Source organism: Papaver somniferum, chromosome 1, assembly GCF_003573695.1.
Source record: "Papaver somniferum cultivar HN1 chromosome 1, ASM357369v1, whole genome shotgun sequence".
NCBI classification, from domain to species: domain Eukaryota; kingdom Viridiplantae; phylum Streptophyta; class Magnoliopsida; order Ranunculales; family Papaveraceae; genus Papaver; species Papaver somniferum.
Genome location: NC_039358.1, coordinates 99,223,937 through 99,296,025, shown reverse-complemented (window position 1 = coordinate 99,296,025; position 72,089 = coordinate 99,223,937). Strand labels below are relative to the sequence as shown.

Here is a 72,089-nt window from a genome sequence, read left to right as displayed (position 1 = left end):
TTTCTCGGAAGTGTTCTGAAACTGGGTTTGACCTGAAGAGTTCTTAAAACCAAAACCTGGGGGAGGCTGAGAATTGCTAGACTGGCCTTGATTCTGGCCCTTAGACCAAGAGAAATTAGGATGGTTTCTCCAACCAGGGTTGTAGGTTTCTGAGTATGGGTCAAACTTCTGACGGTTCTCAAACCTAGAGTTGTTATAGACAGCATGGGCTTGTTCTTCACTAACTGACCTTCCCAAAATGAATTATCGGGCTCTATTCCACAACTAGAGACTTGAGAGGCTCTATTAGGTTCAACAAGGGGCCTATTTTTAGACTGACCCATTTCTAAAGCTTCTAACCTTCTGGACAAAGCAGCAAACTTAGCATCTGACGCAAAACTCGTATCTACCATATTGGTGCTACTTCTATTGACCAAGAGTCTTTTAGGGGGTTCAACACAAGATTCCCACTGTTGGGATTTTTCAGCGATAGCTCCTAAGAAGGTAAAAGCATCATCAGCATTTTTACTAGTGAACTCACCAGCGCACATAGACTCAACCATGGCTTTGGTCGAATAGTCTAAACCATCATAAATAATCTGTACAAGTTTCATATTATCAAATCCATGGTGAGGACACTGAGATAGGAGATCATTGAATCGCTCTAAAAACCTATAAAGAGACTCTCCCTCTTGTTGCACACTAGCACTAATTTTCTGCCTAACAGCTGCAGTTTTATGCTTAGGGTAGAATTTCATATAGAAGGCAGCGATAAGTTCCTGCCATGTTTCTATGGATTCAGACGGTAGGTTGTTAGCCAGGTCTTGGCTTTGTCTCTCAAGGAAAAGGGAAACATCTTAAGTTTCAAGACTTCATCGTAAGGTCCTTTATCCTAATTGTCCCACAGATTTCCTCAAAGTCCCTAATATGAAAATAAGGGTTCTCATCATCTTTTCCTAAGAATATAGGGATCATTGAAGAATACTAGGTTTTATCTCGAAATTAGCCGTAGTGGCTGGCAATTTAATGCATGAAGCTCGGTTGGTCCTAGTTGGGAACATGTAATCTTTCAAAGTTGCCATCGCTGGCACAACAGAAGTACTAGGGGTACTATCCTCACAAAGAGACAGATTCTCAAAACAGAAGTTTCCAAAAACAGGGCTCTCAAAAGAGAATCTTCGAGCTCCCTGCTTAAATCAGAAGAACTACTAGGTTTTTCGCTAATCAATCGACCTAGAGTATCTCTTTTCCAAGCCCTAACAAAATCGGGCATACACTAAAAAGAATTCAAAAAGAAATAAAAATCCTAACAGGAAGGTTCTAGCAAACACAGCAGGCTGACTCGACTTTACCACAGCAAACCTAAAGATTTCTAGCAAACAACAAGCATGATGGCTCCACTTAGATTGTTTCTAGACCAGCTTCTAATCCTTCGAAAGGGAATTCGTTACAATTTGAGCAAACCCCTCTGGAATCAATCCGAGTTAAGCAAGTTGAATCGAGGCGAGGGAAGCTCAGTGGAGCTTTGATACCCAAAACCTCACCGATCCAATGCGGCGCAGTCACGCATTCAACTCGCAGTAACCGTCAAGAACTTCAAGGTGTGCTTAAAAGAGTAACCAATATTTTTCGAATGATTGTCCTGTTAAGCTCGATACCCTATAGGTCTCTTTCTAGTCCAAATTTTAGGCTTAGGTTCGCTTTAGGTTTCGTTTTCCTAAGACGGGCAAGAAGGGAGTGGTGATGAAATCCGAACCCCTATCTTATATGGTCCAATCCTTTCCCTTTACTAGGAATTTAAAAACAGTCCATATTCAAGTCCTCCCGTACCAGACGGGCGAAGAACCGCTGAAGTCGACTCGGGCCACGACTCCTATGCCGTGTGCGAACCCGAGGGGCCGAGACGATATCGTAATCGTCGTCCTTCCCTGCAAACAGTTTATATTTAAGGATACCCTTCCGTAGGGTTTAAAAAATAAAAATAAAATGTCCCAAAATTAATGTCCAAAGTCCATAAAAAAAAAATACAAAAGAAAAGAAAGTCTAATAAAAAAAATTACAAAAAAAAATGTCTCTCTTTTTTTTTCTCTCTTTTTATCAAAATAAATAAATAAAATTCTTCTTCTTTCGCTCCTTTAGCTTTGCTTTTCGCTCCCAAACTTTAAGTAAATCACCACAAGCTTTGGCAAAATTGTCTTTCGCTCCAATCTTCAAAAATCTGCAAGGAAACAAAAAAAACCAAAAACGTAAAGAAGAACAAAAATAATAAAAATAATAAAAATCTAAAAAAAATGCTAACTAAACACAGGTCCGCGTCGGCGGCGCCAAAAATTTGATGGTTCATCAAAAGTGATTGTAGTAGTGGTAAAAACAGGGTCTTTTCAGACTTGTGAAGAAAACAATTTTTTCTAGATTTAAATTAAACAGGCAACTAAATAAAATAATTCAAAGTTTTGGAGAAAAACACCAAGACTAGGATTCCACCAATGACCATTTTAATAGTAAACTCTAAATAGTTCTTATGCAATTTTATCTTTAAAATCAATTATAATATTTGCCTCAAATAAGTTTTTGAAGTAATAATTGTAATTAAAAAGTATAAAACATCAAAAGTTACTAAAACCCAGCATGCTTCATCAAGTCAATTCACAATTACTCAATAAAAACTATTAATTCAATTTTAATTCGTGCAAATAATCAAATAATAATATTGCAAATAAATATAAAAATTAGAATTATACCAATAAATTACCAATGGCTTCCTCCGTCGTCTCGGCTAATGGGTTTAGCTCCTCATCCCAAAAACACACTCACAAGATAAATTCATGGCTAAAATAGATGTTTTTATTGATGATTATATGATGAAATAGGAATTAGCAACGCTGGAGTAGTGTTACAGCGCCACTGTTACAAAAGAGTATGGTAATTTAAGACTGCTGTAAACGATAACTATCTACTGCTGTGAAACAACGACAGTGGTATGAAAATAAGTCTGCTGAAGAACGACTGACTCTGCAAGTCTGTTCTTCGTGTTCTTCAGAAGCTTTAATGGCAGCAGCAGCAGCAGCGTTGTCTCCTCTATAATTGCTTCTCCTAGGCTCTCATCGACTCTAAACTCTCTCCTAAAGGTTTCTACCCTTTCTTTGATGTAAACCAACACTTATATAGCCTTCAGATTCCCTAGAAACTCGATCAAATTCGAGAATAAATCTCTTATTCTTCACGTGCAGTTTGAACAATAATTCCATCTGTCGATCTTTGTATGCGTCTGTGAGCTATTCTATTGCTCCCAAAATCTTCTATGACTTGAACTCAACTGTTTTGAAGTATATCCCACGCAAGAATCTCTCCCAAATCTTTCAAACCAATTCAAAACCCTAAACAGGGACCGTGTGCACTGTCTTGACTTTGTCTGGATTTTCTGACTTATCCAGCCCAATTAGATGGGTCTAATCGCTTCTAACAGGTCCCTTATGTCTTGTAGAGTCCGTGGGTACCAAATTTGCCCATTGAATCGCCTGCTAGGTCGCTCAAATCCTTGATCCAAAACTGTTGACGCTGCTGCCTTTTTTCCCGCCAAAATTTTCTTTTGAATTTGAGAAGTTGACCTCCCCTTATCTGTGGCTGGTCTCCCTTTAGCAGATGCCTGGAAATGGGTCACCCCTTAGTAATTAGGTTACCCCTTATCCAAAATCAAGGGTCCGTATAGCAAGTGTCCTCTGGGGCATTTTCCGCATTTTTTTCGGGGTTCCTCCGGGGTATTTCTGGGATACTTCCGGTACACTTCTGAGGCGCTTCCGGTACGTTATCAACGGAGGTCCAAATGCCACATTTTTAGCCAAATTCGCCGCAAGAGATTATTTTCCAAAAACACCTACAAATACATAAAATAACCAAATAAGTACAATATCGAGTACTAACAATATATACAAATGAGCTATATTAGACACATAAATGCGTCTATCACTAACCTTGTATGGTAGAAGTACGCCTCCTTGAAGGGGAAACCAGGGGGAAGATAAGGGAGGCACCCTCCATTAGGGAGATGATAAGTGTCTTAAGACGCAAATGTCATGAGGCTTCTTATTCGCAAGGATATTAAGACTTTTCATATTTGTGCAACAATCCTGAAGAGGCAATAATACAAAAGAAAAGGATAAGACGAGTTCAATGGGTTTTCGCATGAAAGTGCGAAGACGTCCTGCGATTTCGTCGCAAGACGACAATGTCATGGGGCTTCATTTTCACAAGAATATTTAGGCACGTCATATTTTCGCAACATTCCTGAAGAGGCCATAATACAAAAGAAAAAGTTAAGGCAAGATCAATGGGTTTTTGCATGAAGGTGCAAGGACGTCCTGCGATTTTGTCGCAATGACAAGAGGTGCCATAATAAGACCTTTAATTAGGAAGGTAAAATAAGACCACACAGGAATGAGATTTTGAAAAGAAACAAAATTCACTTCGCAAAAGGTTGCGAAGTTATACAATAAGAATTTTTTTTATGAAATCTCTCATTTGGATTCAAAAAACAGAGGCAAGTATGGGAATGTATGAAATTAGAAAATGTTATTTGTCTCCATATAAGAGATTTACTCAAGAGTTCAAGAATTAATGATTATATTGATTAACTGTATTGCAAAGAAGAATTGTTTTAATTTATGCAGGTCAAAATGAAAGAAACACAAATATACAGAAAGAAGAAATAAATGTACAAGTATTACAAAGAATCAAAGAAAGAAGTAAAGACTATTTCTTGGTTAATCCTTCATTATCTTCATCAGACTTGTTTCCTTCTTCATCTGCGTCAGAATCTTCATCACCATCAGAACTTCCATCACTATCAGATTCTTCATCGTCAGCTTCGCTATCAGAGATAATCAAACTGGGAGTATTCTGTGGGATTTCTTCTAAAATACAAGGATAATCAGAATGTGGGATATTATGATCATCACAAACCATTTGGATGGTTTGATTGCGAAAATGCATAGCGTCATTCTTAAAATTCGCAACGGTGATCTTGATTTGATTCTTTAATCTAGAATACTTGTCGTTGCGAGAAGAAAGATTCTTTGCGAGTTCCCCCTTTTCAGCTTCAAGTTCTTCAATCTTTTCACGATATTTATTTTCAGAATCTGCGAACAAAAGACAATCAATTATTAACTTGATGAAAATTCATAAGAAGCAAAAGATTAGTAAAGAAGAGCAATTAGCAACCTTCTCTGTGAGAAATCATATCTCTAATCAAGGTTGTATGTTCAACTTGGAGACTAAAATTTACGCCTAAATCTTTTCTAGCATCATCTAAAATTTTCGCAGCCCAAATAAATTCATCCTCACTACTTATGAGAAGACGAGAACGAATTTGATTTTCCCTTTCGCAGAGTTCAATATTCTTGTGGTTAGCTTCATCTCGCTCAAGTTGAACTTCAAGGAGAGCCTCTTGTAATTTCGCCAAAGCCTTGGCACCTTGATCAGAGATACGATCCTTATCATCTATGAGACCGCTAATTTTGGTTCTTAACGAATTGGTTTTCTCTTTGGAATCAATAAGGAGACGCTTAAATAGATTGGCTAAGCCTAAACTGGATCTATGATCAATTTCTAAGAGGCGAAATTTAGATCTAAGTTCATTTAGAGAAAGAGATGAAATTCTATCATTTGAGAAGCTATTTAAGGAATTGTTAAGACGTTCAAGAAGGGTATCATTATCCAAGGCATTAGGAAATGAGCGAAGAAGAGTAGCTTCATCAGAAAGACCATAAATGTCTGCAAAAAGGATCATTTAAATAAGATAAAACAACAGGATGAATGAATAAAGAGAAAAGTAACATACCGTAAAGCTGATTATTAGCTTGTTGAAGACTAGAAATTTTGTTCTTATACGAGGAAGAATCAATTTCTAATTGTCTATTTTTCTCGCGAAGACCTTTAACTTCAGCTTCCAATTTTTCATTCTTTTTGCGAAATTGAAGATTCTTCTTTTCAAGATTTTCACGTCTTCTCCCTAGATCTGAGGCAACGGCAAAAGAAGATTTTCCATCCTGCGAAAAAATATAAAAAATATTAATATAGAAAGAAATCTTGAATTATAACAATGAAGAAGTAAAAGGATAAAAATATACCAGACTATTGAGAGAATGCAAAAAATCAGGAGTCACTGATCTAGAAACTCCACGAAGAGAGCTATCACCATCCAGTAAAGAAACATCGCAAAGAGTAGCGAGAGATTTGCAGGTATCTGTGAATTGGCTATCTCCTATTCTGTGTAGAGAATCAGAAAAGAGGCCAGATAACTTAGCCATAGAAGATTCAGGTGGAGAATCTTCACTTGCAGCAATATCATCGTTGTCCTCATCATCCTTATCACTTTCAGAATTTTGGTGAGGAGGAATATTTGAAGGGGAAGAAGAACGAAATTTCCTTTTCTTTGGAGGAGGACCAGTTGATTTTTCCCTGCGAAGAGCACCTTTACCTTTATCACCAATCTTCGCAACATCAGCAGATTCTTCTACTTCAGCAATAATCTTCACACACAGATAAGAATAAGAAATGGAAGCATGGAAGTAACAGTACTATTTAAAATCATAAGAGAAAATTTCTTACCTCATATGTGTATGAGCGAAGAGCTAACAGAGTACTAGATTTCCCAGTCCTGTTATAACTATCTTTCTGTTTTTGGATCTGCGGAATGTCGCAAGAGTTAGCGAACAGAATGGAAAAATCAATAAAGAAATATAAAATGAGTTAAAGGGGGAAAACATACCTCTTTCTCCTTCTCAGGCCAAGAGAAAACCCAAGGTTCATAAGCAGCGAGATTCGCAAGAAGAATATTTGACCCAGCAATGTAGGGTCCTTTTAGTATTAAAGGAAAAACACACTGTTTATCATCTTTGGATTGGCGAGGAGTTGTGTTTTTACCAGAATGCCAGTCAATATATTGCATGAGAACTTTTGCTTCATCAATGTTATCTTTCCTTTTTAAACGAATACCCCAGCGAGTATTCTCTTTCTTCATGGAGATAAGTTCATAGTTCTCAAAGAAATTCGCCATTGTATACTTCTCAACGACTATCTCTAGGTTTGCGAACTTAGGATCCCTAAGTTCTTTGGAGTACAGAAATCCTCTACCAGCACCACGATTAGCGAACTCTAGCATCAGACGGATGCAATCCCCACTCAGTTGGAAGATGGCTCGCGAAAATCCCCAATGAGCGAGAATTTCATAAAATAAAGGAAGATCTGGGTTATAAAGAGGAATGGGGAGACCTGCGAAAATCTGACCTATCAAAATTATGATTGATTGATCATCACAATATTGATCAGAGAAAAGCTTGACAAAAAGGATTGATTTGGCATTCTCACCAGGAATGGTGGAGAGTGTGAAACCTTTATCAGCAAGATGTTTTTGGACATCTTGTAAATTCTTCTCATATCTATGACCACTTGGAGCCATGTTTGAATATAGAGTATGGGAATGTATGGAAAGTAAAAGGATTGAAGGAAGAAAAAGTTACAGCAGCGGAACTTGCAGAAGAATAACAGAATTACAGAGACGAGAGAATAAAAATAGAAGAGAAAGTAAAAAGAAAAATAGAAAGAAGAGTAAGATGAATATATAAAGGAGATTTTTTTTACTCGAAGAAATAAACACCATTAAGACGAAGAGACGTGGCGGTTGAAAAGTTGTGGTTACAGAAGACGTGTCAAGAAACAAATGGACGAAAGAATACGTGTGATAAATGCAGAATATGAAAAGATGAGCAGCTGCGACATTTCTCATATCATTCTCTACTTTGCAGAGAAGATATGAGAAGAGGCAAGATGTAGGATCAGAATCTCGCAATGATAATGTTTCAGCGAAATTATCAATGACACAGCACAACAACGTCGCAGAACAATTTCAGGAATAAATGACGTCAACAAAGATCACGAGAAAAATATGATAGTTCTGCGAAAATTAGAGAGTTTGCGAAATTAACATTTGTAAGGTTGCGAGAATGTCGCAAACCATACCCGAAAATAAAGGACAGATTAGCTGTCATCCACTATGTATTTCTTTATAAATAGTCGTTCGAGTTGAAAAGAAAGGGGAGAGATCTTTTTTGAGTAAGAAACAAGTAAATAGGAGAGAGAAAGTTCAGAGCAGAGATCATTCTTGACTTCTTTATCTTTCTTGTAAGAGCATTCAAAGATTTATCAATAAAATTAAGAGTGTAAACCTAAAAATGAGTTGATCAACAATGAAATTATATGAGGGGTGTAGTGTAGGATTTCCTGCAAATACAAGAAACATTCAAAATAGACTCCCCATATATCAACAATCTGAAAATTTGAGGATCCACTCATAAAACATTCTGGATATAGAGCAAAAGCTTCACAAGAATATTAACAAATGGTGGGAAAAGTAAAACTATCATCCCACGAGAGTCACCCTCACACTTATTCCTTTCTACACTCGGAAGTGCATACAAAACATAAGTGGAAGGCACTACAATTCGTTCCTCCTGGCAATCCTTAGACTCAAACACATATGGTGGATACTTGGAAGCAAAAAATTCGTATAGAACTTTTGAAGCACATAATTCCAGCCCCAAATAAGGTATTTTCCTAAAAGATGGATTAACAACTCTTTGAGAAACTACTTCAAGTTTGGGAGGATCGTCATTAGATGGAGAATCATGTAAAGGGTTAGAAAAACCTCGCATATTCTCACACATTACGGAATCCTCAGTATTTCTGAAAAATTCCATTGATTCTCCTACATCATAAGTATCATAATTCTCATTCAAACTCTTTACGAGCCATTCTTCATCAATTTCTTCTATATCCAAGTCCTCCTCATCGGAAAAGAAATCAGAATCTTCCATAAGCAAATTGTCGTAATCCTTATGTGCATCGTCACAAGTTGACTTCTCATTCAAAGTATTCACAATCTCTGAATTAGGAGTGTTATTCACAAAGAAGTCATAATCATCATCGCTCTCATACACAATATAAATCTTACCATCAATAATGGTAGTGTTTCTAGACTCAACTTCTTCCTTTTGAATAGGAGAATGATCATTAGAATCATGAGTTGAGCTAGCATCACCATCATTATCAATATTTTCCAAGGGTTCATCATCCTCGGAATCTTCTTTCTGGGGCTCTTCTCCATTATCCACACGGCGGTAAACCTCCATATGTATGGCCCTAGAAATTGCTTGAAGAGTCTCTTCCGTTGCTCCCTCTTCTTCCAGCCACTCATATTGTCTAAAGAGTTTCTTTATGTTAACACGTTTTCCGTTACTACTCACAATATGTTCTTTAGACCATGTCTCTTCCCGTTGAATGGGTGAAAGATCATAAGTACGATCTGAAACATGTCTAAATACACTATCATATGTTTCACTTGGTACGAAACTCGGCACGTTGAGAGTTGAGTTAATCTGGTTCCATGTACGTTGCAAATCCATGAATTCATTAGGCATCTGCAAGAAACTAGATTGGAACGTATGAGAAGTATAACTATCCCCCCATCCTTGTGATTTTTCACTTACATAACCACCAAAAGGTTGCTGTGATGTATGAGAATAATCACAAGGTCTTGTAGAATAGTCATCATAGCCAAAAGATTGGTTTTGATTATATCCGACATATGGTTGGAAGTTATTATAAGAGTGAGATTGAAAATCAGAATTATTACCATAGTATGCTTTCAGAATTATTACCATAGTATGCTTGGTCTTGTGAACCATATATGTTGTTCCCAAAAGGATACTTCTTGAAAACTTATGCACACAACTTCTTTAGAGACTTACCTCTTGTTCCCAATTATGCACATGCAAAACAAGTGATTTATTGCACCTGAAAAATAAGATTCTCAAGAAACAAATTAATAAAAGCTAAAAAAAAAAAATAATAACAAATGCAAAAATCAGAAAAATCAAATAACAACTCAAACTACCGACTGCTCCCCAGCACCAGCGCCAATTTTGATGAGGTGTCGAACTCGCAAAAAATAAATTCCTTACTTCTCTTACACTAACTAATAGTACAATGACAAGCAGGTTCGTTCCTAAGGGAGAGTTGAGTCTAAGTTGTCGATTCAATTTCTGAATATTAATGCAAATATGAGGATGAGAATGATCAAGGACTCTTTCTTAGTCACAAAACATGAATCTAATCAATATAGCTATGTTTCTGCAAAGTACTCATTACTAATAACCCTAGAATAATTAGTACGCTCAATTATTCCGTTATATCTCCTAAGTTCACCGGACACGGAAGCGCTCGACTATCGGATTCTACTTGCCAAGTTTCTTAGAAATACGCTCTCTAGGTGTGACTTAAACAAATGCATTAAGTTCCGTGAGATAGGCTATTCCTAATGACAAATACTAAGGCTCGATTCATCTACTAGTGTCATTCAATACATATGATTACTTAACAAAATCCCATCGTCAATAATCACATATTACTACTTGTATTAAGACTCTCTAGACAATTACGGGTTGAAGAGGTCTCAACTAGCATTAGAATCATCCATAAACCAATTTAATTTGCAACTTAAACGATTTAGAAATAACTCATAAGCACTTTTGGCACGGTAATGGATGAACAATAAAAAGACAAATTGCAAGAAAACAGGCTCTTTTAAATATCAATTGTGAATCATGTTCGGACGTTGAAATTGTCCCTAATCAGGATGCTTAGCTACTGGAGTTCATGGTAAAGAAACAAAAGATAAATATATGGAACTGAAACAAGCAAACCAAACGGCAGCAGCAGGTGGACTGGTGGAACTTATGCGAACAGGTGGTTGTACAGCAGCAGACCGAAGAAGCTCGCTACTGCTGGTATCAGACTTGCGACTTGGTAATAGTGGAATGGTGGCGGCGTAATGCAAAGCTTGCTGCTGATGTGGTTGCCTGCAAACAGGTGGACTGGTGGTGGATGCAGTTGCTGTGTTGATGGAAGATGGATGTGAACTCCAGCTGCTACTGTTGATGGTGGTATGAATGGTCTGGTGGATGCAGGTGAGAAGGGGAAGTGCAGGTGGTGATGGTTGGAGAGATGCAGGTGATATGCAGGTGGATGGAGATGATTATGCAGATGGTGGTGGCTGTTAAGCGAGCAAAAGCTCGCTGAATCCTAGGGTTGCGGCAGCTGTAGAGGGGGTCTGAGATGATTCCTTCTGTGGCTTTTTAGGTTTTCTTTTATAACTCCCCACTTCTTCTTTTCTTGACCTGCAAACTAGGATTCTAAACGAACCCAACTTTCCTTATCAAACAAACACGCAAACATTCCATAATCTCAATCAATCCACAGCCGTTTATCATAAGTTAACCAACGGCAATAATCTTCATTCTTCGCATGTTTTTCCGGCCGCAGACTCTTCTCTGTTTCCCTGACTTATCGGTCAAACTAAATACAAGTCGAAACAAACTCAGCTGTGTTCTCTTAAACTCCCATTCTTTCCATGTTCTTATTGGCAGCGAACTTGAACTGTGTACAACTGATGGCTACTTTATCCCTCAAACTGAACTCCGAATCTGCTAACAAATCAAACCCAGATTCCATCTCTATCTTAACTTCGAAAACATCTTCTAGCCCTTTGCAACAACCCTCGTATTCAGCCCTTGAACTATGGGTTGCAGCTACACAGGACCAAGGCAGAACTGCCATTTCTCGGACATATTTCTTGCTGATTTCACGGATCAAAACATTACCAGAATCTCCCTAAAAGCACACCACATTTCCTTCTCCTCAACGCCTTAGAAAACCTCTTCTTAAACGGTCCAGCAGAACCATGGTAGATATGGCTAGACCAGCTGCAAATAACTAAAGAGAACTGGTCGTGATTGAGACTGTGTTTCAGGGATTTTCACAAACACTTTGTATGTGTGTTGCGAACTGGCCATGGCTAGGTACTTCGCTGTAAATTGGAGATTGCACAGCTCCTTCCCTGCATAATTCCAAGTTCCAAAACAAACCCATAACTCCAATCATTCACAAACATTCGAAACACAATAATCTCTGATCAAAATTCATCAAGAACAACACCAGCAGCTTCTTTTCCCTGGCTTCTCTTGTTAATCAACTAAACCTTCAGTTGTAGCTCCTCTTGCTGGCTGTACGAATCTGAGAGCAAACCCACTTCTCGGACTCTGTAATCTGCTTCGTTCTTCCACAATCAATCAATGGAATTGAACTCATATTCAGCTGTTAAGTTCTCCGCAGAACAGGTCCTAAGGCAAAATCACCAAACTCGTAATCCCCTGTCTTGAATTCGAACCCTCTCTGAACCCTTGGTACTCAGCCGTCCGGCTTGGTATTGCCGGCGTTGAGAGTGGTGTAGTGCTCGTGTAGCTGAAATGAGCTTGAACTGAAATTGAATGAAGAATAAAATTTCGACAAGTTTTGTAGCCTGTAGGTTAGGAAGTAAAGTAGAAGCAGGTGGCCCTGAGTAATCAGAGTCTGGTGCTCCAGCAAATTGCTTTCTTGGCATATTAGAGCCTTCTGTCCATGCACGCTTCGACTCCGTAAATTCCAAATTTGCTAAATAATGAATTAAGCTCTTATTCGCCTTCTTTCACGTCACATGACTCCAAAACACCTACAAAATGAAAACAAGGCATAATATACAAAAAATACAAAGAAAAATAGTTAAGAAAAGCATAGGAAATCAATATTCAAAAGATGTATTTTAGGCTCCGATCAGAAAACCTATCATGTTTCTAAACCCTAAAATAAAAAGTAGAAGCCAAGATAAGATGATTTCCCGTAAAGAAGAGATGATTCCAGTATGTAGAGAGAAATTCCTTTTTATCCTTCCTTTCCCAAAACTAGGTTAGCCGACTGCCAAGTTAAGCCTCTCACGACCCATTATCCAAGCCCAATAAAACAGGTCCAACTCCAACTACAGCTGCAATGTCATTCCCAGTTTCAGTTCCCTGCACCTGTTATATGCCTTCATCTAAGTCATTCAATTTCGTTTTCCCATTTGCCTACAAAGCTTCACTCATTCTCTCGCAAGCAACAGTAGCTTCTTCTCTTCATTAGATGTAAAGTCCTGTCCTCTCACAGCCAGCACATTCATGGCAGCATATCAGCACCAGCTGCACAGATTAGCTCACTTTACTGCTGTCACTAGAGCCCATTACAAATTCATTTTCTTTTATTGCATCAATTAGCTCCAATGCTTGCTTCTATCTCAGCCACCTTCCACACATGTCTGCAGTTGCATCTCCTGCCAGTTCAGCTCAACCTCTGTGATGCTCCACCTGACACATAAACATTGCACTGATTCAGTTACGTGACCAGCATCACCAGAAGCACCATCATTCCATCTCAAACTCGACCATCTGCAGCCTCAATAAATTTACTATGTTCTGCAGCTGCAACACCAACAGTTTCTTCTAATGCAACTCAGCGTGCAATGTTACAGCCAAACTCAGTTCTCTGTCAGGTTTTGTTACTCGTTGCAGCATCAACTCTTCCTTCTTGTGCACCACCAGCCATGACACAACCAACAACACTGCAACCATACTTCATTTCCTGTAATCCTTCTCAGCACACCATGTATTGCTTAGTTAACAGCTCCAACAACTCTTTCCTGCAATGCTCCAATGCCACCAAGTCCTTTACATCAGCTCAAATGCATGCAATGCTTACTACTCCTCCATTGCATCAGCTTCAGCTCCTGAAACCAACATCACTACCATCACTTCAAACCACCAGTGCCATAGCCTGCATTTCAGCTCACAGCTCTCATGACTAGCAGCTACAGATTCAAACCAACATTTACTCTCTTCACTTTTAACTGTAACAGCTGCCTCAACCTGTTCTCTCTCATCACAGACTCTTGTTTCACTCTATTGATGCTTCAATTAACAGCACCAGACCCATAACTTCAGCTGCAATCTCACCTTGTTCACTACAGCAAACTCCATTTCTTCCACGGCACCACCAGATTCATATCATAACCTGTAAACCTAGGCATAAATCTAAGTTCCATCTAATTTCTTCTGAGCTTCAATTATGTTCTCATCTCACACAGCAGCAGCATTACTGCATTCTACACTTCAACCTTCGCAATCCAGTACCTCCAGAGTACACAATTAGGCCAATAGCAACCTGTAGCTTCCTATTCTTCTTCTACTGCTCACAACAAGCACCAATATCACCAGCTTGCAACTGTTCCCAGCAGAATCATGGCTGCAACATGAGTTCCCTTGCTCATCACCTGTAGTTGTAGCTTCCTTCAACAACTCTCCCTGTAATTTTCACTAGAGCAGCAGCTAACCTTTATGTATCTTCTTTTTCCATCACTTGCACTTGCATCTTCAACAGTTAACCTGCGACACCCATGTTCTGTAGCTTCACACTACAGTTCAGTTGCACACACAAATCCTCCAGTTCTTGACCACAACAATCATGATTAATCACCACCAATTCTACTATTTCAGCTCACTGAATCTCATTAATTTCAGTACCTGTAATCAACAACAACTCAATCCAAAAACCCACAAATTGACAAACCCTAATTCCTGTAATTCACCAGCAAACCGAAACCCCATTTCCACTTTCATCATCGCCATCAACAGAATCATTTTCTTCTCCTTGAACTCAGATTAAATCCAATTTGATATCAGTTTCATCTTCTTCATTAACTGAGAACATTGGTAATTTCTCATCTGGATTCTTCTAAATCTCTCAAACAGAATCGAATCCTCCTTCTCTCGATCTCTGCTTCAGTTCCCTAGCCAATTCCTGCCATTAATACACAATTTCAGCTGTTTGAGTTCGAATATCACCAGCAACAACTTCGATCTGAGTTTTCTCCATGGCTGCTGCGCTTCTTTCTTCTTTATGTTTCAGAAACAAATAATTGAGAATTGATTTTCTCTAATTTTTAGGTCTTGTGTAGGAAAATGCAAGTTGATACAGCTATCCAAATGAATTAGATAAGGGCCAACCAATGATGTCTTCCCTTTGCTTCTCTAGACCAATGTAGTTAATATCGGATATCGGTTTATCTCGGCCAGGACCGATACATTGGTACGACTTTTTATCGGGGATATTATCGTTCAAATATCGGTATAATATCGGTTCCAAATTTAGAGACAATAATTTTATAGCTACCATCAATTTTATCAAAAAACACAAGAGTAACTTCAATAACTTTAAAGTTCACTACCTAAAATGATAAATAAACAAGTTTTAACTAGAAACAGGAGAGTAACTTCAACAACTTAAAAATTTACTGCCTAAAATGGCAATTAAACAAGTTAAAAGTTCAAACCAAAACAGGAGAGTAACTTCAACAATTTTAAAGTTTACTACCTAAAATGGTAATTAAACAAGGATATTACAGTCTTATTCAAAATCATACGAGCCACTATTGATATCATCATCTTCAGTAACTCCATTAGCTCCATCAAGTAGTCCATAGTCTGTGTCTAGCATCAATTGATCAGTATCATATCCATCATACTCAGAGTCGGTTGGGTAAGTAAACTTACTTTGAGAGCTACATGCACCTCTACTACCAACTGGCCGACTTTCTTTACCAATAATATCTTGCAAATCATCCAAAGTTACATTATCACCTTCTACCGCCAAGTCTTCCAAGTTCTGTGGATCCAACCATTCATCATTTTCATCATGCTCATCAAGAAAAATATGATCACGAAATATCCCCGATATATCGGCTGATACGGCTAATATCGGACGATATTATCGCCAAGATATCGTATCGCCGATACAATGCTTATCCTACCGTTCCAAGGCCGATATCCGAAATATCCCCGATATATCGACCGATACGGCCGATATTGACTACACTGCTCTAGACTAAGCTGCAGTGGTTGTCCCCTATCATTGGCTTAACTCGGGTGCGCTCCAAATGAGTGGTTTCTCCCTCTTTTGCTCTTAATGACTTCAAAATACCTAATAAACTCAAAAGCAAACATAAGATACATAATTTACAAGAAAACTCGTAAAGAAAGCATACATAATAGATAAATATCAAGGTGTTTATGACACCTATCAAGTACGCATAATGGTACGCGGACTTAAGTACCCCGCGAATAAGTTTGTCTTCAGTTCACAAATTCCAGTAGAAATTCACGGGATGTGAACTTCCGACAGTGCGCATACTGGTACGCGGACTTCGGTTCCGGCTTTCCTGAGCAGCAAAGTACGCATACTTTGGTTCAAGGAATAAGGACTTACACACGTATGAGATATCACACAATGTTTATATCCTTTCAAGGTTATATTCTAAACTCTTATTTCAATCATTGAAACATTCTTAGAGGAGGTTACATAGTTGTTGTTCACAAGATATTTTTCGTCAAAGCGATTTTCAAGTAATTGAAACTAATATGACTTTCGTCATTGGTAAAGATGAACTTGGCCAAAGCGAAAGCTTACCAACACATATTTCGAGAAATAGATAAGCGATATAAACTCGGATCGAAATAGCAAATGTGTATAATCATAGTCTATATAGCAATACGACTTTTGTCTCAAGATAGGAGATAGAGTAGATAGACTTTTGAGTGATAAATAAGTCCAAGTCTCCACATACCTTTTAGTCGATGAAGTTCCACCAGTTCCTTGAGTAGTTCTCGTCTTTGTATGATGATCGCCATGGAGTCTAGAGCTCAACTACACTTTCTATCCTAGTCCGAGACTTAGCTATGAGTAGACTAGAAATCAAGACTTATAGTTTTGGCAACTAAACTTAACAACAAGCTTGAGATAGCAACGCTTGTGAGTTTGACCGAGCAGTGCTCTAACAAGTATTGATAGAAGATAGAATGAACTTTTGACTTTACAAATATTAAAGCCTTTTATGTTATTATTTTGATGGAAGAAAAGATAAAGCTTTTGTTTACAAGGATTAAGTCTATTACATGTTACTGTGCAAATAGTGATGAAAAGTAGAATGAATCCTTGTCTATTCCGTAGTATTGGTCAATTTCTGATCCACATTTTTGTGCATATACTATGTTGCTCCATAAGTTTTCTTATGTTTGAGCATGACCAATTGAATTGATCATCCTCTTGTGGTCAGTTTAGTTGTTGCTCCGTAAGTTCTCTTATGACGAGCATGACCAATTGAATTGATCACTTTCTTGTTGTTAATTTAGTTATGTAATTCCAATTGAATTAATCATGGGTTTTCTTGTGGTTAATTTAGTTGTGCATTTCGATTGGATTAATCATGGATTCTCTTGAGGTTAATTCAATTGAATATTTTGGATTCAAATTCATGTTTTCATGTGATTTGGTTATGTCCAAAGAAATCCTTCTTTTCTTGTGAAAATAAGGTCGCTTTTGTTGTTCTTTCGGGAATGACATTTTATGGGGGAGAGTTCTTTTTGAACTTGTGCTTAATTGCCAAATCTTTGTGGGGAGTGCGGCTGTGGAATATTATAGGGCTTATCTTGTATCTTTATAAACTCCTTGATGAATGCATTTAGCTTCGGATTTATGATGGCATCTAAATAAGTTGATATGGTATTCTCTTTTGGTCATGAAGTATCTCTATGAAAATTTCATGAGGTAACCAATAGTTTTCGTATCTTTGCCAATTTATATTGACAAAAAGGGGGAGAACTAATGTGTAGTGTGATACTACAAATACATATGGTTTACAGATCATTATGTAAGGGGGAGTGATACATATCACCATAGTGTTATTGTCAAAGTTGTGATACAATTGAACTTTGATGTTGTGTAATAATATTATGACACTGTATAACAATGATTGAGAGCATTTATTTTCTCATTGTTATCGCTACGGATCTTCAACTAACAATGGTGCTAAACTTACAACCTTTGGAATCATTGGAGTACTTGGAAGCGACGAAGATTTCGAGTCATGTTGAAGATGCCAAGGAGATCAAGCATTTGGATGAGAAGCTACAATTTTTATTTATTTTGTAATCCATATGTATTGATAGTTTTGTCACTAAAATTAACAAAGGGGGAGATTGTTATAGCACTTCTCGGTCGAACTCGCATGCGTTTGTTATCTCAAGCATGTTTGTCAATGTTAGTGATCAAAACTATAAGTCTTGATTTCTATCCTATTTATAGATGTCTCGGACTAGGACATAGTTTGTGTAGTTGAGCTTAGACTTCACAGCGGTTATCACTTGAAGACGAAGATCTACTAAGGAGAGCTTGTGGAACTTCATCGAAAAAAGGTATGTGAAGACTTAAACTCATCTATCACTTGGAAAGTCTATTTCTACTCTATCTCCTATATTGAGACATAAGTCGTATTCCGATATAGTTTTCTATATACATATTTGAGATTTCGAGCTGAGTATATCTCGCTTACATATTTCTCGAAATATGTGTTGGTAAGCTTTCGCTTCGACCAAGTTCATCTTATATCGTGAGAAAATTTCCGAGTAACATCTTACATGGTTTGTGTGATACAATCGTTTGGTATAAGACTTGGAATGTTTCAATAGTAATTATTTCAATATCTTGAAAATTGCTTTGATGTTAATAGTGTGTGAAAACGGCTATTGTCATTATAGAAGAATGTTTCAATGATTGAAATAAAGAGTTTAGAATCGTGTAACCTTCTTTGGATATAAGCATAGAGTGTGTTCGCACATATATGTATAACTCCAAAACCGAGAACTTGAAGTATGCATACTTGTGTGTATACAAAATGGTTGAAGGAGACTGGATAAGTATGCGTACCCGTACTGGCGGAAGTTCACGTCCGTGAATTTCTGCTGATGTTGGAATTTCTAAACCAACTCATTCAGTTACCTAAGTACGCGTACCCGTACGCGTACTGGCGGAAAGTTCACGTCCGTGAATTTCTGTTGAGTTTTGAAAAACCAAACTCAGAAAACCGGTTACTTAAGTACGCGTACTTAAGTGGTCACTTTCTAAAATCGGTAGTGTACATGAACTTAAACATTTATTATTAAGGAATGCAATCTTTGCAAACCATGGCTATAATGTTCATGTATTGGTTCGAGTGAATCAAACCGATTTTTCTTCAATTGTGTTCTTGTATAAATCCATGAGAATATAGCAATTGAACAACTCTTTAACTAGTTTCATTTGAGTCATTTGAACTAGTTATGGTTAAGATGAATAAGGTTTATATGAGAGTAATCATATGGCTAACCTCGGTTAACTATTTGTGAACCAACATGGTGTACACGTTTGGGTACAGTTACATAAACCTAAATGAGGGTACATTTCATTTGTGTGTAACAAGCTAAGTTCGTTCTGACGGTGTAAAGATATTAGCTTGGTTGAATCAAGTTTTCATTTAACGGTGAATATTGAATGCTTTGTTACCAAGGTAACTCGGATTGCAAACCCTGATTCGAAAATTATATAAAGGAGAACTCTAGCAACTTTGAAACCTAATCCCCACACCTCATGTGTATTACTAGTTGCACAACTAGAGTCGATTTTCCTTTAACCTTAGGTTTCTTCTCGAGACCCTGTAGGTTGACAACTTGAATACTTCATTGGGATTGTGAAGCCAGACCCAACTATTCTTTTTGTAGTTGCGTGATCTGATCTTGTTGTTTCTATCGTGATTGAGTGCAATTGTAAAATTGGCTTGAGATTTATATCTCCGATAGGCAAGACAGAAAAGTAGTCACAAACACCTTCGTCTCATCATTTGTGATTCCACAATATCTTGTTTCGCTAGTCGATTAAGATTATTTTGAGGTGATTGGTAATACTAGGCTGTTCTTCGGGAATATAAGTCTGGTTTACCAATTGGTTCCTGTTCACCTTGATTTATCAAAAGACGGAACAAAAACTCTTGGGTATTTCTGTGGAAGACATATTTATTCAATCCTATAGACTTTTCTGTGTGATACAGATTTGTTTATCAAGTATTCGACTTTGGGTCGTAGCAACTCTTGGTTGTGGGTGAGATCATCTAAGGGAATCAAGTGCGTAGTATCCTGCTGGAATCAGAGACGTAAGGAGCGCAACTATACCTTGAATCAGTGTGATATTGATTAGGGTTCAATTACAGTCCAGTCCGAAGTTAATTGGTAGTAGGCTAGTGTCTGTAGTGGCTTAATACAGTGTGGTGTTCAAACTGGACTAGGTCCCGGGGTTTTTCTGCATTTGCGGTTTCCTCGTTAACAAAATTCTGGTGTCTGTGTTATTTCTTTTCCGCATTATATTTTGTTATATAATTGAAATATCACAGGTTGTGCGTTAAGATCAATCAATTAGAATATCCAACCTTTGGTTGTTGATTTACATTGATTGACACTTGAACATTGGTCTTTGGTACCGTTGAAGTAATTCCTTTTATATTCAATCGGGCTCGCAGATTTCTATTTGTTGATTGCGGATTGAATTAAGAGTTAGAGATATTGAACTCTTTGATATGCTTTATTCTGGATTGAGTCTGACTGTCTAGTTGATTCTCTAGAAAATGTATTGGAGTAAGTCCTCTCATATTGCCAAACGAATTGTTGGGTGTGGTTGTTAGATCCCCGAATTTTCACTTATATTTCTTTCTCTCACAATCAGTATGTAAACAGAGACAAGTCTGTGAATTTGATTATTCCGTGAGAGTACTTGGACGATTCCAAAGATCAATATCCAAGATCAATCAAGTCGTATCCAACAATTCGATGGACTTATCTACTTTGATTGATTTATGTACAACCTGTGATATTTCAATTATAAATAAACAACATAATGCAGAAAAAGAAATAACACAGACACCAGAAGTTTTGTTAACGAAGAAACGACAAATGCAAAAAACCCCGGGACCTAGTCCATATTTGAACACCAAACTGTATTAAGCCGCTACAGACTCTAACCTACTATCAATACTTCCTAATGGAATGAAGTTGATACCGAATCTACTGTCACGGTGATTCAGTTACAGTCGCGCTCCTTACGCCTCTTGAATTCCGCAAGACTTCGCGCAATTGATTCCCTTAGCTGACGTCATTTATATCCTAATAGTTGCTTCAACTCAGTTGAAGACTTTAAACCAATCTTCCTCCCACAGATAAGCATATATGTGATTTCCGTTCTGATCAAATATCAAGGTGAGGTAGGAAATCGATTGCAATAGACCCGGTACTTACGAATCCCTAGGTGAAGTCTTTTTAGTCGCTAAACCTAAAAATGTTTAAAGTAGAGGACAACTCTAGTTTATAGCTAGGACACACAAGAACAGTGTCAGGGATTCAAAGATCCCAGTTGTTCGAGGTTCTCCTTATATAGACTTTCGAAATCAAGGTTGCTTTAGATTTAAGGTAAGGTAGCTTTGGAATCAAGCAATCAATAATCACCGTTATATGAAAAACTTGACTTGAGACTAACTTAATAGAATATACACTATGGTTAGGATGAACCGTAAACGAACCGTGTGCAATGACCGATTCATAAAAGGTTAGCCGAAACTAGCCAGACAAAGGATAAGCTTAACCATTTTCATATACCACTTTAAGACTTCAATCTTAATTCACAAATGTGATCAAACATGTCTAGATAGTGTTTTTAGAGACTTGTTCAAATGCCTATTATCTCATAGAAATAATTTGATGAATCCGAAAATATTCGACACGGTAAGTACGTGTACTGTATTCCTGTTTGTGAATATTTTTGTCATGGAACGTGTACCAGGTTTGCAAAAATGGGTTCAGAAATCCACATATCTTTTCCGTTTTTTATATTGGGTATGCGTACGTTTTCGGTTTAGAAACCAACATATCTTTTCCAGTTGGTATGGGTACCTTCCTGGTTCCCGAGTCAACAGACTTTTTATGGTATGGATACCGGGTATGGGTACCAAAAAGTCGTTGCCGGACTATAGCTACGCCGGTACGTGTATTGGGTACACGTACTGTGGCTTCGGACTTATAACAATTGTCCCAGTATGTGAACTGGTATGCATATTGTCCTGTATCCATATTTACAGTAGTTCTATATCTCTCTAATAATCAATTTGAAACACTCCCGAATAACATCAATGACACATATCACTGTTCCATGCTATTTTCAAGTGATTAATCTTGAATCATAATTTAGGTCATAAATAATAAATCATTATTAACCAAATTCATCAAGTGTGAACAAATGTTCTTAAGCTTAGTCAACATATTTCGAGAACGATTACAAGATAAACTTGATTCGTGTAATGTCTAATTTAGTAAGGCGACACTATCTCATGGATAGAAAGGTAAAAACTTGAGTAATAGGTGGTTCAGTCTTCACTTACCTTTTGTTGGTGAAGTTCTCCAAAAGCTTTGGTTGATCTTCGCCTTCAAACGATAGAACACAGTGATATATGGTACTCAACTACACACTTTTATCCTAATCCGAGACTTGACTTAATGTAGACTTGAAATAAAGATATAGTTTTGATCAACTAAATTTGACAATAAGCTTGAGATAACAACACTTATAAGTTCGACCGAGCAATTCTCTAACACTAAGTATCCCAACGTCTCTTACTTGTGGCAATTCTTTACCTCTCTAGCCTGGAATATCCAAGAATTGGGTACAAGGGATACTAAGGCCAAACACTATGGTGAGGGATTTCCCTTAGGTATAGATTATTTAAAGCTGAGGGAAAAGGGTCTCAGGGAAACCTCACCATGGTCATGTGCCATCTCTTAGCTACACTAGACGGAAACTCGGTTTTCGTGTAAATAGTTCCAAACGGAAATTGAGTATCCGTTTTTTCCCCACATTTTTTCTGTTTGAATATTTGTATAGGTTAAAAGATAATTTTGAGGGAAAAAAAGGAGACATAAAAGGTAAAAAAAAAAGAGTTTTGGTAAATCAAAACAGTGAAAAAAAAGAGGTTTTGGTGTAAATTAGTAAAACCAGAAACGGATACTCAGTATGTATTGAATATCACACGGAAACTGAGCTTCCGTAAAGTAGAATTTTCAACGGAAACTGAGTATTCGTGTGATTTCCTTTTTCTACTACTCGGATCATATTTGATCTACTTTTAATTGTGGCTAGCAGATATCGCTACACTTGAGCGACATGGAAGACCATAGTAGTTGGATTTCGCTACAATTAAGTTATAGCGTAGTGAAATCGTGTACCATAGTGTTTCCCTAAGACATACTTGAATGATATGCTCAATAAATTAAATCGAGATTTTATGTTTCTATCTAAAACTAAACATAGGCAAGACAACTTAAACAAAATCATGCATGATCTCAATGTGTATAACTACTGGTTTGTGGAACTAGGAGGTGCTAGTGGCGCTGCTGGTGGTATTGCATTGATATGGAAAAGTAGCATATCCATTGATGTTATTGACTTCTCTCTTAACCATATCAATGCCATTGTCATCACTGCTCATAGCACTCCTTGGCTTTTCACTGATTATTATGGCAGTCCTTATGGTTCAACTAAGAAAGCTGAGTCATGGAAAATACTGCTCTTACCAATCATCTCCCTCGGATGATAATTGGGGACTTCAACTTTATTCTCCATGACTCTAGGAAATACATGTCACTCCTATTGATTCTGTTGAGGCCAATTTTTTCAACAACAAAATCATGAACCTAGATATTGTTGATATTGGCTTCATTAGATGCCCTTTCACTTGGTACAACAAGAGATATGGTCATGCTCTCATAGAGCAAAGATTATATAGAGGACTTGCTTCTAACTGTTGGTTGGTGATGTTCCTCAACACCACCATATCCAATATGTTGGCCATAGGATCAGACCAGCATCCTATCTTGCTAAACACTAATCCTCTTTGGGAAAATGGCAGTATCCCTTTTAAAAATTTTGGGTCTTGGCTTGATCATGAAGACTGCAAGAAAATCATAGATGAATGTTGGATCAAAGACCTCTCTGGCACTAGTTCTTTCATAATATCCAGGAAACTCAAAGATATAAAGCTGCACCTCAGAATTTGGAACAAAGAGGTCTATGGAAACATCAAAACCAACATAGAAGATTGCCAGAATCATTTGGATTGGCTTCACAAACACTACCTCATAATGGATAGGGGCCTCACTCTCAAAACAGCTAGAAGGAAACTCAAGGATTTTCTAGACATTGAAGAAAGTTTTTTGAAAACTAAAAGCATCAATCAACTTATCAAGCTAGGAGACATAAATACCAAGTAATTTCATAGAGCCACCAAGTGCAGAACCAGAAGAAATAAGATTGACTCTATTCATGATGAAGATCGGAATTGGATAAATAACTATCAAGAAGTGACTGCTTGCTTTACCAACCACTTCACCAAAATGGCTACTGCTGAAAATTTCAATATCAACCCAGACATCATTAAAACCATACTCACTACCATCACTCATCAAGATAACAACACCCTCAATAGGCTCTCTGATACTCATGAAATGAAATCCACTCTTTTTAGTATAGTTGGAGACAAAGCTCCTGGTCCAGATGGTTTTCCTCCCAACTTTTTCCAAGCCAACTAGCACATTTTGGGAGCTGATATTTTCAAGATGGTCCATCACTTCTTCACCTCTGGCTACATGCTCAAAGAAATGAACTCCACTTTTATCTCTCTCATCCCTAAAATTGACAATCCATCCCCAAGCCATTTTAGACCCATAAGCCTCTGCAATACCACTTACAAAATCATATCTAAACTCATTTCCCAAAGAAGGAAACATTTTCTCAACAGGATTATCTCCCCATACCAATTTGCTTTTATACCTGGAAGACAAATATCTGACAATATAGATATAACCCATGAAATTAATCTTTCTACGAGATCCAAAAGAGGAAAGATCAAAAGGGAAAAATGGCAGCATGGGCATCAAAATTGATATGGCAAAGGATTTTGAAAGACTTGACTGGAACTTCCTAATCACTATATTGAGGAAAATTGGTTTCAATGATTATTGGTATCAAAAAATATATCAATGTGTATCCACAACCACTTCTATTGTGCTCATCAATGGCTCTCCTGAAAAATTGTTTAAACCCTCTAGGGTGCTAAGACAAGGTGACCCATTACCTCCCTGTCATGTACCTGATATGATGAGAAGAGGGTGTCCTCTATCACATTCAGTGTCAATACGTAGTACTAGGCTTATTAGTAGTAAGTAGCTTATTATTGGGTGTCTTTAGTAATTGTGGTAGTGGATCCATTATAACCACCTGGGGGCTGTTAAGTCGTTGGATGATAGGGCAGTGAGTGAGGGATTTATAAGCTATGGATCATGTAATGAAACTCTTAATCAAAAATATAATCAAATTGAATCGTTTAGTCGATTTTAGGTTGTTCGCAAGAGCAGAGAAACTTGATTCTTTGAATCAAGTAATTATCCTGTCATTGTACATCCAGGTACATGACAATTGGTATCAGACTCCATCCTGGAACCTGTATCCATGGCTACTGAACAACAAATTAGAGATCTCTCAAATGCGGTTCATCAAAAAGGTGAAGCGATCACTGGATTGAAAGATGCGATGAGTTCCTTGAAGTCGGTTGTGAATAATTTGGATTCCAAAATAAATCGTATTCTAGCTCTGCTTGGAATCGATCTACCTCAGCCATCAATCAACTCTACTATTTCAATTGAGGGTTTCACTGTCTCTCCATCTGAGGAAATCAAATCATCTCCTCCTGGTGTTGATGAAGAAATGGTTTCTCTCGATTTAGAGTTGATTCCTAAATTTTTCTTTGTTGAAACTGAAGAAGACGATGATTGTCTCGATTTTGATTTGTTCATTCCTTATTTTTTCTTCGATGAAGAGGGTGATTTACCTGATGGGTGAATTTTCAAACTACAGAAGCTATGAGTAATGAGGGTAGCTGTGAGAAACTCCAAAGCTTAAAGGAGTTCGTCAGTGGTAACTACAAAATAATTAGTAAGAATCGATTTGCTCTTCTTCCTGTTTATACTCGGTTATTGTTTGATCGTAGAAAAGATTTCCGACTCATTAAGCGTTTTTCTTACTTAGCTGGAAATTCTGAATTTGGTTTTGATACACCTATTTCATGTTCGTTTCAATTATCGGTTTGTTCTATTTTGATGTCCACCTACAATCGTAATTCTGTTCATGACTTGATTCTCAATCCTGGGTACCTATTAGATTGGTTGTTGGGAAAATCAAATGTTGATGTGTTAGCTAAAGGTAGTGTTATTAGTACTGCTGAAGTATTGTTTGATAAAATGTCTGAGAGTAATGCTGTGAATTTGAGTGATGTTGTAGCTCAAATGGATAGAGTTTTTGACCTCGGAAAAGAGAAATTGTAAGTTGATTCTAAGTTGGGATACTTCCGAGAATTGTTTTTTACTGCTTCGATTGCCGGAACACCAGCTAAGAATGGGGTTATTCTTACTGCTAGAAGTTTGCAGGTCACCATTTATTTCTATCTTTATTTTGATGATACTTGCTCATTATTTGATCGAGGTAAGTGCGCCATTTTATCCTCGTTATCTTACTGGAAATTGTGTATTTGATTGCTTGTTAACTTTGGGTACGAATCAATTTGGGTTATACATTCGATGATTCTTATATGTGTTGCTCCTCATGCGGATATTCAAGTTGATTGTAAGTTGATTATTCTTCTGCCTGAGAGAGGTAGATTTTGCATACACTTATTTACTAGAGTAGATGATATTGGGCAAGCTGGTCAGTTGTGGGTTCACATGCTTGATATGAGGGACGAAGATTTTGTTCTTTCACAGCTACGAATAATTTGGGTCTCTTGATATCAAATTTTTAACACAAATTTTATACCAGCTGGAGTGATATCTTCACAACTGATTCATTCTCTAGGTGCATCTGATGCTTTTGTTGAGTTTTGTGGTTATCCTCTTAAAGTGATTCTCATAGTTGTTCGCAGCTGTATTGGACAGTTGAGCAGTTATCGTTTCTTACAGGAACTATTAGGTAGATGGTCTGATAGTGTTCTACGTGGTTTGAATGATTGTGTTTGTTTAGATAGAATCTCTTTTGAAGCTTCAACCTCGGTTACTATTATGTATGCTCACTTGCTTCAAATCCTGAATCCAAATGGTGTCTGCATTGTATTCCGTGCTTTTTCTCCTGTGGCGAGTCTCTCAACAGTGAGAGATTCTACCAAGTAGGAGTTCTTAGCAATGTTAAGTGCTCAAATCTTGCTTATAGTGTTTCAGATTATAAATGTGTTGCTCTGGGTAGGGTACCTGAAGTGGAAGTTCAGATTGGATCCACTTGGTAAGTTTCTCTGTACTGCTATAATACCTCAAGTGACGTGGAAAAGTAAGTCTAGGGATGTACATGAACTACTTTGTCGAATGCTGCATAATGATAGATGGAGTTTCAGTTGTAAAGGTTATCTTATTTGGCAGCTGGGATATAGTTTACTTGCTGCTATAGAAATGGTGCATAATGCACATAAACAAGATGATGTGTCACAGATTCTTGTGGAGAGTTTTATATGCGTACAAATGTTTCTTTCTGTTAGTGTATTTCTTAATTGTGTAGAAGACAAGGATGTACATCTCACTTTGGATGTTCAAGGTCTGAATTATGGACATAGGGTATTTGACCGTGGAAAGGGGTTTCCGCGCATGAGGAGTTACTCTTCCCTTGCTATGCACTGGGGTAAAGGTGATGTTGGTTTTTACCAAATGCTTAACAGAACGTTCTTGTTAGCAGAGAAGTTATCCACCCAAGTGACTGACATCCTCACAGCAACAGGAGATGTTTATCTCCCTATAATTGTGTTCTTATATTCTTCGCTACTTACATCTGAAGTGCTCGACAGATTTGCGACTCCAGAGAGACACATATTGAAAGTTCGGCAGTTCCCTTATAGTTATCTGCACATGTTTTATCCTGCCTGGTATTTTCATACTTGCTGCAAGAACCTGACAGTTTTATACAAATTTGATTTGAGTGAATATTATCTTCCTTGTTACCCTGCTATATGGAAGTTTGCGTCAAATGGTGGTTCTCATCTCAATGAGGTACTGGTATTCATGGATTTGATGAGGAGATTTGTTGAGATTCTCGAGCACTTGAAGTTTAATGACTGGCTTACAATCCAGAGTTATATACGTAGTCCACTTCTGGGAGGTAGAGTAATGATGGGGAACTTACCTTACCTCTTTATATCTGACGCCAAGACTGTATTTACAACTGTGCTGGAGCTCAGACAACTTCCACCAAGGGTAGACAACACTATACAAATTCAAAGTGGAGCTTATGCAAATTACATATAGGAGACACTCAGGGCAACTCTAACCTCCTTGGTGTCAGGTGATATGTTACACAAATTCTGTCACCAGTGGCAAATTTGGTTGTTCGGACAACACCCGTGGATATGGTACGTAATTTTTCTACCAGACATGGAGCTTTTTGTTCATCTCTCAGCGTCTATGGGTCTTATTGCTAGTGAAGCTTCTGTTAGTGCTTCCCAAGCTGCGAACTTTGATAATTCTGAACATGCATACCCACGTCTAAATTTCACGTTGAAACCCGATATGATGAGAAGCAGACTTGGAAGCTTGGTTCTCATCCTTGAGGACAAGGATGTTTCCAAGGATTGGGGAATGTCGTGTACCCAATATGATGAGAAGAGGGTGTCCCCTATCATATTCAGTGTCAATACGTAGTACTAGGCTTACTAGTAGTAAATAGATTATTATTGGGTGTCTTTAATAATTGTGATAGTGGATCTAATGTAACCACCTGGGGGCTGTTAAGCCGTTGGATTATAGGGCAGTGAGTGAGGGATTTATAAGCTATGGATCATGTAGTGAAACTCTTAATCAAATTGAATCGTTTAGTCGATTTTAGGTTGTTCGCAAGAGCAGAAAAACTTGATTCTTTGAATCAAGTAATTATCCTGTCATTGTACATCCAGGTACATGACACCCCCTATCTATTTTTATTTTTTTTATAGAAGTAATTTCTGGAACTCTAATCCAGGCTGAAGATATGGGTCCGATTTCTGGTATCAAAATCTGCAAGAACGCTCCCTCCATCAAACATCTCATATTTACTGATGATTGTATGATATTCTGCAAGGCTAACAAGATAGAGAGTCAAAATATAATGGACATTTTAAAAATCTTCAGTGACTCCTCAGAACAGTTAATTAATTTCATCAAATCAGGTGTTTTCTTCAGCAACAACACTGATCCTACCATTAGCTCCACTATCAGCAACATCATGGGAGTCCAGGTCTTTCAGTTGAATGATAAATATCTTGTCTTTCCTCTCTTTACTCACAGAAGCAATATTACCTCTTTAAAGCCAGGTGTTGATAAACTCACACTCAGACTTGTCAATTGGAAGAATTGACTCCTTAATCCTGCTGGTAGACATGTTCTCATTAACTCTGTCACATCCACTACCGACATCTATCAGATGAACTGTTTAAAACTTCCAAAGAAAACCCGTCAGACCTAAACAAGCTTCAAAGAGATTTCTTCTGGGGTGAAAGCTTAGATAATCCCAAAGGTCACTTCCCAAAAGCTTGGATTGTTGTGCGCAAATCCAAGTACCTGGGAGGTTTGGGTTTTATGAACATGGAACACAAAGATTCTTAATAGATTAATGATCACTAAAATTGGATGGAGATTGGAGAAAGACAAAGATTCTCTATGGTACCAGCTCATGGATGCAAAATACTTACTTGACAGAAATGTTCTCAACATAGATATAAAACCTAAAGATGGTGACTCTTGGATATGGAAATGCATTTTAGAAGGAATCAACAATATTCAAGAACATAGCTTTTGGAGAATTAGGAATTGGAGCACATCAAAATATGGGAGGATACCTGGATTCCTATCAATCCTACTCAAATACCTAAACCTACCAACTGTCCCTATGATCTCAACATGGTAGAACATCTTCTACCACATAATGGTGATCGAAATGCTCATCTGATTAACAACCTAATGTTATTCTAGATATTATTACTCACCCATGAGAAGATGATAAAATATTGTGGAACCTAACTGACTCTGGGGACTAGACTGTCAAATCCCTTTACAAGATGGATGATCTCTAAAGAAATGATGTTCATACTAGCAACTGGCAAGCTCTATGGAGTATTGATATTACTCCAGCGATCCAGATTTTCTTATAAAAATGTGCTCATAGAATCCTTCTCAAAAATGCTAAAACTGCTAGCGTCCTGCATTACATTGACCCAATTTGCAAGCTATGCAATAGTGGGAGGAAACTATGACACATGTTCCTCAATTTCCCTGCTGCAACTGCTGTCTGACATTTTTTGCTTGGACCAACTCATAAATTGTTTACTCCACCACAAAATTCATGGACTAGTTAAACTCTTGGTTCGGTTCTGGAAACTCTCACTATAGTAGCAACATTTATGCCACTACTTGTTGGTACATATGGAAGGCTAGGTGTGATTTGTATTCAAGCACACCAAGCTAAATGCTAGACATACCACCATCAATATTCATCAAAATCTGAGTAATCATAACAGAGTTCATCAATTGCGGGACCATATCCTTGATTCCGGCCTTCAGAATGAAGAGTATGATAACCTGATAAATAGTGATCGTACTGCGAATTACTCTCTGGGTCTTAATCAAAGAGGGGCATTTGGAAATAGTCATCAAAATTTGCACTCTTCAGAACCCAGAAACCCTTACTTACTTCACAGTTGTTACGACTTTTGACTTTGCGGGAAACATCATTGGGACTCAAGGACATCCAAGACACTATGGAGAATGGGGAGCAACAGGAGGAGCAGACTTAGCTTTTGATTGGGTCAAGGGATTGCAGCACACTAACGTTGAAATTCATGCTGAATCCATGGAAGTTCTAGTCTGTTCCACTATGCTCTATCATTCTGCAGTACAAGGAAGATTTCACCTCAGGTATCATGAAAGAATTAGAAGAGAAGCTAATGCGGAGAATGAAAATAGAATCAATATTCTTTCCTTTGTTCTAGAAGATCTTAAAATTATCCATAGGTTACAAAACTTAGACTCTTTTAACTTAGCTACGGCATGTAAGAATTTTATTCCAGGGAGTGGTGGTATTCCATATACTACCTTCAACTTGTACTCCTCTTAGGCATGTTTTGCCTAAGTTTTTGTATATATATATATAAAAAAACGTCTTAGTAGAATTGTTAGACATGGTTCCGAGGAAAATTGTTTGGATAACATGGGTTTTCTAAGGGAACAAAAGGCTCAAATTCAAACTTCAATTCTGATGAGAATTGTCACAATGTGTTCATTGATCCTGGGCAAGAACTTCACTGACACAGTCCTTGAATATAAGTGACAATGAGGAGCCTCAAAAGGAATAGTGGTAGATAAGTTATAGAATGAACAAGTTGCGGGAGCTGCAGATGGTCTAGGGTGGTTCTTGAGGACTAATATAATGCCTGCTTGAACCCATTACGAGAACAACATCCTCGAGCTGTGAATTTGGGGGAATGATTCATCAAATGAAAACAACAATATTGAGGTTCAACCTTCCGAAAACTTGTCATCTGGGCACTCATCTCTCAAGCTAGACCTTACAACATGGGCAGACTTGATAATGATTCCCCTACCTATACTCCTGCTATTCCACCTTTGGACATGGGTGTAAGCAGCCCCGGAGCTGGAGACTCTATGGTAGTGCCTATTGATAATGTGCACGTAGTGTTACGAGTACCAAGCAAAAACCCCTACTCATCCAGCCGTCCTAAACTTTGACTTTAATCCATTGAATCTGGGGTGCAAATTAATTATGACTTCAAACATAATACTTCTGCTCTACGACATTTTTTTTTCCAATCCAAGGGACTACAGAAGTATCCAAGCCGGCATGCTTGCTGGCAAATTCAACATAACAATTTCTGATATTTCTATTGCAACTGCATACTCCAACAAAAAAATTATTCCATCAGGAGAAAGAAATATCTTTGCATTTTTAAACTAAATCAACTCTAATTTAACTAGTTAAAAATATTTCTTAATCATCCCTTTTCATTAGCCAGAACTAAGTACTTTCCTTCACGAAACATGATGATATATGAAGGGGGAAAAGTGACGGTGAAATACATCTGCCATTGGTAGAGATGGAGGATGTGTTTCCCGTTTGTCAGCCGCAGAAACAAGATTCCGCTTATTAGTCCTTTGCTGTTACCACAAGCAACCCCAAGGCACCAATAAGTATGTACTGCAAGAGAGAACAGCATTTTCCATCAATATACAAAATAATAAATAGAACCATTATTTACCAAAAATAAAATAAAAATAGAACCATTAAAAAGCATAATCTGCACTGGAAATAGATAACTAAATCAAGAGTGGCGATACTATCTTCTAGTATACAACAAACCTTGATGATCGGTTTTTCTGTCATGATAATAGTCACCCAGCCCACATACGGCAAGAACCTACAAGAGAAATATAAACAAAATGCAAATGTTAACAACTGTGTCAAGACAAGTTTGGAAACCCTGCTGTCAAACTTCCACATACTATTTAAATTAGATGAAGCCATGATAAACACATCATAGCGGCAATAACGCAGAGCTATCAGTGCGGGAAAAAGATTTGACTACACTCTCTACACCAATTTCTCTCTCTCTCATAGTCTCATCAATGTTCCTGAACCAGTCTCCAGAGGCATCTTTGTGTGTCACGCTAACAAAGACTAAAGACGGCGTTTCCACCCATCTACTTGGACATAACAAATACCCAGATTGTTGATAAAATTAGGGTGTAGACCTTATACATCCACACAATCAGAACAGTTAAAATTACCAAAAATAAATAAATAACAGAAAATATGTTAAATGCTAAAGATGCTCACCCTACAGCTCTCCCCATGATATGGTGTCGGTTAAGCCAAAGCTGACCATGAGCGTATAAAAGTCTATCATCCCCAAAATTATTGTCCCCTGAAACCAATAAAACAAAGGGAAGCGTCTTAGTTACGAGCAAGAAAATAATTATCCCTATAGTAAAATCAAAAGAGTGAACTACAATACAGTGTAGGGTTGTAAATAACAGAAAGGAAATTTTCACGAAATAATAGAAAGAAGATTTTTTTAACAGAATAAACGGCATTTGTTATCTGTCAAATTGTATTATCACAAGAACCTCCAGATGGTTTTATGAAGAATGGAGGGGTATCATAAAAGATGCAGCTTCCTCATTTCTCAAATCAAAGTTCAAATCCTAAGTCATACCTTTCGTCAAGACATCAACTTCTCCGGTATCTTTCCGTTCATGGACCTGATCAGAAAATACCATAGCAGGAGTCAGACATGTATGTACACTATATACTATCAACAAAAAGAACATAACCAAAGATGATGATTACCTTAATTACACGGTGGACAATTGGAATCTCACGCCCCTAAAACATATTAGTGTAAACAATGGATTAGCTAACACAACCAAGAGTACAAGAGATATCTAGATCTCCAATTCATTAAGATAAAATATCTCAAACTAAGTGGGAAACAAAATGCAATTGTGAAGCCTAAAGAGTACTGAATGTACAAATTTTTTGGTTTAGTTGCAAAATGAACACGAGGATAAGAAGAGGACTAGATAAATTAACAAAAAATTAAACTTCACATATTAAAGATAATACAAGGCTCAAAAACACAGATCCACATCCAGCTAACACCCTTCCACTGTTGCACTCTTAGCATTTACTCTAAAAGATAAGAAATGGGAGGAGCCATTTCCAATCTCTGTTTTGAACAAGACGTAAACATAACCAACAGTCCATCATTTAGCACTGCAGCACCCTGTAATATGTGTAACAGCCTCACAGCTGAGGACAATATTTTCATCTGGGAAATGACTATTCCAAGCATACCCCATTTGGATCTTTTTCCATCCATGTAGACTAGGAAGGAGAGATGGGCTTCGGGCTGGAACACCATAAACACCAAGACTCAACCGTTTAATCATCTCTGCCTGGTCCTGCATCTCTAAGTGTATTTCATGGACTGACTGAGCACTAACGACAACTATTTACTACTTTCTATTTTCATTTGGCTATCCTATCTATCGGTGTTTAATAGCATAAATAGCTTCTTTTTTTCACAGATGGTAAAGTTTGGCACTGGAGTATTCCTATAGTTTGAAATCCAACAAAATCAATCAAACGGTGATTAAAAATGAACAAGCTTAGTCAGCTCAGAGGAAAATAATTATATCAGGATAGACAAATGATAAAGAAAAGAATGCATTATGGCATATATGAAGGAACATACATCAACGTTAAAGACAACAATTTCACCAGCACGAATAGGATCCTTGCTCATGTGTAAGAACAGTATATCGCCCTGCAAAACAAATATATGGTTACACAGTCATTCTCAAACTTATTTACTCATTCTCAAAGAACTCTTCTTAGGTTATACAGCACATTTTGTTGAAGACAATCAAACTTTGCTAAAACATACAAGTTTAAAACTAAATCTTTAAGCCGCCCATAATAACACTAATCAAATGCCCTTCTTACTCCTTTTTGCACCAGCACTGCTTAAAACGAGGGCTGAGATTGTACAAGCAGGCCACAGTTTGCCACACTATATGCTTATTTAGAATCTTTCCTTTCGCCATCTCAGCATCGGTGCAAACAGGGTATGAATAGCTTTGAAGTGAAACAAAATATTCAGTTCCTTCACAAAAAAAAATGAAGCGGGATTTTTTTTTCACTGGAAAAACTAATAAATTGGACACATTTCTGTGATGAAGATTGGAATTGAAGGAAATGGGTTACCCTTTTGAAACCAGGTTCCATGCTTCCAGAAAGAACAACAACAACAGGTGATTCACTACCAGTAAAGCACATCAACCCTTTCCATATTATCAAAGCTGATGTAATTATCATACCTGCAATTACATTTTTAAAGAAATTCTAAGTAAAATCTACAAACCCTGAAAATTGAATTTCAGAGAGAGAGAAAGACGAACCAAGACTGACAACTTGGGTGAGAACTTGTCTGAATTGAAGGGATTTGATGGAGTCTACGCTCTCCCCGATCCATCCCATTTTTCTTTGCCAACTCTCTGATCTTCCTTCTTCTCTTCTCTTTTCTTTTCTTTTCTTTTCTTTTCCTTTGTTTTTCCTTCTCCTTTATATTTTTCTTCCTTATGGGGTATCTCTTCGAGCAATCCTCATGGAAATCCAAAGCATTGAGTCAAGCCTTACAGAAGGAAAACGATTCAGTCAACCATTATTGACGGACAAAATCCGTTGTCCTTTTAAGTTTCTTAAGTTTCGTTTTTTTCCTTCCGATTTTACCCCTAAACAATAGTTAATAGTGAAAAATACTAGAACCCCTTACGGGTTCAACATATAGAAACCCCACAAAATGGATCCTTTATTGTCAACTCCATATTTTACAAAAATGATATTCATAGGCCCCGAATATCAATTTTTCTTCAGATCTGGCCCATTAATTTATATTATGTATTTTGATATTGACAAAACTACCCTTTTCTATTTAAAAAAGGGAAATATCAGAAGATATTTTCATTTCTCCATCTTCTTTCTCTCTCATCTCTCTCTCTCTCGGTTGCAGAGAAAAACAATTCTAGGGTTTTCTGAGATTTAGTTTCATCTTCTTCTTTTAGATTCTCTACTGCAACAACTCATTAGATTATTTTCATTTCTTATTTCATTTCCTCTCTCCAGTTGTTACATAAACACTTTCTAGGGTTTCTAAATTGATTTTGAGCAGAGACAATCGATGGCGACGATAGAGATCATAAATCACCATCAGGAGAAGGAGGAGCATCGTAGAGGATAATGGATCCGAGAAACAAATATCAGTTGATTGATTTGCAGATTCAATGCAGATAAGTATTCTCTTCTATCAGTGATTATGCTTCAACTGAGAGATTTTGGTTTATTTATTCAGAAACAAATCTGAGAAAAAAAATTCAAAATCGAAATTAGATCTTAGATTTACATTCATCTACTCTCTTTGGTTGTATCAATGGAATTTTTTTGAAGAATATTGAACAAAATTTTCAGATCTGTTATCCATCAAAATCATCGTAACTCTCAACTGATTAAGGATTCGATATCAGCGACTCATCATCTCTGTTACCCGTAGATTTGATTTGAATTTTATTCACTTTTAATTTTCGATTTCTTAGTAGATATGAAACGGAAGTTGTTTTTGAATGATGCTGGGAAACGACATTTGATGAAGTTTTTGCTGCTGGAGGACTTTTTGCTTTTGTTAAAATTTGTAGATATAGGTTGAATTGGAAACCGTAGTCAATTATTTACTAGAAGCTTTGATTTGATGAAATTTGCCAGTGAAAGATATGTCATCTGTGAAGCACAAGGAATGGGCAAGACGACTTGAGTGAACTGCGTGGACTAGAGAAAAATTTGGATGAGTCTCTGAAAATCGTTCGCAAAAGGAAGGTAAATCTAATGTGATAAGAAAATCTGCAATGATAATTTTTAGCTGCAATTTCAAAATTATGATATTCATTTTTGTATGCCTCTAACTGTAATTCAATTAGTGAACTAATTCTTGACTTAATAGAACATTCTTAACATTGGAGATATAGTCCGTAATTCGGTATAGCGGTTGTATTTATTGGTTCTATGTAGATATCCTGCATACTTCCTGAAAATGTCCCATACTCGAGGAAGCATATACGATTGTGATTTAACACCATAACATCTGGCATACGGGGGTTCCTACGTTACTGCCGATTAGTTAGAGGTCAATACTTATCTGAATGTTGATGGTATTTATTTACTGTTTCTTTGATTGATTCATACACAGGAGCGTCTTCTGGGCGCATCATTGGGAAGTATTTTCACCGGAGTCGTTGTTTTCCAACAGCGAAAGAGTATTTGTCGTTCGATTTCAAAGATTCAACCACAAACCCATTCTCAACCACTGGTAAGACATTAGATATTTGACGGAACTTCAATTCGTATGATGATGATTTCTTTAACTGAAACCCTAGTTTTTTAATTGTGATTTCATTTCTCAGCATGCTTAATTGAATTGTTTGATTATACTCACTCTAGGGCAGTTTGTAAGTCCATAATTGATCTTTGTCATGGTTGGGATTTTTTTATTTCTTGATACACAAGTAGATTTATCATTCATGTGTATCTAGTTGGTAATTGTGAGGAAGGGGAAAATCTATGGTTACTCATTGGTGGTTTGATAGCATTATGGAGAGTGCAGTGAAAGAGTTGGTTGATTTGTTTGGATAATATAGGCTCATTTGTTGTACTGGAAGCATAGTGTAGCACATTCTTTATGTTAATTTAACTGAGTTTTTTAAGCTTTCGTATGGTGTAAGTATGTTATTTGGTGTTGCTCGAAAGAAGAATATAGTTTAGGGTTGTACTAGTTTGAAAAAGTTGTGTAATTGCTGGAGCTATATCTACTGTCCGATATAGGGATCAGCAGACTTCCTGAACGGGATGCATTGTGTTATGATCAATGCATCATCTGTTGCGCGTAGTGTACTGCCAATGTTATAGGTTAATGATTTTGAATGGAAGGGGATTTATTGAGCCATTCTTGTCATGTTTTGACTTTTCAGTTGGTGGCCATTGACAACTAGATTTAGATTCCTTGGTCACGATCTATGATCATAATATTAATTTCGTCTAATCCCTGTCAACCACTTTTCTTTTGTGCGTTAATTATAGTTCCATACTCCATGCTTAATTTTTTCTATCACTACGTGTGAAAAAGATTATTTAGCTTCCGGAACAGGAATTCAAAGAACAATTTTGTCTAACTAATAAGGCAGAAGCTGGACTACTTTTTCTCGATTGGACTACTTATAGAGACGTCCATTTTCTAAATAAAGCAAAAGAACCCTCTCTATTAATGAAAAGAACCTTAAGAAAATCTTACTGATTATTGATTGTTTTTTATTAATTTTTTCCTTTTTTACATTAATTTTGTTGGACTTTAACTTTAACAGTATTTGATTTGATGACAACAGTCGAGGACTACTTAGAAAGGCTAAAGAATAAAGAATAGATTAAAAAAGCTTAGTAGAATCTTGATTAAACAAAGGTGAATCTTGTAAGCCGTTCTTTGATTATTTTTTTCTACGATTCAACTGTGAGCAGTTAGTGTCTTTAGACTCTTTACGACTGAAGAAGCTCATCACATTATTGGTGTTCCATGATAAGTTCATCACATTTTCATTTTGTTGATTTCGCTTACTCATATTCTCCCGTTTTTTTCAATTGAAATTGAGCTTTTGTTTGCCGCATGAATTGGAATCGGGCAATTGAATCTTTCTGAACATAAAACTTCCTTACCATAAACGCATTTGACTGTAAGCTAACTAGTTCGATCTGTTGTTATTGTGTAACAGGATCATGTTCTGACCAGTCAGACCAATATCTTCTCCATGAAAGTACGTATATATAGTACAACGCTTTCTTTTCTTTTCTCTTATAGCTTTCTTTCGTGTATCATTTCCTTCACTTCCAAGGATTTGCGTCATTTTGCTCTCTTTTGCAGGTTAGAAACTTAGACGAAGCACACAAACATCTCCTATGCTTAGTATGTGTAAGTTTCAAACTCAACAATAATATGAATCTTCACTAATAGGTCCTTACATCACTGATGTGGTTGATTGAAAGTTCTAGACAGGTGAATTATACTTATGTCCTTGTGCTATTGGTCTTAGGGTAAAAAAGTGGAGCCCTACTATCCAGTTCCTGCTGAGAATGAAGAAGACCATTATCCTGAATATGTAAGTGTCGAACCATTTATGCTCTCCAGAGGTTGTCTTTCTGAACTTTAAGGTAGACACTTATTAGTATTCAATGGATATTATTGCTTTAAAATCTTAATCGGGAAATTCTGTATAAAGGGTAAACATTGATAGGGACTATTAGCTTTAAATATATGATGCCTTCAGACTTTAATCACGAGTGTTATATGGATGTGTAAATACTAGTTACACATGTTAATTGGATGTGTAACTGCTAGTTACACATGCTAATTAGATGTGTAACTTCTACTTACACAAGATAAATACATGTGTAGCTACTAGTTACACATGCTAACTAGATGTGTAACTTATAGATACACATGCTAATATGATAGGATAGAAAGTCTTTAAGTTTTTTTTTTTTTGTGCCATCTCTTATGTGGAGCAAATTTCTTAGATATACAACCCTTTAAAAAAGTGTATGATTCCCTAATTTCACGCCATGTTTCTTGTGGTTCCAGGTATATGAAAACCATGCCCGTTTAGCTCTAGAAGATGTGGACTTGCCGGAGTTTAATCAGGTTGGCTACTGATTTTTGGTTGTTGTCTACATATCTTTAAATACTAACTTATCATATGATAGGTTTGTTTAACTCCCTGCCATATTATTTCATAGGTTTCCTGCATAACTTAATTAATATGATAGTTCCATACTGGTTAATTTGGCTATGCTTTTGTTTCACATACTAAATGTACATGTAGCTTCTAGTTACACATGTTAATTGGGTGTGTAACTAATGATTACACATGCATTTTGTATGTGTAACTGCTAGTTACACATGCATAAATTAGAATCAGTTTTTATTTCCTCAGGTGATAAATTTTCTGTCATCTCACTCTATCTCGGTTGATTGCATTGGTCTTCCCCCAGGTATTATTATTATCTCGATTACCTGCACTGAAACTGAAAATCCATAAATGCTTATTCATTAGGAATAAACATGCAAGTCTATGGAGGTGCACCAGCGTTGGTTGTGTCGATTTCTCAGTTATATTTTGTTAGCTATCATATTCAATTTGTTTCAGATCGTTTTTCGAACTGTGATAACTGCATTGCCCTAAACCAGAGTTCACTTCATTTCGAGTTTAAACTTTAAACCACTAACCCGATATGAAATGGCTGCTTAAGCTAACTGTTTTTCATAATCTGTAATTAGCTATAAACCGTAAGAGTATTATAAAACTGTTGATAAAGTGATAAGCTTTGTGAAACATGTTCAAGCGAGTCTTGATCTATTTAACGAACAAAAAAAAACTGTCTGCTAAAAGTCAAGTTTCTTAATATCTTATCCCGTATAAATCCTCATTATTTATCTTTTATTTGTAGCCACCACCTGTTTGCTGCAACCAGTGGCCTTGATCACAAACTCATTATGTGGGAACTGGAACGATCAATTGCACGCTGCTCATGTGATCATGAGGTAAGGCTAGATAGGCATTGGCTAAGAAACTTCCAAGATTTTTTTTTTGATTACTTTTTAGGCATCAAATGGTCATGGAAATGATCCTTTACCTCTTTACCTTTTAATTTTTTGAGATGAAGTTAATGTGCTCGCTTTGTTAAAAGCAATATTTGAGATTGTTGCAAATCTCAAAAATCTATCTGATTTGACTGGTTTTTATTTTCCATCAGACTAAGGCACTTTCTTCTTTTGCTCTGATATACATGTCATATGCATGTGTAACTGCGGCATACACAAACTTTATGGATGTGTAACTGCTGATTACATGCATGTGTAACTATTGCATACACATGCATATTGCATGCGTAACTATTGCATACACATGCCATATGCATGTGTAACTATTGCATACACATCTATTTTTGTAGTCACCCAGATTTGAAGGTTCCACCAATTTCCCTTCAGTTTCAACGTTTGGAGTTTTAGACCATTTCTGTTGCTTATGTTGTGTTGCTAGTGAATTTATTTGCTATACGTATTCATGGATTTTTTCAGCCTGAAAATTTGCTTTTAGTTTCATATGGTATGGAACTTTGAATGTGTAACTCTCAATTACACTAGTCATTTCATGTGTAACTGCTAGTTCATTGCTATCGACATTAAGCAATATTTGTTTTCTCCTAATATTTAAAAATATTTGTTTGCATTTTTGTGTTGGCATTGGTTCATATGTCTGTTCATTGCTATCGACATTAAGCATTCTGATGGACTATTTTTTGTTCTCCTAAATATGAACAATATTCTTTCGCATTTTTCTTTTGACACTGGTTCATGTTTGTTTGTTGTTATATTTCAGGTTTCCGATAACTTCATAAAAGTTGATTGCTTATTTGTGGTATTGGTCTCGCTGGAATTGGAGTTGACGCTGAATACACAAGTCAAATGCATGTGTAACTCTCGGTTACACTAGATAGATGCATATGTAATTCTCAATTACACTAGACAAATGCATGTGTAACTTCTTCTAGTTACACATGCTAAGAAATTATTGTAAATGAGTGTTAAAGTAATACATGCCTTTTTTGTATGCATTTCTTTTTGATGTCTGTTTTTTTTAATGTGTAACTTCAAATTACACATGTTATATGCATGTGTAACTTCTGTTTACACATTCACACTATACTTTAATAATTTTGGGCCTATATTTAATAATTTTGGACCTAAATTTAAACTTTATTTAATTTGGGGGCTTGACAATATATAAAAGGGCGTGAATATCTTTTAATAACTCGGGGTCTATATTTAAAAATTTTAATCAGGGGTCTCGTATTATAAGTTATCCACGGGTTGGACCTTAGCCTAAGTTTCCCTAGGTAATGAGGTAACCGTAGTTAATGGATTAACGGATAGATCAATGGATTTCCCTGGAACAGGAGCATGTTTACCCTAGGTACTTTCAAATAAGTTCCTTTTATTCTGTTTTTTTTTTGTTCATTCAATCTTAAATAAGCGGGGTTTTATTATGTTTATGTATCAATTGATTTGGGTTTGTTATGATATGATTAGGTTGAGGATTCTAAGTATGTGCTTAAGGCAAAAGAGATTCAACGGATGGAACTCTTATACTTTCTTCACCGCGTTAGAAGATAACTTCACTTCCATTCTTGATCATATTATAAGAAGGCTTGATTTGAAGAATAATCTCCATTGGAAATTTATGCAAAGATGCGAACTTCTCATCCTCTGTAGAATTTCATGTGAATGAATTTCTTGAAATTTTACATTGTTCACTCGATTCGGTAATTAGAATTTCTTATAGCTTTGAGTCTTTTCCCTCAATTTCTTCATGATGACATTTTACTCGGTCTTGGATTGCATTTGTTTTAATTTTCGGGGGTTGTCTTGCAGGTCCTGGAAGGGATGAGCAAGGGAGGCCTGGTGAGTAGTTCAATGTAGCTTGCTTATATGTATCTCATGGCTGCAATCATGAGTAGAAGTTTTTAATGGTGACCAACTTTTTTGTGGAACTGCAGATGGTAACAAATACAACGGTAGCATCTATATGGTCTTTGAATACATGGACCACGATTTGAAGGGTCTTTCTGATCGTCCTGGTATGCTATTCACAATTCCCCAAATCAAGGTACCTTAGGTGCACATAACTTGATGTGTTGTACTCCATTTAGTCGGTAAGCTTCTTCTGCTAAACACGTCTTTTGTTGTCAGTGCTATATGAAGCAGCTCTTGACAGGACTTCACTACTGTCATGCCAATCAACAACTGCATCGTGACATTAAAGGTTATTATCAAGCTGACACTCATTAGTTATTAGTCTAATGCGGTTCATGAATTTTTCCAGTTTATATGATGTTAGTACTGCATGCTTTGCACGATCTAATCTTCTTATAGATAATGAAGGAAATCTGAAGCTTGCAGATTTTGGTTTGGCTCGATCATTTTCTAATGATCACAATGCCAATCTAATAAATCGTGTTATTACCTTGTGGTAGGTGCCAGCAGTTGTTGTATATTTCAAAATTTTTTGGTTGCTAGCCATCCTTTTATCTTTAAAATACGCACCACTAATTCGTTTAGGTTCGTAATGGTTTTGACAGACCTCCTGAGTTGCTTCTTGGAACCACCAAGTATGGTCCTGCTGTTGATATGTGGTCTGTCGGTTGCATCTTTGCAGAGCTTCTTCATGGAAAGGCCATTTTGCCTGGAAAGAACGAGGTAAGTAATTTGCTGTGAACCTGCAAGCTTTTGTTTTGAAGTCAACAAGTCAAGGGAACTATGAGCCTTCACATGGACACCACGATACTGATATGTAGACGTGGAAAAGAAGATGAAATCAACTAAATATCATAGATTCAGACCCAGTTTTTCTTACATTTGGATTCAGGTAATGTTAGAGCATATGGTGAATAGGTGTATTACCACACTTGTATACTATACAAGTATGATGTACTCATGAATCACAACACTTAACTCTCATCCGCACCAAAGGTCTCTTATTCCAATTGTATACATACTCTAAGTTGAATGGTTTAGGAAATAATTTTAGTTTCAACCAAAATAATAGTTAAGCAGCATATTACATCAAATGATTGGGGAATTTTGGTTAAGAAGGTTATTAGACTGCTAACTGCGTAATACACACAACATCTCGGGTAAATAATTTGGGTCCTACACATCTACTGGTAGTAGCCAAATACGGTAGTAGTATATCAGCTTTTTATGTACCTAAGCTCATTTCAAGTCATTATCTTCTGTATGGAGAAGTGCTCTACTTAATTGTTTTTTATTTTTATTTTTTTGATCAGTTTTGTTCCCTTATTCAATCTTTAGTAAAGTATAAACTTCAAATCTTACGGAAAAATCTTAGTCACTCTTAGTAACAATAGCCCCCTTGATTTGTTGGAGGGATCTGTGTCTGAAAAAAAAGTTCAGCTCTTAGTGTAAGTAAACTTTGCAGTCTTTGCTGAATGTTGAGTCAGTTGTGCTAAAAGTGATATGGCTTGTATAATTATCTCAATAAATTCAGGATTGTTAGACTCCCCATTCAAAGTATTTTGTGAGTTTTTGCATCTCCTATTACGGTTACCTTAACTAATTTTATGTTGTTCATACTCATCCTACTCTAGGACATCATGCAACTGGTTGATTTCTCACTGTTATAATGTCACTTTAGTTAACCTGATTTATTTTCATTTTCAATTTAAACTTCTCATGAATTATATGTTTTACGTTCTTGACCAGCTCTAGTTACAATATCATCTCTCTTTTAGTGTATATTGTATAGTATGTTTCTCTCCTCTTATAAGGAGTATGAATTATTAGTCTCTACAATTAGTTACTTTCGGGCAAAAATTACATCTTCAGTTTAGAGGTAGTTTGTATGAGAATGAATAGATAGGAAGCTATCATTCTATATGCCAAATGCCTAATCTTAGAGACATATAAGGGAATGGACCTGACTCTAGTGAGAAAGTGGCTTGTAAACCGCAGTACATTTTTAGTTTATACATTCAACAAGTTTATTGTTCCCAGGTTTTATTTTGATGGTTGCTGCCTGTTGTGTTACTTGTCTATCAAATATTGAATGGAATCTATATTTTGTCTTCGTATGTTATTTTTTTTATAATGCCAGTGATGCCTCTTCTCCTCCAGTGCGTCATTGTAAGCGTATGCCCGAATATTATTCGTGTAGGTGTCGCTGAAACTGCATCTACCATGGGGATAGTACGACATCACCCCAATAATGTACAGATGAGACGGCCTGAATAAATTTTTAAGGTGTGGGTTACTCATGAACTATAATTTATTGTTACCTGTAGGAGCATTTGTATGTCTGGTCAATTTTGGATTGACCTTGATGTGTTGTAATCTGAATTTATAATCTGTGTGTACCGTATTACTTGTATTCTTTTCTATAGGATTGTTACACTATGAACCCCTTCTTATGTGAGAGGTATTTAGTTTTAGTTCATTGATTGATTCTGACAATGATGTATATTGTAACTTCCGGTGTTCTGAGTATCAACCGACTCCATTACTCATTTTAACCGTGATTGGCAATTACCCATTTAATTTATACTACCAACACACAAGTGTACCCAGTTTATTTATACGAGCTTCTTAAAGGGGTTTCCAAGTTATTTTATACAGCATTCTCAAAGGGATACCCAATAAATTTATACAACGGGGTACCCAACAAATATTCGATGGAAAACCAAACATCATCACTTCAACAAACGTGCTTCCTCTGTATGAGTTAACCCAGCACAACTTCCTTGATACAATTTATGCCTTATTTGAAGCATCAGAACGACATCAGCCATCAAAACCTCCTGCTTTTAGGTTCAAGGATTACAGCATTTGAGCATCACGTTCCTTGCTCGCCTGGGATAGCTTTAGTTCCACTGCCTTTTCCAGTCCTGCCCAGATAACAAAAGTTACCTGCTTCTGAAGAACCAACCTCAGTAGATAGAACAACAACACAAGAGCACTTATCCAAGTAATCTCTGGAAAGGAACCCAGCACCGCCATCTCATCCATCGTCAGTACTCAAAGCTAGTCCAGCCAGCCTGTTACAGCTAACCTTAGGTCAATAACCATTTTACTACATTCTCACATTCAAAAGAAATGAAGTATTTTCATTTAGACAAAGAAACATGCCGCTCTACTAAAAATCAAAATTCTATATGTGGAGGTGCAACCAATTGGGCCTAAAAATCAAAACCTGTATGGCTATCTGTTCACCTTCTATTCTTGCTAACATATCCACGACATATAATCTAGGGGAGTGAGACAATAACAAGAACCTTTGTTTATCTTTTTATCAAACGATTAAGTGAAAACTTTTTCCATCACTCTCTTTCTCTCTTCATTTTAACATATACAGCCAACTTTACATTACTCTCATACTTTGATCTAAACTCAAATCGGACTATAGGCCTAGATCCCCTTTCACTGACGAAGCATAAAAATATGATATCATATTCATCTAAACAAAGTGAATTAGAAGCTGGCCAACATCAGTTTCAAATCCCGTCTACATCACGAGTTTACAAAAAGTATATCTACTCTACACATTGAAACACGTAGATGGAACCTACCCAATTCTTATAAACAGTTTATGCATTTAAAAATTGAAATCGCAAATTCAATTATTCAATGTAGGAATGACTATCTTGAAGCCAAAAACTATAAACAACGAACAGTGTAGGACCGTAGGTTATAGACATTGTGTGAAATATGAACTATGTTTCAAAGAGGAACAAAACAGAGCGAGGAGAAAGACCAAGCATCCTCTTAGCAATAGCATTGACACCCTCATCTACTGCATTCTTGGATAAAACCACAGAAACCGAACCAAATCCACCGGTTCCTAACCCGTGAATTTCCATGCAGTCAATGCTAATTAAATAGCATTTCCATCTCCGCCGATACTCTGTAACCTCACAAATGCACCATTCATAGTTAAATGAACTTCCTTCATATGGAAAAATGTATCTTTAGTACAAGCCTAACATCACATACAGTTCTAAGACCAATTCCAGCAGCAAGACAACTTCCATAAATTGTAGCAATAATAATAAGTTTTGTCACCGTTCAGTTGCAGTAATTGAGATTTCATTAAAGAATTTAAAACTTTGAGATCAATACCAGAGCAAAATGATCATCATGACCAGCAAGACTGATTACGTGATCAAATGAGATTACTGCCAAAGATTCAATATAATTTAAATGCTAGAGCAGGAAGAAAAAAGTCAAGTAGACATGAGAATAACCTATACACTTGAGAACTTTGTTTCCTGAAGCATCATATTCTTCCATTTAACAAGAACGTCATGTCCTTCCCCTTCAGCCATCACAGTACCATATGTCCCTTTTCTTTTAGACATCTTTTAATATATTCAAAGAGTCCCCCAGGGTCCTTCAAGATAAAAAAAAAAAGGTGCAACACTCTACATCTCGGCTGGCAAGAGTAGTGCATTGAACCCTGCATTCGATGTCCAACTAAATTACTAAAAGGACAAGACCAAGATATGGTACCAAAATTAAACTTGAACATTTACAGACGAAGTTCCACCCATTTCCGCCAGTTTTCACATTAATGAATTATTTCAATAAATTACTCGATTAAATCCAACTAAAATTCTTTCTTTCCAACAAATTATCGAACACTTCATGCGCACTTATACATTCAACATAAAACACAAAATTGAATCTTAAAAATTCAGATTATCCCAGAAAATCACTATTACAACAAACCCATCTCTTTACGTAATGAAAAAACTTATAGAAATGAAAGTGGAGAAAAAGAGATTATGAGAGAAAAGATTGCACATTGTAAGAAATAATTTAGGATAATGTATCTTTACCATACCTTAATGTTGATAGCATCAGCCTCAGTGAAATCGATATATGAACTGTAATAATCTCCTCAATGGTGATTCATAGCATGAATCAGTGAGCACGACAAAAATGAGCAGCAGAGCAGAAGAGCTTTATTAACTGGTATGGGCGGTTTGGTTAGGTTAACCACTTAAGGGATTAGAACGTCATTTCAAACCGATTCTCTACCACCCATTTGACTCTGTCGGTCAACTTACCTTGACTGAAACCTTGTCATTCTGTGAGGGAAACCAGAAGTGAAAACTACAGGGAAACCCATTCTTCGGATCTTTCCCACTGTGAAACCCACACTCAGAAAAGTTCAGGCGCATCCATTTTCTGGGGTAAAATTTCTCCCACATCCAGAATTTCTAAAATTATTTCTTCGCTTATTCTTCCTCGTTTTTCTTTTATTCTTCTAAATTGATTTGGAGATGAAGAAACTGTTTAGAAGCAGAAATCGAAATAGAGCTACATCAACAATCGATCCTAAAAGATAAATCCTCCTCTTGTTTCTTCATTCTACTCATACAATTTTTTAGATCTGGTTATTTTTAAACAAAGTTTTGGAAAGAATTTACAAAACTCATGAATTAATTTCCTCTTCAACGCAAGTTTTAAAACGAGTTTTGAATGCAGATTTGATTTCAGTGAATCGTATTTCACAAACCCATTGGATAAAGTTTGAAAACATTGGATATCAAAGTTTCGATACTGATTTGGGGATTTCCTCCCACGAACAAAATCTGATGGTTTCACTCTTCGTATGACAGATATTATCAAAAGTTCTGACTTAATTGATTGATTGCAGCGAAGAAACAAGACAACTTCTACAATACTAGCTACAAACAGATTAGTTTCAATACTGATGTATTTGATTCCGTTTCTGAATGGATTGAAATATGGAACTTATTTGTTCCACAAATACCATTTGCTAGAATTAGTATTTCATCCAGTTATACCATTGCTGAATTTCTACAAATCATTCCCAAATGTTGGATTATTTGTGTTCTTCACTCTTTATCTTGGGATTGTTAGAGACAAGAATTTCAGTAGATTTTTTAGGTTGAATTCATTACAAGTTATGATTATGGATTTCATGTTTGTTGTTCCTGAATTGATTAGGAAGGTGTTGGTGAGTGCGGATACAATGGAAGAGATTGGGTTTAAGTTTGGGTTGTTGAAAATTAGTCATGATGTTACCTTTATGTTGACTGTCGTCGCGTTTGTTTACGCGTCTTGCAAGTGTGTGCTTGGTAGGATACCTGAATTTCCTGGTGTTACTCATGCTGTTGAATGGCAGATTTTCGCTATTGATAGGCAACTCTGAAGAAAAATTGGGGAAGGACATTTTGTTTTAGAAGATAATTTGCACGACAGGTGTTTGATTTTTGTGAAGGGGATCTGCATTATGTCGAGTTCACATTGTTGCGTGCTACCACTATGCTGTGTTATAAAGACCAGGCAACCACCTTTGGTTACTGCATTATATGGAATTCACATTGCTGCTGCTACTATTGTGACAGAAGAGGACTTGAAGATGGATAAATGCTTTGTCGTTTTTGTTTTTCTAGATCATTGTATGATATCAACTTGCATCTTGGGATATTTAGAGTAAACTTGGGTCTAATTTATGAAGCTAATGGTATAATAAATCACATCTCTAATTTCTAGTCTCTTTGATTTATCTGAACTGTTATCAGACGTTATTGTTGCATAACTTGTTATGCACCTACAATAATATCTACATAACATGGTATGAAATCATGAAATTGGATGCATAACCTGTTATGCATCCGAAAATATGACTGCATAATGCATTATGCATCGAGAAAATTGTTGCATAATCTTTTATGCATCGAGAAAATAGATGCATAACCTGATATGCATCATTTAAATATGGTTGCATAACGCATTATGCATCAATTTTTTACGTGCGAACTAAAATCAACCAAAACAATGGTTACATAACTTGTTATAGATGCATAACTTGTTATGCGGTCGAAAAAATTGTTGCATAATTCGTTATGCATCTGCATAATGTGTTATGCATCTTTTTTGGAGGCTGCATAATGAATATGCAGTCATTTTTCGAAATTTTTCCCTAAAACGATGATCACCTCCAATTTTTTTCGTGAAAAACAAAAATTTGATATTGTTGTTTGTACTCGTTGCGTAGCTCTCTTTAAAAGATTTCCAACGATATAAAATTTGTAAAATTCCTAGGCGCGGATTTTTAGATATGTTATATCCAAGTTGTGTTGCCAATTATACCCCTGAAAAATTAGGATGCATAACGAGTTATCCTTGAAAGAAACAGTATGCATAACACGTAATGCAGATGCATAAATCGTCATGCAGACAAGTTTTAATAATTTCGGATAATTATGGGTGTCACGGTACCCAAAGTTAATTGTGGGCCTGACAATGAAAATATTATTTTTATTGGGTCTCCCCCTAATTTTCCCAGAAGAAACCTTTGGATTTCCTTGAGGATTGCTCTATCTCTTTCACTTGCCAGCAGGAAAAGTAAATACGGTATTTTATCTCATAAGACACGATATAACTGTGAACATGGAGTACTAGAGCGTTTGGATACCACAAGCAGAAATGTTTCTGCTTCTCTAGACGCAAAAATCAGAAGCAGAAATATTTTGCTTCACAAATCCAGACGTAAAAGTCAGAAGCAAAAATATGTAGAAGTCAGAAGCAGAGATACTTTGCTTCACAAATCCAGACGTAGACATCAGAAACAAAACTACTTTGCTTCATAAAAAGTTGATTTTTTCAGTTTCTAGAATTCGTTCTGAAATTATATTGCCAAACTGTTCTCTGACTTTTGAACTTTTAGAAGTCAGAAAGCAACGTCAGAGTGCACATTCAAACTCCCTAAACAAATTCTCACCGTTACTAACAGGGAGGGGTACCAATTTATCTAGGAATATAACATAAATCATGTAAGACAAAACATCAATTATTTTTAGATTGGTACACCCCCCAAGCATTGTGGGGTGCATTAGTAGCCATGTTGGTTTTTTTTGCAAAAGTTTATCTACCAAAAACGGTTTCATTGCAGGGACTAAATTTATTGGAACCATAGTCGTCTTGGTCGGCAATATCCTAAGATCTTTCACATCCATTAATAACATGTAATGTAAACTTTTGAGCCAAACTCAATGGCTCATTATTTAGAGCTTCTCCAATGAAATATTATGTGTGACGAAAAAAAATCTTATCCATATGGGATATGCATTTATTTTCTAAAAAATATTTCTCCAACCCTAACCCCTATAGATTATGTTAAGATGACATGATATAGTAATGGAAGACATCTTCTAAGTAAACCTCTAGTTTACTAGTTACGATTTTATCAATAAAATTACCTGAAAATAGAGGATATATCAATCAATAAATGAATGACACATAAATATATAAAAGTTATAAAAACTTATGGGTTGGATATTAAAATTTTATACTCCTTGTATTTATATATTTACTCCCCAACATAATAAATAAATATCAAGAAAATGTCTTTAAGGTGATGCCACGTATAAAACAACCGCATTTACCATTAGAGAAGCTCTTAATACTGAATTATTGGGCATGAACGATGCGTGTTGAAACCGTCCGCCAGTCATTCGAGAGAAGTATAAATTAGCGTTTAGTCCCATTTTCATTAGGCTTTAGACTCTCTAATTTTATCCTCCCAAGCGTAGTATTTTATGGTCTTAGTTTGTAAACCCAGATTTAGTTTTTTTTGGACAGGTTAGTCATTTTTTCCGTCGATCCAAAAAATTTGGTTTTTTCTATTACCGTAAATATACTTTGAATTATAATATACGCATCTTGGTAAAGAACTATTAATGGAGTAACCCAAAATGCAAGTCAGTATGGATGGATATTGTGCAAAGATTTCATATGGTTTCTAAATGCTACTTGTGCGGGAATGAGGAAGAAAACATAAAACATATTCTATGGAAGTGCAATTTCAGTCAACTGATATGGAAATGGCTTGGAGACATATTTCTCTTCAAGAATCCTGATTCATATGAAGACGTAATGAAGTTCTCTAAACAGAAAAGTAAAGCAGTAAAAGAAGTATGGCTGACAGCAGCATCTATAACCATGATGGAAATATGATTTTTGAGGAAAAGAATAGTTTTTGAAGAAGAAAAACCTGACATTCTCAGATTCAAGAAAAGAATTATGCAGTTTACTTAAAAGCTTTGACCTGCATCAGAGACCTGTAAAATCTCAGAGAATCCTGGAGTTACAGTTTGAACTACCTCAAAGAGCTCAAATATTAGTATGTTGTGCTGGTAATTCAAGAGGCGATCCTGGAAATGCAGGTGTGGGATTTGTATGCAGAAACAATGAAGGTGAATTCTTATATGCAGGATTAAAATTCTGGGGATAGTTATAACATTCGTTGCAGAACTAATGGCAATAATGTGTGCTACGAAATGGGAAGTGACAAGAGATGTACAGGATTTGATTGTGCATTCTACCTCTACAACGGCAATAAATGCCTACACATCTGGTAACTTACCTTGGTTTTTTCAAACCAGATGGAATAAAGTAAAGAGCAGCACTATACAAATTAGATTTTCACATTGCTATAAAGAAATAAATTTCACAGCAGTTGCATTAGCCAAGACTGGAGCTGGTATGGGAAGAGGGGTTAGTCAGCAATTTCTTACTAGACCTTCCTCTATCAATACACTAGAAATGCTAGGGAAAGTGTATTACAGATCTTACTGGCCTTTGCTGGGCCTACTGGGCTTTTTTTGTTATCATTTCTTATTTGACTTTTATTGTAACCTTTTGAGTTTTTCTTGAGTAATAAAATATTATTGATTGAGCAAAAAAAAAAATATTATGCAAAGATTTCAACAAAAGTTAACATCTTGGAAACTTACTTATCTAAGGGTAAGAGGTTAATTACGATTTAGCATCTTGGAAAAAAAACTTACTTATCAAAAGGTTATAGGCTAATTATGATTCAAAGTGTGCTCGCAAGCCTTCTGATTTATTATTTATTCATATTTCAGATAAAATTTGATCCCACGCTGCGAGTTCAAAATTAAACCAGCGCCTTGACCTCTATTAAATTAGGCAGATATGATGTCAGCTAATTGTGGGACTTAACCACTGTTATTTATCGTAATTGTAGGAAAAATAATCCGTGTATCAGCAAATAGAAAGAAGGGTATCATCTAGAAAAGGGGAATTCTCTGAAGAATCAAAAATCATTTCATCTAGAGTTAGGGTTTTTATAGGATTGTGTTGTTTTTTTAATTGTAGGTGAAATATTTGATTTTTGTTCGAATCCAGGTGGTAACAAATTCATGTTAAAGTAAAAGAAGAAAATCGTGATCAATATTACGAATATTTGGATTAATATCTCGTGGTTCAATTCCATCTACTTAATATGACTACTAATACTTTATTTACTGTCATATACCTTTGCATAAAGCGACTAGCACAAATCATAGATTCCAGAACTCTACATTGATAATCAAACAAGATTGGTTGCGTTCATTTGTAGGATAATCTTAGTGGTTATTTACTTTATTATTTTTTATTTGGAGAACTTATTTTGTTAATGAGCAAATACATATTAAAGGTAACTTATATAATAATGTTACTAGTACATGAACATTTACAATCAAAGAAGGACTTGATTTAAAGGTGATCTTAAAAATTTCATTGTTTGCCTATTCTGATATTAAGAATCAGAAAAAAAATGATATCAATGGAAGTATACTAGAGTGTTGATTAAGTCCATTATCAGCTAACTATGCTAAATCAATAATTAGCTAACATCAGATCTGCCTAATATAATGGTGGTGAAGGTGCTAGTTCAATTTTGAAATATTTTCCTATTTATATAGTGAAGGATTTGGAAAGGATTATGCAAAATATTTTGTGGGGTCTTCTTATATAGCCAAGAAACGAAGTGGATGTCACGGTTTAAGGCTACAATACCCAACTGTAATAGAGGTGTTGGAACCAAAAAGTCGCAGATAGTTAATAAATCTCTTCATTCCAAATGGATATGGAGGTGCGAAATCAGAAAGCAGGCGTTATGGTGACGAATCATAAATCACAAGTTTGGTGGAGACGTTAATGCTTTATTTCTCAATTAGTCAAACAAAGCTGTTTGCGATAGTTTATGGGCTGGCATTTTAAAGGCTAAAGATTTTGTCAGTAAGGGTTGTCAATTAACTCTGGGTAATGGGGGAGAGTATTATTTTATTTTTGGGAGGATTGTTGGATATGCGATCAACCTTTGAAACAGAATGCTCGTACTCTATTTAATTTGTCTAAAAAGAAGTCAGTTGTGGTGAAAGATATGATTTCTGAAAGTGGTGCTTGGAACTTTCAGTTTTCAAGAAATTTGAAAGAAAACGAGCTTTTAGAGGTAATTCAACTGCTGCACTTGATTGGCGATTCGTCAAATTCTGTCTGATCGAGAGGACTCTAGAACTTGAAGATATGGCAATGGTTTTTTTGTAGCTAATTATTATCAAGCTATGGAAACATCATCTCTGTTATCTTTCCTGGATAAGCAACTATGGAATGCTAAAATCCCATTAAAAGTGTCATTTTTAGTGTGGACTTTGTGTTACAATGGCGTACTTACTCTTGATTATCTTTTTAATGTGGGTTTGGTTCAGGATGCGAAGTGTTTACTATGCGGAACTCTACTGAAACCAACGAGCACTTGTTCTTACATTGTAAAACTACTTTTGAGGTATGAACTTATTTCTTGAATAGCTTTGGTGTTAGCTGGACTTTTGCAAGTAATGTTAGAAGTGTCATTTAGGAGTGGGGTGCCAAGAAAAACAAAAGCAGAATCAAGAGAATTTGGTCACTCAGAGTGAAATTACTTTCATTTGTCACTCTTATTGTTTTCTATTTGGTGGAGTTTTTGGAGGGAGGGAAATGAAAGGCTACACAATATAGTATATTTTTTTTCTCACTTTTTCAGTGACTGGAGATTTTTATAAAATTTGTCATTTAACATCAAAAAAAAAAATAGTATGTTCTTAGTTTTGGAATGAAAAAAAGTAATACCGGAGAAAAGATGGGGAGGTTATTTCAAAACCGCGGATTCAGAAAACGTTTTATTCATCTTAATTCAATTCAAAACAACGTGAAAAAAAAACTAAAAGGAAAAACACCATCATCAACAACACTTGTTGTTGAATATCTACTGGAAATCAATGATGAAAAATCGATGAACATCATCATCAATAATTGAATCTAAATATTTGTCTGCAAAAATGACTATGAAGATAAGTTTCATCTTTTCGGATCAATTTAATTTGGTTCAGAGCAATTTGATTATCGTTCTCGAGGTCGAATGTCAGAAGATTTTTTTTTATGGTTTTTATAAACCTAAATTCGAGATTAAGTTGGATTGAAAGTGTTGTTTGATTGTGAACGAGAACGGTATCCCCTATAACTTTCAAATGATGTTCATGAAGATTTTCTTTTAAGTCTTACGATACTTGATAAGCAACAATGAGATATTAACTAAGATAGAAATTTTTTTATATAGTATGTGCACTTTATTATACATTTTTTTTAGGTGATGACATTAGAGATGAAATGATAATCTTCATTTATATAATACTAGTAAGACCACATGTCGATGCACATGCTTGAATTTGATTTTTTTAACAACACCAAATTTGATGATATTGAAGAAAAAAATCTTAAAATAAAATTTTAATATTCTTATTTGTACTCATTACGTAGATAATTCAAATAGCTTTCAAAATATACTAATTTTAGAAAAATCAGATATGTATTTTAAAAGACATCTAAGTTTTAAATTTGTTAATTTATTTTTAAAATAATGGCATTCTTGTTGTTAGAGCACTGCTCGGTCGAACTCGCAAGCGTTGCTATCTCAAGCTTGTTTGTCAAGTTTAGTTGCCAAAACTATAAGTCTTTATTTCTAGTCTACTTATAGCTAAGTCTCGGACTAGGATAAAAAGTGTAGTTGAGCTCTATACTCCACGACGTTCATCATACAAATAAGAAGAACTACTCAAGGAACTGGCGGAACTTCATCGACTAAAAGGTATGTGGAGACTTGAACTTATCTATCACTCAAAAGTCTATCTACTCTATCTTATATCTTGAGACAAAAGTCGTATTGCTATATAGACTTCGATTATACACATTTGCTATTTCGAGCGGAGTTTATCTCGCTTATTTATTTCCATAAATATGTGTTGGTAAGATTTTGCTTTGGCCAAGTTCATCTTTACAAGTGACGAAAGTCATGTTGATTGTTTCAATCTTTTGAAAATCGCTTTGATGAAAAATAGTGTGTGAATAACCGCTATATAACATCCTCTGAGAATGTTTCAATGATTGAAATAGAGAGTTTAGAATATGTAACCATCTTTGGATATAAGCATATAGTGTGTTCGTACATTAGTGTATAAGTCCAAAACCGGGAACCAAATGTATGCATACTTGTGTGTGTACTAAATGGTTGATGGAGACTGGGTAAGTACGCGTGCTCATACACATACTGGAGGAAGTTCACGACCGTGAATTTCTGCTGAGTTTGGAAATCAAAACCAACTCAATACGGTTACCTAAGTATACATACTTGTACGCATACTAGCGGAAAGTTCATTTCCGTGAATTTCTGCTGAGTTTGAAAACCAAAACAAACTCAAACCCGGTTATTTAAGTACGCATACCCGTACGCATACTTAAGTGTGTTACTTTATAAAATTGGTTTTTTCATGAACTAAAACATTTATATAATAGGGAATGCAATTTGCAAACCGTGGCTATAATGTTCATGAATCGATTCGAGTGAATCAAAACCGATTTTGCTTCGATTGTGTCTTGTATACTTCTATCAGATCTAAGCAATTGAACAACTCTCGAACTAGTTCATTTGAGTCATTTGGACTAGTTATGGTGAAGATGAATATGGTTGATATGAAACTGCTCATGTGGCTAACCATTTGGTTAACTACTGTTGAACCAACTAGGTGTACACGTTTAGGTACGGTTACACAAACCTAAATGAACGTGCATTTCATTTGTGTATAACAAGCTAAAATTCGATCTAACGATTGAAAGATATTATCTTGAATCTAATCAGGTTTTTATCTAACGGTGAATATTGAATGCTTTGATACCAAGGTAGCATTGATTGCAAACCCTGATTTGAAGACTATATAAAGAAGAACTCTAGCAACTGGGAAACCTAATCCCCACACCTCATGTGTGATACTAGTTGAATAAGATATAATCGATTCTCCTTTAACCTTAGGTTTCTATCCAGACCCTGTAGGTTAACGACTTGAAGAATTCATTGGGATTGTGAAGCCAGACCTAACTAATTTCTCTGCAGTTGCGTGATCTGATCTTGTTGTTTCTATCGTATTGAGTACAATTGTAAAATTGGCTCGAGATTAATTTCTCTGATAGGCAAGATAGAAAGGTAGTCACAAACATCTTCGTCTTATCGTTTGTGATTCCGCAATATCTTGTTTCGCTAGTCGATTAAGATTATTGTGAGGTGATTGATAATTCTAGGCTGTTCTTCGGGAATATAAGTCCGGTTTATCGATTGGTTCTTGTTCACCTTGATTTATCAAAAGACGGAACAAAACTCGTAGGTATTTTTGTGGGAGACAGATTTATCTATTCATGTAGAATTTTTTGTGTGATACAGATTTGTTTATTAAAGTCTTCGACTTTGGGTCGTAGCAACTCTTAGTTGTGGGTGAGATCAGCTAAGGGAATCAAGTGCGTAGTATCCTGTTGGGATCAGAGACGTAAGGAGCGGAACTGTACCTTGGATCAATGTGAGATTGATTGGGGTTCAACTACAGTCCAGACGGAAGTTAGTTTGTAGTAGGCTAGTGTCTATATCGGCTTAATACAGTGTGTTCAATCTGGACTAGGTCCCAGGGTTTTTCTGCATTTGCGGTTTCCTCGTTAACAAAACTTCTGGTATCTGTGTTATTTATTTTCCGCATTATATTTGTTATATAATTGAAATATCACAGGTTTTGCATTGAATCGATCAATTGGTAAATCCAACCTTTGGTTGTTGATTGAAATTGATTGATACTTGAACATTGGTTTTTGGTACCGTTCAAGTTAATTTCTCTTGTATTCAATTAGAATCGCATATTTATATTTGCTTGAGTAAGTATTGAATCGAGTAATTGAGATATAACTCCTTGATATACTTTTTATTAAGATTGAGTCTGACTGTCTAGTTGATTCTCTCAAAAGTTTATTGGAGTTAGTCTATACAGATTGCTAAGCTAATTATTGGGTGAGGTTATTAGACCCCCATTTTTTCAATTGGTATCAGAGCAGGCAAACACGTTTAAAGACCTTATAAGTCTGTGTTTGTAGCGATCTGACTCTATGGACAGAAATTTTATCTCCATAAATGTACCACCAGTATTCGATGGCTCAAACTACTTATGGTGGAAAATTGTTATGCGTGCTTTTCTTCAAGCTCGTAATTTTCAAACATGGGTATGTGTTTTTAATGGTTATGATCCTTCGGTTAATACAGAAGGCGATGTATCTATACCTAAGGATATTGGTAGATATAGTCCAGAAGAAATCCTTGTTGCAAAGCAAAATTCTGACGGCTTAGATGCTATCATACATGCCATTACCCCAGATCTTCAGCATCATGTGACTACATGCACAAATTCTAAAGAAGCCTGGGATATCTTAGAAACCGTAATTGAAGGGAATACCTGCGAAAAAGAAGCTAGGCTTCAAAACCTAAATTCTGATTGGGAAAACCTTTGTATGGCAGATGAAAATTTATTTGATGAGTTTAATCACAAAGTGTCTGAAATTGTTAATGCATCTTTTGCATTGGGTAAGACTATTCCTGAAAAGGACATTGTGATGAAGATTCTCAGATCCCTGCCATCTAGATACGATTCTAAGAAGCATGCCATCGTTGAAGAAAATAATCTCGCAATGCTTTCCAGAAATACTCTGGTTGGGAAGCTAAAGATCTTTGATCATGGGCATACATCCAAATCTGGGAAATTACTTGATAAAAGTAAAAGTGTTTGCATCTCTGAAGATGATCTTTCTGAGGCTGATTCATCAAATGAAGATCTAGACAAGTCAGTCTCGTTGATCACTAGACAGTTTAGGGATATTCTTTTAAAGAGAAGCAAACGGTTCTCCAGAGATAAATCCAGGTCATCAGTTAGGCCCCATAATCGTGTTCCTCCTAAAAACAGGGATAATGATGAGACTGATGACGAGGATATGCCTCAGTGCTTCAAGTGTGAAGGTTTTGGTCATTTTGTAAATGAGTGTCCAAATCGAAAGAAATACACTGGGAACAAAGGTCTTGCTGCAACTCTTAATGAAATGTCTGACAACTATGATTCTAATGAAGACGAAAAATCAAGTGTTGCACTTCTGTGTGAAAATATTAATTTTGATAAGTGTAGCAATACATATATCAATCTTGATATTCTTCACAAGAGAACTCAACCAGTCTAGAAGAAAAAATTGACCTTTCCGTTGGAAACTCTCTGTCTAATTTTTCAGGTTCTATTGTTTGTCTAGCATCTTGCACATCTCGGATACCTGAATCATATTCCAGGTTGACATGCTCATATTGCTCACTCAAGAGTCATGAACTATCAAAGTGTTACAAGTACAAACACAAATTAATACATGTCAACAAACTTCAACGAAGAGCAAATCGATTAGCAAACAAGCTTAAACTTGTTCGAAAGATCGCAGAGGTATGTAAGGTTTTATGTTCGTCAAAGAAGTTAGTTTCCAAGGATAAAACAAGACCATTGGAAAGAAATTTATGGTCTAAAAACTATGAGAAACAGGGTTCTACGAATTCCGATCAGAAAATATGTGATTGACGGATTATTGTTCATCCCAGCACAACTGAAATTGTGTTGGTTAGTGCATCTTGTCTCATGTGCCTGATTAAAAGAGACAAGATTCTGCACATCTCAGGCTTTTGAAAAAGAAAAATGGTTTTAAATTTGTTTTCTTTCCTTTTTGAGCTTTGCCTGTTTTGCAAGATTGGAATTTTTCCATATCTAATTGATATTGGAAAGGTCTTCCCTGGTTAATCAATAAATGAGGGTTAAAAATGACAAGTCAGCCTTTTATAGGGTATGAGTTTTGCGTACGTGAATCCTTTGAAGTGTATAAAGGTTCTATAACCCTACATTCCTTTTTCCTTCCCCGAAAATCATTTTTAACTTAAGACTGCTTGTTGAAGTGTGATTTCCTCTCACAAATCCGTACACTTATGGATACTCCAAGCATCGTGTCGTCTGATGGAAAAGATGTTAATATGATTGTTAAGCCATCAATCACGAAGGAAAAAGAAAGATCTCTGTTACCTCCAACTTTGAAAATAAAAAGAATGAATGTGAGGAAGCCGAGAGCTGTTCCTTCAAATTCTCAAAAGTTTTCTGATGTTTCTTAAAGAGTTGAAGGAGACAATAAATGAGATTCAACAAATAAAGGCTTGTGTTTTGAGAACTCTTGAAATTCAGAAGGCCCTGGTTCGACATCTTCGGCCTAGAAGGTTTGTTAGAATTGACTCCTTTCTTCACGAACCATATGTTCCCATGGCTGTTGACGACAAGGAGTTCGGGGATGATAAAGAATTTTTCAGAGGTCTCAATGTCTAGGAAATCTTCTTATGAGAATTTTATTCTTGTATTTTTAGGAAGAATAACTAGAGTTTGGAATAGCCATTATTGTGATTACATATAGCTATGTTCAACGTTTTTCATCTTCAATGTTTTTATATTTACTTGTTTAAATTCTAAAGTTTGTTTGGAAGATGATTTTTGCAGTATTAATCTTTATGGTTTTATATTGAAAATTGTTATGGGATATGTGTGTTTGCATCCGTGAACTATGATTGTCCCATACATGGTCAAAAGTTAAGTCTGTCGTAAGTCGATGTGCAAGTATTGATAAAAGATTGAATGAACTTTTGACAAACAAAAGTTAAAGCCTTTTATGTCATTATTTGATGGAAGAAAGGATAAAACTTTTGTTTACAAAGATTAAGTCTATTGTATGTCATTGTGCAAATAGTGATGAAAGATAGAATGATTCTTTGTTTATTCTGTAGTATTGATCTTCCCTGATCCATATTTTTATGTATATACTGTGTGGCTCCATAAGTTTTCTTATGTTGAGCATTTACGATTGAATTAATCATGGGTTCTCTTGTGATTAATTTAATTGAGTATTTTGGATACAAATTCATATTCTTATAAGATTTATTGTCCAAAGAAATCCTTCTTTTCTTGTGAAAGTAAGGTCACTCTTGTTATTCTTTCGGGAATGACATTTTATGGGGGAGAGTTCTTAATTGAACTTGTGCTTAATTTCCAAATATTTGTGGGGAGTGCGGCTGTGGAATATTATAGGGGTTATCTTGTATCTTTATAAACTCCTTGATGAATGCATTTAGTTTCGGCTATATGATTGCATCTAAAAAGTTGATATGTGCTTTGTTTTGATAATGAAATGTCTCTATGGAAATTTCATTAGGATCCCGCTAGTTTTCGTACCTTTGCCAATTTTATTGACAAAAACGGGAAGATTTAATATGTAGTTCACACTACAAATACATATGATTTTCGGATCATTATGTAAGGGGGAGTGGTTTCCATGTGAGATGGAGTATTGACTAAGGAGGAGTGGTGCATATCATCATAGTATTGTTGTCGAAGTTGTGATACAATTGAACTTTGATGTTGTGTAATGATAACAATAATTGAGAGCTTTTGTTTTCTCATTGTTATGGCTACGGATCTTCAACAACGATGATGCTGCATTGAATATCTTTGGAATCATTGTAGTACTTGGAAGTGACGAAGATTTCGAGTAAAGTTGAAGAACCAAGGAAATTATGCATGTGGAAGAGAAGCTGAAAAGTTTATTTATTTTGTATTCCATATGTATTGATAGTTTTGTCGCTAAAATTGACAAAGGGGGAGATTATTAGAGCACTGCTCGGTCGAACTCGCAAGCGTTGCTATCTCAAGCTTGTTTGTCAAGTTTAGTTGCCAAAACTATAAGTCTTGATTTCTAGTCTACTTATATCTAAGTCTCGGACTAGGATAGAAAGTGTAGTTGAGCTCTAGACTCCACGACGTTCATCATACAAAGACGAAGAACTACTCAAGGAACTGGTGGAACTTCATCGACGAAAAAGGTATGTGGAGACTTGAACTTATCTATCACTCAAAAGTCTATCTACTCTATCTCTTATCTTGAGACAAAAGTCGTATTGCTATATAGACTTCGATTATACACATTTGCTATTTCGAGCCGAGTTTATCTCTCTTATCTATTTCTCGAAATATGTGTTGGTAAGCTTTTGCTTTGGCCAAGTTCATCTTTACAAGTGAAGAAAGTGATGTTGATTGTTTCAATCTTTTGAAAATCGCTTTGATGAAAAATAGTGTATGAATAACCGTTATATAACATCCTCTAAGAATGTTTCAATGATTGAAATGGAGAGTTTAGAATATGTAACCATCTATGGATATAAGCATATAGTGTGTTCGCATATTAGTGTATAAGTCCAAAACCGGGAACCAAATGTATGCATACTAGTGTGCGTACTAAATGATTGATGGAGACTGGGTATGTATGCGTACCCGTACGCATACTGGCATAAGTTCACGACCATGGATTTCTGATGACTTTGGAAATCAAAACTGAAAAGGCGAGGGTACCCAAATATACCTCAAGCTAAAACTTTTCCTACCTATAAGTCCTTCCTCCGAAAGTGATTGTCTATGGACTGAGTCGAGACAATACAACTAACCGGTTCACACTTCGTGTGATCGTCTATGGATACCAGATCGAGACAATACAAAAACGAGTATGTTACTTGATAAAAAGGTTCGGACTTAACCAAACACAATAGGATTCACTTATCAATTAAATAGGAATTAATGTTTGTGTAATTTACTTTAATTATAATAAAACAATTATAATACGGAAATATAAAGTAAATGACACAGCAAGATTTTGTTAACGAGGAAACCGCAAATGCAGAAAAACCACGGGACCTTGTCCAGAATTAAATACTCCCAGGATTAAGCCGCTACACAAAATTACACCTAACTTCGTATAGTTGAGACTAAGCAACTAAACCTATAGTTCACCTAGTTCCGTCTGTATTCCCACGCCTCCGACCTTAGTCACGTACTTGGAACAATTCCTTTGGTTCGTATTTCAAACAGTAAAGGAACAAAAAATCTATTTGGTATCAACTCTATTCAACCAAGTGATATGAGTCGGAAAAAGGGTCTTCTGTTTATCTTAACATAAACTCCTTCGTCAGGTTCTTAGATCTATCTTATATTCAATTACCGAAGTAATCGTTTAAGATTAAGCCAACCACACTATTAATCCAAAGAATTGTGTTGATGCCAATCTACTCAATTAATCAATCCAATATATCACAAGGATAAATAGATTATTAATTGGATCCTCTTTTACCGAAACAAGTATTGTGCACACCAAAGATTATGAATCCACAAATCAGAAATCTTCAATATCTTCTTCGTCTTCAAATCTTCTTAGATCTTCAATAATAACCAGCACACAATCACTTGAATCTCTTGTGATCAATCACGCACAGAACTGAGTATGTTAATAATGGATTATCACAAGATCGTCTTTAGAACTAACAACAGTCTAAAGATCCCTGTCAAAACTCTGAACTAGTTTGAGTGAATCTTATATCAGAAGAGAAGATTCTCAAGCATAAACAAACTAGGTGCAATCAAATTTCAACCACTGTTAGTCAATCAAATCAATAAAAAAAAAAGATAAACCGCAGTTATCTAGTTTTCCACCTACGGTACACGCTAGAGCTTCTCAATCCCAAAGAAGACTTTAAACTGAGCGCCGTAAGAGATTTCGCCTAATTAGGTTACTCTCCTCAAGTAATAGGCGGCTACACCAGTAACAACACAACAAAGAGGAAGCTTGTTGTTACGAAGGATTAGTTTGCTAGAAAGGCAAACTTCAAGTATTTATAGACAAGGAAGTTTGGACACCAAGGAATTTCCAAAACCGAAAATATTTCTCAAGATATTCATTAAAGCACAAATTCGGTTTTCATAATTCCTGGAAATGCTTTGTCCAAAAATAATGATCGAAATCTCTCGGAAAATCTCTAATTAGTAAATGCACATTACTAATTCTTATTTCCCTGCAAAATGAAGTTAAATACCTTAATTAAAAGATTCTTAACTTATTTATGTTTCGATCCTGGGATTCTCTTCCCTTAGATATTAAGGAATAACTTTGAACAATTAAATAATAAACATTCATAGCACGTGTTCAAAGTATGTCGACATCCTTACTTTGTAAGTTCTCTTTCACACTTACAACTTTGAAATCGATTTGCCATACTTCCAAACAAGTTTAGAATTGGTTCATCTGACTTTCAAGAACTATTTGATTGATCAAATAACATTTAATCACAATCATGGGTTTAACGGTTCTACCAAAACAAGTTTCGGTTCTACCTTCCATGTGAGTACTGTGCATAGTCACACTAGCTTTCCAAAATTCGGTTGACTAGGTACTAGGATCGTCTCCCCACATATATATGGTATCTAACTTATATGTGTTGCACATGTCCATAGGATCGGTTCCCCTTTGCCTAAAAAGCACATGTTCATAGGATCGGTTCCCCTTTATGCTGTAAACCTTGTTGCACCTCATACAAGGATCGGTTCCCCTTTGTGATGTACTGCACCTCTTACTGGGATAGGTTCCCCTTTCCCATATTTGGTCAGACATAAAATCACAAACCCGATCATACCATCTCAGGTGCTTACTTATGATCGGTTTCACTAATAAAAGTCATACCAATACATAAGTCAGGCCTTTGTGAATAATTCTACCAAGAACACAACAAGCCGTGAACTGTTATACTCAATCACACATATAGGTTGGTCATAAATATGCAATGAATAACAAAACCAATAACGCCTGGCAATTTCCTTTTCGGTTCACAAACAAGTTTATGAACTTACTTCCTTAGAACACATGTAAAACATTGTTCCTTAGGATAAAATCCTCACCTCATACCCATACATAATCACAATAGCATTCAAATGATTATGGAAATGTCTTATCTACAAAGTTTAATGGTTAAGCAATAAACCTCGTATTGTATTCCTTAATACTATGTCTATCTAAAGTTCAAATATGCTTCGCAGTTTTGTTTTCAATATGCACGACTTGAAAGATACATTAGGGAATGAAACAGTTCAAGTCAAATATCACTAACCTCAAGTGAAAGGATGATTGTTGTCGTTGTAGCTCCTTGCTTCTTCACATCTTCAAGACTTCGCAATACTTGTAATGTCTCATATCCTAATACTTTCAAGCTAACCTATAAGAAGTTGACTCTGGTACATAATCAAGCGACTCTTAACATGAGTTTTGATTCACTAAAATATAACAACGAAACTTGACATACCAACGCTTGGTGGGTTCAACCGAGCTATGCTCTAACAATCTCCCCCTTTGTCAATTTTAGTGACAAAACTCTTACATCATATGGATAAACAAATTACAAGAATTCATTACACATACACTTGATTCCCGATTCAACAGCACAGTAAACTGCTTACATTCAATCCTTGAAAATGCCGATGTTGACATTATAATAACAAAGAAAAAGAGTATTAGCTTTGTTAAACCGCACGTCTTTGTTATACCACTTCATATGACATGTTACTCCCCCTTAGTCTGTGCTTTCACTCTTCCGTTTAGATAAAACGTTTAAGCACCAATGTTCTCTTCCTTAGCGATATTAATCAATATATAATCAATGCCAGTATGACTTGTTTACTCCATATATTTCTCCCCCTTTTTGTCACAAAATGACAAAGAAACGGAAAAATAAAGGACAACACGAAAAGAATCATACAAATCTCAAAATAGACTTGCGGCCTGTAGAGTTAGGCACGAGGGTTCCACACATCATGTTCTGATAACCAATATCAAAACCGAAACTACAAGTAGTTTTATTTTGATATGTTACCAAGGAAACAATTGTCCGAAACAATTTTTCCAAATTAGTTTAGCAAAACAAAAATCAACTAAGTACCTTAGTCCCTTTGCTAAAACGATTGTTCAAAAACAACCGCTTAATTCGATAAGACCAAAATAAAGATAACTCTATTTTTCTCATCAGGTTCAGTTATCCATAAACTTAGACCTTTCAGATTTAAACAAGACAAGTACTAAGTTAGTTAACTAGCATTTCTTGTTAAGGCATTCGATTAGACTTGAATAACCGAAACCTCACTTCAATAAGTCTAACTAAGATCAGAATTAACTTAATTTCTCTTATTCGGAATCGAGTTGGACTAAACAACTCACCCCGTACACATTTTATTTCGTTAAGCCATAAATAATTCATACAAACCAAATAAATCAACTTGCATCATTATTCACCTCAACCGGAAGCAATTGAAACAACATAAGCATTAAAACACCGCAATTGCACCGAATTTCGTAAGCCTAAACAATTGATACCACACAATAAAGCAAGATAACAATAGTTTTTCTTAACCGGAACCAATTGAATCATACACATCCACACAAACATCATGGAATAAACATCAATTGAACCGAAATTTTGTTAAGCAAAAGAAATAAATATATATGATATAAACCCAGGATTTTCTTGAACAGGAAAACAATTAACTAACAAGATTATTACCTCAAATTTCGCATCCACTTCTCCAAATGATTGCATCTTCTTCCAGGGAGAATTGACATCGAAATATCATCATGTTGTCATCCTTATGCAAAAACAAAAGAATAACAACAACCAACCTTTACCAGAGAAAGGTTGAAAATCGGTTTTAACAATTGCAAGCAAAAGTTGAAAACCGTCGAAAAACATTTGCTTTTATTATAAACCAAAACCGATTCAACATATTGTGACTTTTTCACATATTGTTTCTACCGGAACCCCTCATGATTCTTTGATAAAGCCTACCAACATGGGATAGAACTTAATTTTGCTAAATCAAAAAGTCACCCAAACCACAAGGGTTCACAATATATGAGATCGAATATTAAGGTAGTAAAACCGAAATCAGACATCCCATAAACATACATAGCAATAAGATAAAAGCATTCAAGCACAGGCTATGTAAACCGAAAACTATCACAAGAAAAATTATAAATCAAATAATTTTATTCATAATAGTTTTATTCATAATAGACCTTACATAAAGTAGCCTAGTTTCAAATAAGAATTTAGTATTCTCTTTGCTTTGTATGCCTTACTGGAGAGTTCCTTTAGAAGAATCTCAGTTTTGGTTTCTTCCTCTTTAGAATATTCTAAATTTCTTCCAAATTCTCCAAGGTCTTCAGGCCATCTATATTTTGCAATAGATTCTTTTTATCCAGCGATACTTTTCTTGGCATAAATAAGATCATCCTTGAGAATATCTCTTCTTCCAATGAGTTCCATTGTTCCCTCAAACAAATTTTGAGCAAGAATCATTGAGAGAGTTGTCTTGATAGAAAAAGAGCAATAATCGGAACAAATTCTATATTTTCTTTTCTCACAATATGTGCAGCTAGACGCAAGAGTCCTTTCAATCTTTTCAACACAATAATCACAGACAACATCATATCGTTCTTTTCCTTCCACCATGAAAAGAATCATGTAAAGAATTTTTGAACGAGGCAAAGTAATGCATGAGCTGATTATTTCCGAAATTCCTCTTGTCAAGTCTTCCTCAATTTCTACATTCGGTGAAAGCATTGTAACACGATATTACAAGAGGGTCACAATCGGACTTATTTATATTCCTATTCTTAAATTCAAAAAGGAAAGAATTCCTAACCAATTTCGAAAAACGATTCTTTCCTTACAGAAGTGAGGAAATAACTAATATGATTTGAGAGGTTCCAGAAACCTGTTCGTCCCCTTTCTTGTTTTTCTACTTTGTAGTAAATCATCAAAAGATGTTTTCACATTGATATCACTGGATATCTCTAGATCCTGTTTGAGTCTAGCAACTAGACTTTCATAGTCATCTTTGTCTAAAATTATAACAGGATTGTTTTTCTTAGACATTGTTCTAGATGACTTTGTTTTCGATACCTTCTCAGATCTTGGTATCAATTTGTAGATAGTCTTTGTATGAAGATTCTTCATTTCCAGAGACATTGCATTTTTCCACTTTGAAACATCAGATCTTATATCCTTATTGAAAAAGGCATTACCCTTTACGTTATTTCTCCTTTTAGAATTGTTTCTTTTTGGATATGATTTTGAATTCATGTCAAAATTCGTTTGTCTCACTGATAATAGTGATCTGAGAGGTTTTTGGAAGTGAAGTTATCTAATTCTTTTGAGACATATGATAGAGCATTTTGAATCTTTCGAATCTTACATTCCCTTTGCATATGACCTTTTTCTTTGCAATAAAAACAATGTTTATTGAAAGGTGTATAGTTTTTCGATTTACCCTTTTGAGACTTTCGGTCGTAATACTGCTTCTTAGTTGGAATCTTCCTATGTTTGCATTCGGAGATTTCTTCCGTTTGAATCTCATTAGAGTACTTGGGCGAATCATGCAAGCATACTTGTATTGGTGGCTCTTCAGGAGTAGACGTACAAACAACCTTTACGAATTTTACTTCTTTGTTGATTGATGAAGTATCAATCCCATCATATCCTAATCCTCGTTTGTCGCCATGACATCTCCCTACATCTATCATGGAAGATAAGTTAATTGTGCTATCATTAAGTCTTCTCAGCCTTACAACTTCTTCTTCTAGCACCTTGATTTTTTTAAGAGCATTGGTTAGTTGATCCTCAAGAGGATTTTTCTTCAAGGAATTAGACTCAAGCTGTTCGTTGCTCGTTGAATGTTGTGAATTAATCAAGGATTCTGTCTCAAGAAGTTTTTTATTCAACATAATGTTTCCTGTTGAGGTTCTCAAACTCAAGGGTTTTTGAGTGAAGACTTTCTTTGTAGTCTTTAAGAAGATATCTGGAACTCTGATATCCATAGAAGAAGCCAGAAAAAACTTTCCCCAGTTTCCTGTTTTCTCTGCTGAGAGGAGCAAGAAGTCCAATCACATCTGAGGAGGACAGTCTTTTTGTGGAGACAACTCTTAGAAGACATGAGTATTCAGATAGATCATCTTCAACATCTTGATCGATTTCTGAGTCACCATCTTCAGAAATCTCATCAAGTTGCTTTTGAAGGAAAGTTTGCCAATCACTAGAGTCTACATTTTAGAGATCAGCCTGATCAGTTGATTCACAAAAGGTGTTATCTTCAAGACTTGATTTTTCATCTTGACTTACGTTAACTGAACCATCATTTGGATTCATTCTTATACGTTGGATCGCACCAAACACAGATTGTTAGATGTTTTTGTGTTTTCCTGCTCTGATACCAATTGAAAAGGCGAGGGTACCCAAATATACCTCAAGCTAAAACTTTTCCTACCTATAAGTCCTTTCTCCGAAAGTGATTGTCTATGGACTGAGTCAAGACAATAAAACTAATCGGTTCACACTTCGTATGATCGTCTATGGATACCAGATCGAGACAATACAACAACGAAGTATGTTACTTGATAAAAAGGTTCGTACTTAACCAAATAAAATAGGATTCACTTATCAAGTAAATAGGAATTAACGTTTGTGTAATTTACTTTAATTATAATAAAACAATTATAATGCGGAAATATAAAGTAAATGACACAACAATATTTTGTTAACGAGGAAACCGCAAATGCAGAAAAACCCCGGGACCTTGTCCAAAATTGAATACTCTCAGGATTAAGTCGCTACACAAAATTACACCTAACTTCGTATAGTTGAGACCAAGCAACTAAACTTATAGTTCACCTAGTTCCGTCTGTATTCCTACGCCTCCGACCTTAGTCACGTACTTGGAACAATTCCTTTGGTTCGTATTCCAAACAGTAAAGGAACTATAAATCTGTTTGGTATCAACTCTATTCAACCAAGTGATATGAGTCGGACAAAGGCTCTTCTGTTTATCTTAACATAAACTCCTTCGTCAGGTTCTTAGATCTATCTTATATTCAATTACCGAAGTAATCGTTTAAAATTTAGCCAACAACACTATTAATCCAAAGAATTGTGCTGATGGCGATCTACTCAATTAATCAATCCAATCTATCACAAGGATAAACCGATTATTAAATGGATCCTCTTTTACCGAAACAAGTATTATGCACACCAAAGATTATGAACCCAAAAAATCAGAAATCTTCAATATCTTCTTCGTCTTCAAATCTTCTTAGATCTTCAATAATAAACTGCACACAATCACTTGAATCTCTTGTGATCAATCACGCACAGAACGGAGTCTGTTAACAATGGATTATCACAATATCGTCTTTAGAACTAACAACAGTCTAAAGATCCCTGTCGAAACTCTGAACTAGTTTGAGTAAATATTATATCAAAAGAGAAGATTCTCAAGCATGAACAAACTAGGTGCAATCAAAGTTCAACTACCGTTAGTCAATCAAATCGATGAAAACAAAAGATAAACCGCAATTATATAGTTTCCCACCAACGTTACACGCTAGAGCTTCTCAATCCCAAAGAAGACTTTAAACTGAGCGGCCATTCGCCTAATTAGGTTACTCTCCTCTCCGGATAGGCGGCTACACCAGTAACAACACAACAAAGAGGAAGCTTGTTGTTACTAAGGATTAGTTTGCTAAAAAGGCAAACTTCAAGTATTTATAGACAAGAAAGTTTGGACACCAAGGAATTTCCAAAACCGAAAATATTTCTCAAGATATTCATTAAAGCACAAATTCGGTTTTCATAATTCCTGGAAATGCTCTGTCCAAAAATAATGATCGAAATCTCCCGGAAAATCTCTAATTAGTAAATGCACATTACTAATTCTTATTTCCCTACAAAATGAAGTTAAATACCTTAATTAAAAGATTGTTAACTTATTTATGTTTCGATCCTGGGATTCTCTTCCCTTAGCTATTAAGGAATAACTTTGAACAATTAAATAATAAACATTCATAACACGTGTTCAAAGTATGTCGACATCCTTACTTTGTAAGTTCTCTTTCACACTTACAACTTTGAAACCGATTTTCCACACTTCCAAACAAGTTTAGAATTGGTTCATCTGACTTTCAAGAACTATTTGATTGATCAAATAACATTCAATCACAATCATGGGTTTAACGGTTCTACCAAAAAAAGTTTCGGTTCTACCTTCCATGTGAGTACTGTGCATAGTCACACTAGCTTTCCAAAATTCGGTTGACTAGGTACTAGGATCGTCTCCCCACATATATATGGTATCTAACTTATATGTGTTGCACATGTCCATAGGATCGGTTCCCCTTTGCCTAAAAAACACATGTTCATAGGATCGGTTCCCCTTTCTGCTATAAACCTTGTTGCACCTCATACAAGGATCGGTTACCCTTTGTGATGTACTGCACCTCTTACTAGGATAGGTTCCCCTTTCCCATATTTGGTCAGACATAAAATCACAAACCCGATCATACCATCTCAGGTGCTTACTTATGATCGATTTCACTAATAAAAGTCATACCAATACATAAGTCAGGCCTTTGTGAATAATTCTACCAAGAACACAACAAGCCGTGAACTGTTATACTCAATCAAACATATAGGTTGTTCATAAGATATGCAATGAATAAAAAAACCAATAACGCCTGGAAATTTCCTTTTCGGTTCACAAACAAGTTTATGAACTTACTTCCTTAGAACACATGTAAAACATTGTTCCTTAGGATGAAATCCTCACCTCATACCCATACATAATCACAATAACATTCAAATGATTATGGAAATGTCTTATCTACAAAGTTTAATGGTTAAGCAATAAACCTCGTATTGTATTCCTTAATACTATGTCTATCTAAAGTTCAAATATGCTTCGCAGTTTTATTTTCAATATGCACGACTTGAAAGATACATTAGGGAATGAAACAGTTCAAGTCAAATATCACTAACCTCAAGTGAAAGGATGATTGTTGTCGTTGTAGCTCCTTGCTTCTTCGTATCTTCAAGAGTTCGAAATACTTGTAATGTCTCATATCCTAATACTTTCAAGCTAACCTATAGGAAGTTGACTCTAGTACATAATCAAGCGACTCTTAACATGAGTTTTGATTCACTAAAATATGACAACCAAACTTGACATACCAACGCTTGGTGGGTTCAACCGAGATATGCTCTAACAAAAACCAACTCAATCCGGTTACCTAAGTATGCGTACCCGTAAGCATACGAGCGGAAAGTTCATGTCCGTGAATTTCTGCTGAGTTTGAAAACCAAAACAAACTCAAATCCGATTATTTAAGTACGTATACTTAAGTGTGTTACTTTCTAAAATTGGTTTTTTCATGAACTAAAACATTTATATAATAAAGAATGCAATTTGAAAACCGTGGCTATAATGTTCATGAGTCGATTCGAGTGAATCAAAACCGATTTTGCTTCAATTATGTCTTGTATACTTCTATAAGATCTAATCAATTGAACAACTCTCGAACTAGTTCACTTGAGTCATTTGGACTAGTTATGGTGAAGATGAATATGGTTGATATGAAAGTGCTCATATGGATAACCATTTGGTTAACTACAGTTGAACCAACTAGGTGTACACGTTTAGGTACGGTTACACAAACCTAAATGAACGTGCATTTCATTTGTGTATAACAAACTAAGATTCGATCTAACGATTGAAAGATATTAGCTTGAATCTAATCAGGTTTTCGTCTAACGGTGAATATTGAATGCTTTGTTACCAAGATTGCATTGATTACAAACCCTGATTTGAAGACTATATAAAGGAGAACTCTAGTAACTGGGAAACCTAATCCCCACACCTCCTGTGTGATACAAGTTGTATAAGCTTGAGTCGATTCTCCTTTAACCTTAGGTTTCTATCGAGACCTTGTAGGTTAACGACTTGAAGACTTCATTGGGATTGTGATGCCAGAC

The 72,089-nt window shown here is 35.9% G+C and overlaps 1 protein-coding gene and 2 long non-coding RNA genes across 4 annotated transcripts; 1 reads left to right on the top strand and 2 right to left on the bottom strand.

Annotated features, from left to right (window-relative positions):
• Window positions 1-31,699: 31,699 nt before the first annotated feature.
• Window positions 31,700-35,043, bottom strand: LOC113295129 (signal peptidase complex catalytic subunit SEC11A-like). The gene is made up of 8 exons (XM_026543482.1): window positions 34,878-35,043; window positions 34,684-34,796; window positions 34,172-34,243; window positions 33,265-33,300; window positions 33,131-33,176; window positions 32,752-32,839; window positions 32,275-32,332; window positions 31,700-32,112 (listed from the first exon to the last, which is right to left on the bottom strand). The coding sequence occupies exons 1-8, from the start codon at window positions 34,954-34,956 to the stop codon at window positions 32,062-32,064; spliced, it is 543 nt and encodes a 180-aa protein (XP_026399267.1). The 5' UTR covers window positions 34,957-35,043; the 3' UTR covers window positions 31,700-32,061.
• A 6,407-nt stretch (window positions 35,044-41,450) lies between these two features.
• Window positions 41,451-44,492, top strand: LOC113295122. Of its 2 annotated transcripts, XR_003332785.1 has the most exons (7): window positions 41,451-41,543; window positions 41,660-41,892; window positions 42,002-42,031; window positions 42,127-42,236; window positions 42,320-42,392; window positions 42,503-42,599; window positions 42,709-44,492. It is a non-coding gene; the product is annotated as an uncharacterized LOC113295122 (long non-coding RNA). The 2 variants fall into 2 exon arrangements; XR_003332784.1 differs by having other exon boundaries at window positions 42,320-42,599.
• Window positions 44,493-44,649: 157 nt separating this feature from the next.
• LOC113295128 lies at window positions 44,650-47,118 on the bottom strand. Its single transcript, XR_003332786.1, has 2 exons — window positions 46,986-47,118; window positions 44,650-45,180 (listed from the first exon to the last, which is right to left on the bottom strand). It is a non-coding gene; the product is annotated as an uncharacterized LOC113295128 (long non-coding RNA).
• Window positions 47,119-72,089: the final 24,971 nt, after the last annotated feature.

Excerpts from the sequence above, each read along its gene's own strand:
- LOC113295129 (XM_026543482.1), bottom strand. The coding sequence starts at position 34,956 with ATGGGATGGATCGGGGAGAGCGTAGACTCCATCAAATCCCTTCAATTC. Across the intron at positions 34,797-34,877 it reads CACCCAAGTTGTCAGTCTTG|GTATGATAATTACATCAGCT; the intron begins GTTCGTCTTTCT and ends ATGTAATTGCAG. Across the intron at positions 32,113-32,274 it reads CAGAAAAACCGATCATCAAG|TACATACTTATTGGTGCCTT; the intron begins GTTTGTTGTATA and ends TCTCTCTTGCAG.